The sequence below is a fragment of the Cervus canadensis genome, chromosome X (genome assembly GCF_019320065.1).
Source record: "Cervus canadensis isolate Bull #8, Minnesota chromosome X, ASM1932006v1, whole genome shotgun sequence".
NCBI classification, from domain to species: Eukaryota; Metazoa; Chordata; class Mammalia; order Artiodactyla; family Cervidae; genus Cervus; species Cervus canadensis.
Window position 1 is genome coordinate 31,900,873 of NC_057419.1, and position 72,089 is coordinate 31,972,961.

The 72,089-nt window shown below is 39.6% G+C and overlaps 2 protein-coding genes, 1 non-coding gene and 1 pseudogene across 5 annotated transcripts in view; 3 read left to right on the forward strand and 1 right to left on the reverse strand.

Annotated features, from left to right (window-relative positions):
* TAF9B (TATA-box binding protein associated factor 9b) overlaps window positions 1-2,674 on the forward strand; it is an 11,487-nt gene extending 8,813 nt beyond the window's left edge. For 2 of the 3 annotated variants that reach the window (XM_043459250.1, XM_043459248.1), the window contains 2 exons: window positions 501-660; window positions 2,518-2,674. In XM_043459250.1, coding sequence (XP_043315185.1) covers window positions 501-660; window positions 2,518-2,548 — 191 coding nt within the window. In that variant the 3' untranslated portion in view covers window positions 2,549-2,674. Of the gene's footprint in view, window positions 1-500; window positions 2,498-2,517 lie in introns of those variants that run through there. The other variant, XM_043459249.1, reaches the window with a different exon arrangement.
* Window positions 2,675-6,072: 3,398 nt separating this feature from the next.
* Window positions 6,073-29,118, reverse strand: PGK1 (phosphoglycerate kinase 1). Its single transcript, XM_043458787.1, has 11 exons — window positions 28,940-29,118; window positions 22,888-22,938; window positions 20,156-20,311; window positions 19,901-20,045; window positions 16,591-16,694; window positions 15,829-15,948; window positions 9,090-9,204; window positions 8,662-8,841; window positions 7,305-7,482; window positions 6,933-7,031; window positions 6,073-6,557 (listed from the first exon to the last, which is right to left on the reverse strand). The coding sequence occupies exons 1-11, from the start codon at window positions 29,002-29,004 to the stop codon at window positions 6,517-6,519; spliced, it is 1,254 nt and encodes a 417-aa protein (XP_043314722.1). The 5' UTR covers window positions 29,005-29,118; the 3' UTR covers window positions 6,073-6,516.
* On the forward strand, window positions 10,082-10,188 carry LOC122436079. Its single transcript, XR_006267851.1, has one exon. It is a non-coding gene; the product is annotated as a U6 spliceosomal RNA (small nuclear RNA).
* Window positions 29,119-33,961: 4,843 nt separating the features above from the next.
* Window positions 33,962-34,312, forward strand: LOC122434545 (annotated as a pseudogene).
* Window positions 34,313-72,089: the final 37,777 nt, after the last annotated feature.

Consider the following 72,089-nt stretch of genomic DNA (forward strand, 5'->3'; position numbering starts at 1 on the left):
ATTTTAATCATAACTCTGCCAATATCTTTATCTAGAGGCCTGTTGCCATCTTTATCTTTTATAAAATTTTTGTCACCAAGAAAACAGGATTACATTTTTTCCTTCCAGATTGAGTTGGTGTAGTATATTCTTGGTTATCAAAATACTCAGAGCTTTTGGATGCTGAAATGGTAAACATTCATGATATATGAAGAAACATATACATAACTGTAGTATCTTAATTACATAAAAGTGGATGCTTAATTTTGTAGATACACAAACGAGACCTAGGACACAAACAGTAAACTGCTTGTGATTATGGATGACTTTGGTTTTTTGTGTCTTGTGTTTTTTTATTTTCTTTTATGCACATTAACTTTTAAGAAATGTCATTTTTAAAACCTTTAAAAAAAAAAGAAATTATTATGAGAATTACATTCAGCTTTGTTGAATACTTTTTGCCGTATGTTTCTGATTCTATGTAGTTCATAGTTGGGGTGTGTTTTCTCCTCTGTTTACAGTTCCTGCAACAACTACAGTTCAAAATGTTCTGCTTAATCCTTCAATGATTGGGCCCAAAAATATCCTTATTACCACCAACATGGTTTCATCACAGAACACAGCCAATGAATCAAACCCACTGAAGAGAAAACATGAAGATGATGATGACAATGATACTATGTAAGAAATACAATGTAGTCTCTATGCATTTCAAACTTGTAGTTGGTTCTGAATCCATATACCAAACTAGAACATTCTTGATCTCAAGTTTTATCTTAGAAAACTTAAATGTAGCTGCAGTATTTTTCACGTTTGTTTAAACTATTAGATTTCTTAAGGGTACCAATGTTTTTTCACTAGGCTTAAAGTATAAAAAGCTAAGTGCTTGTTTTTTAATGGTTTCATTCATGTTGACTCCTGCTACAGTAATTCTATTTTTGGAAACAACTTTCTGCAATGTATCTGAGGTAGCACTTAAGTTTCAGTTTCTAAGCCTGATCAATGGACTAATATTTAATAGCCCAATTTCTAATCTATATTTAAATACTTCTTTTGAAGATGAAATAGTCGCTTCTGTCATCACATGCTTTTTTGACCAAATCTCTTAATTTAGCAAACATTTTTTGGAGGGGATGAATTTAAACGGATTCTGAATTTATTTTGAAGATATTTAAACTGTAACCTCCCACCTCCTCAGCCCCATTTCTACATCCTATTCGTTTTCTGCACTACCTCCTCTCCACAGGCTTAGGTTTCTCCCTATTGCTCTTTAAAACTGGACTGTTTGGAATATAACTCCTGATAATATAGTTGTGTCATTTTTAAAAACCTGCTTCACATGCCTAATGGTCTGTGGTTTACTTTAACTGGAAGATTTACATTTGCTGTTTTTCTCTCCATATCAGAGCAGTTGTTTTATCCCTTGCCTTTTATGCCCTTTGAGCATTCCTCTGCTTTTGACAGGTAGTTTCTGGGTCAGTTATATTCAGTTTCAACCTTATATTCCAAGTTGATAACTACACCATATTTCACATTTCAAAATTTAACACAGAAGATGGTATAGCTTAAAATCTGCCTTGATAAGTATATTTACACTGGACCTAGGCAAAACCACTGAAGAGCAAATGTTTTCTTCCTTTTTACCACCTGCATATATGTTTTGATCACTACTGCTTGAACCCTACTATTGGTATAATGCAGATCAATTTTTAGCTTGTTGCTGAGAATGTCACACATAAGATGGGATCACACCTGAAAGTTTTCTAAGGGTTTTCCTTCCTATAGAAGGCCGAAGCAAACAAATTAGTGTGATGTGACTTGCATTTAGGTGTACTCTGTATAGGCTTTCCAATAATATTGCCAAATACCTTTCCCTATTTTCCACTTGTACACATCTAAACGCCTTATTGGGAAAAACTACAAAGCTTTCAAAAACATAAACAGGCTTGTGTTGTTTTTGTTAAGTGACATATTCAACATAGGAATACTTTTGTAAAACTTCTAAAATAAATTTTCATATCACAATTTAGAACTTATAGCCAAAGATCCTCAAAACTTAAGACGCAGGTTAAGTTTCATCTTAGGATGGTGCTTGATACATCAAAGAAAAATAGTCCAGTAACATGGAAGAAATGTCTCATCAAAACTGTGATTCAGTGATTTTGGATAATAGGAAAAGGTGATATCAAACTTATAAAAATAGATCTGATCATCATAGGAGAAATGTTCATTATGTAGCGTAGGATGTCATTACTTGAATGTTCTCAGGGAGGCAGCATGTCAAAGGCCTAGGTTCTAGTCCTGGCTCCATCACTAACCAACTGTGTGACCTTATTTCACCCATGAGCCTTGTTCTCACTAGTAATAGGAAACTGACACCAACCCTGCCTACCTCACAGGGATGTTGTGAGGGTTTAATTGGTATATGACAAAGTTCTTTCAGAATTGTAAAAATGCTATATAACTGAGGAATTGTTAACATATTTGTTCTAAGATTATTAATAAAAACTTGAACTTATTTCTCATATTTTATTTAAGGGATTCAAAGAGGATGAACAAGGCCCATTAATTCTGAAATCCAAAAGACAAGATTTGCTTAATGGATGAGTGAATTATAAATCAAGGAATAGCTTGCTTTTATTTGGAATCAGAATGTGACTCATCATAATGAAACCAAAATAAATATGAAAGAAAATATGGGTTTAAATCTGTTAATAACATAACATGCTCTTTTTAAATTACTTTTATTGGAATATAGTTGCTTTACAATGTTGTGTTAGTTTCTGCTGCACAGCAATGAATCAGCTATATTATATATATATATATATATATATATATATACACCCCCTTTTTAAAATTTCCTTCCCATTTACACATGCTGTCTTTAATGGGAATTTATACATTTAACTGAGCCAGCCAGTGGGTGGTTTACTCTTTCAGATAAAGACTGCTTTATCTTGCAGATCTCCCTTTCCTAATTACATTGGCCCATTCCAGCATCAAGAATGACATCAGGCAGAAGCACTTCTAGGTGGAATTTTTAAAAGATGTACTACAGTAAATTAGGTAACTGTCATCCTAAATTCTTCCTTCTACAAGTAGGAAACAAGTGTCTTTAATTGGAATAAGAATATAAGGATACAGTCAGAATTCAGGGAATGGAAGATGTGGCCTAAGGGGTCCAGAGTGAAGAGAAGTACTCAAGAGGTAAGGAAAAAAAACTAGTCAGGAAGGCAGTGTGTAACATACCACCATACGTAACCCACACACACACACATACCTGTTGTATATGCATTAAGTAGCTCTAGATTGAAGGAAACCAGTCTTAACAGTGATTGATTGCTTCTAAGAAGGGAAACTGGCAGCTAGGGAACTCGGGTACAAAGGGGTCTTCTCATTGTGTGCCCCTTTTTGACTTTTGTATCATGTACTAGAAGGAAGTTTTACACATAAAAAGGAAAATAAGGGAAGCTGGAAACACTGAACTAAAGAGACTGAACTCATTTATGACATGATTATAATTTTTTTCTACATACCAGCATAGATGTTTTCTGGAGGTTAAAAGTGAATTTGCTATACTTAAGCCTAAACCTTTGCAGTGTTTTATCAATAATTCCTAACTCTATATTAAACCAGGAAGCACATCTTTGTTCAATTCTACCTTAGTACTCCTAAGTTGTTATGTACTGCTTTCCTTAACTCAGTTGTAAATTCCTTTAGGACGTAAGTGTTATATTGCCTTCATTATGTCCTAAGCATATAGCAGGTACTCAAATATTTATTTGGCTACTGGCATTTCCCCATTCATTTTCTGGATTAATGACTGAAATAAATGGGGAAAGATCCTGGAAAAAGAGTCTAGTAGAAAATACTCGTACAGTCGGGTTGATGGATGGATGAATTGGCAGTTGTAGAGTCTTAGGTTTATGGGCGTTTACAATTCTTTCAGTTCCTCTGTACATTTGAAATAAAATGTTGGGAGAAAGGTAATCAGTAGGAGAAAAGTAATCAGTAGGCTGAAGTTCTGGCCCTGCTGACATTAATTCACTGGGTCAACGGGTAGTATCACTGGACCTCACCAACAAAAAGATTGTACTAGAATTCCTGCTTTTCAAATAAGGTTATAGCATACTATTAGAGGTATATAAAAACATGGTGTTTTTTAAGATTAACTACAGCTATGAGGACAGTATTAATTAAAATACAAATGAACTTCTAGAAAAAAATTCAAGCCTTCAAATTTTGTTTAAAGTAGCCACCAAAATGTTCTTTTGCTGTTCTCTCCAGTTAAGCAAAAGGTAGAATAAATAATATTTATTAATATTAATAAAATAGGTGGGAGGGGGGTTCAGGATGGGGAACACATGTGCACCCATGGAGGATTCATGTCAATGTATGGCAAAACCAATACAATATTGTAAAGTAATTAGCCTCCAATTAAAATTTAAAATTATATATATATATTAGTCTACAGTAATCATCTGAGAGAGGCACAATGAAAAATCACCAGCCTTTGGAGTCAGACAAACGTGGACTTTAATCCCTGCTGTTACTTACTGGCTCTGTGATTGTGGCCAATAGTTTAACTCTCTTTATCCATAAAGGTGAAATATATACTCTAGTATGTTAAACGCCCAGTAGAAAAATTCTGGTTAAACACGACCTTTTGAAAGTACATTTACCTCTGCTCATTCCTCAAACTCCATTAAAATGACAGGAACAAGAAAGTAGGGACAATTACAAGGACAGTAAAAGAATCATGTCATTGGAATTACTTTGATCTTTTAATATAGTGTCATTAGATTTTCGGCAATGACAATGAATCAAAGCCTCTAATTCTGAGAAACTGCTGTCTAGGCTGAAATTCTACATATAACCAAACAGGCAAATATAAGAGTTAGATAAAGATATCTTCAGACATATAAAAATTTTGCCTCCTAGGCACTCAATTTCTCATAAAGCTAGTGGAATCTTGTGTTTCACAAAAGGAAGAGTAAAAGAAGAAAGGGTGGGGAGGGGAAGAGATCCAGGAAAGGGAAGGCCCAACACAGGAGTTTAAAGGAATCCCCAAGAGTTACCCCAGAGAGATTTCCTCTGGAAAGAAGAAACCCCAGGGCAACAGCTGTACAGTCAATCTAGGGGGTATCCAGGACAAACTGGAACAGGAACACAAAGGACTCCAGAAGGGACATCTCTAATAATGAACCAACTGGGACTTACCCCAGTGGTCCAGCAGTTAAGACCATGCTCCTGGCTGCAGGGGACCCATGTTTGATCCCTGCTTAGGAAGTTCCACATGCCACACAGTGCGGCCAAAAGAAAAAAAGAACCAACTGGTAAATTTGAGCATGTTGGGAATGAATCAGTGATAGACTGACAGAAAAAAAGACACCAATTTTTAAAACTTTTTTAACTCCGAAGAAAAAAGGTATATAAGGAAATATAATCATGGCATAATTCAGCTGTGAATTGTAGTTATAATCACAATGTAGGCTCTATTAATTAAATCTCAAATTCTGACAGAACTGTGGTGTTCGAGAAGACCCTTGAGAGTCCCTTGGACTGCAAGGAGATCCAACCAGTCCATTCTAAAGGAGATCAGTCCTGGGTGTTCACTGGAAGGACTGATGTTGAAGCTGAAACGCCAATACTTTGGCCACCTGATGTGAAGAGCTGACTCATTTGAAAAGACCCTGATGCTGGGAAAGATTGAGGGCAGGAGAAGGAAAAGACAGAGGATGAGATGGTTGGATGACATCACTGACTCGATGGACATGGGTTTGGGTGGACTCCGGGAGTTGGTGATGGACAGGGAGGCCTGGCATGCTGCGGTTCATGGGGTTGCAAAGAGTCAGACAAGACTTAGTGACTAAACTGAACTGATACTGGGAGAATCAAATAGGGGAAGTATATATGGAACAGAGGCTATAAGGGAGCTAATCTCCCCATGTATGAAATTAACAGATACCTTGTTTAGGAAATCGAGACGTCAACAGTTTAAGCATGTTACTTAGAAATATGGACATAGACTACCTGATCCCTTCCTCAAGATTCTGTTCTCATCCTAAATAACAAAATATGACAGGAAAAAAATCCAGTTTCAATGGATCTTTTTATTTATTTAATATATCACCAACTTCATCTCCCTCCATACCAATAATTGGAATTTCATCTTGTTTCCATGCTGAGTGGTGAAACAATGACAAAGCTAATCAGAATAAGCTACTTCAGAAAGAGAACTAAGCTAACACAGCCCACTTTCTTTAACAGGCATAATATAAATATATGTACTCTAGAATGCACAACGGTTTAGTCTCTAAGAAACTCAAATGGGATCTTGAAGAATGTAGGCAATTCCCAGGTACAGCAAAGATGAGCTGAGATGTTCTGCAACTGTTAAGGGTTCCTGGCACTACATCTCTTGGCCACTAGCTGATTATTGACACGGGGGAAGACATTAGCTAATGCCAAGTGGAGATGCAGACAATGCTATGTTGACTTAGGGGCTATGCACAGGAACCAGAAGGCAGAAAAGTACTAAACACTGCTGAGAGCATCCACTCCAGGAAGGACTTTACCTGTTTTTGAGAGAACACACACACATACACGGTCAGCATTACTATAAGATCCACTAAGCCAGATCTGTTCCCTCCTATCTTCCCAATAACATAGCAGTTCTTATCTAGGATATATGGCCAGGAGTTAAGTAACTTCTACATTTTGGGCCCCAGGTGTACTAGTGTGTAACCTCTTTGAGAATAAAGATCTTCCCATCTGGCCCTCCCCACATCAAATGGAACCCAGGAGCTTTACTTGAAGTTCCTCCATTTGTACTGCCCGTGACTTCTAATGACAACACTACAACCTACTGTCTCCACTCCATTCTACTTAACTCTTACTGCATAAACCCTGTCATTCCCCCCAAATAAGCCAAAAACATTAAAGATCCTCACCTTCCAGGAGCTCTAAACTGGCACCACCCCCAGTGCTCACATGACTGACTTTATCCTCCGTGTTCCATTTGGCGCAACAAGTAGCAGTGTCTCCACCACCTGTTGAATGAAAACCAAATAAAAAGGGGGAAGGAGAGAAGAGAAAAAAGACTGGCACCAAAATTATAAGGCACTGTGCTCTCCAGCCCAAAAGGTAGCTGATAAACCCCCAACTCCATCTCATTTACAGGTTTCTCCATGAATCATATACCCACTTAAGTTTCAAGATCCACCCGGCACCAAGGAACCTAGGAAAAGTTAACTATTTCCCCTCTACTATCCTCTGATCTTCTGCCAGCTCACATGGCATTAGCTTTGTACAGGACCCTTTACCTATGATGGTGATGCAGCCCCTGGAAGTGGCTTTCACCACCTCATCCATAAGGGCTTTGGTTCCTCGGGCAAAAGCTTCCCATTCAAATACACCCACAGGTCCATTCCACACGATCTGCTTAGCCCGAGCAACAGCCTCAGCATACTTCTTACTGCTCTCAGGACCACAATCCAAGCCCTAAGGGGCAGATTTAAAAAGAGAGGATGAGCTACCAAGAAAAGCTACTTAGAGGAGCAAATACCATACCTCCACCAAGACCAGAACTCAAGGCTGAATACCAGAGTGTCTTTTAGAACTAAAAGATACAAGAGACATTTCATTCTTTAAAATTACAAACTTGCTCATATCCTTTATGGAAGATCAAGTCTAAGGGAAAACCTCAAAAGTTATTTGATAAAAACATTTTTAGCCACATTATTTTATGATTGTAACTAGCTCAGTGGTTTTCAACTAGGGTCAATTCCACCCCTCCCTAGGGAACATATGGTAATATCTCAACATTTTTGGCTGTCATGATTTAGAGGTGGTAGGGGGTTGCTACTTGGTATCTAGTGGGCAAAGATTCCTTAAACATCCTACAATGCCACAACAGCCCTCCATAACTAAAACTACCTGAGATGTCAATAGTGCCGAGGTTGAAAAACACTAAACTAGATCAGTGGTTCTCAAACCTTGTGGTGCATCAGAATCACCAGGATGGCTTGTTAATGCACAAATTCCTGGGCCCTACTCCCAGAGTTTCTGCTTCAGCAGGTTGGGAGAAGGGGGTAGGAATTTACAGTTTTTAACAAGCTTCAAAATGATGCTGCTGTTCTTGGAACCACACTTAAAGCCACATGCCTAACAGAAGGACAGTGACTAAGCAAAGTAGTAGGTTAACATTAACAATTTTGTACAGATATTAGAACAATAACAAATGGAGAGTACTATAATCAACTATTTAAATAAGTCCTTAATACACACATAGATTTTTCCCTGCTTGTAATAATTGTACTACCTTAATGTTTTCATATACAAAAAAATTCTTATACAGGTTTCTAGGCAGAAATAATATTTAGTCCAACATAATCCAACAGAACAGCCCAAACTATGAAAGTACATAGCATCATCCACAGCAATCGGTTAAGTACTTAATAAACATTAAATAGATGAAGAAACAAAAAGCATTTTTGCCCTCACTTTTCAAATGAAAAATCTTAGCAGCAATCTGATACCCCTGCTTTTACGCCATGGATTCTCCCTGAAGGAAGGGCTCACTGCAATATTTGGAGAACTTCTTTTAATTTTTTATTGGTTGAATGAATAATACCAAAATGTATTTGTTCACTCATACTACCAACCACCCAAGTGACTCACCATCCAGCCAGCAGGTATGCCAGAGGCCACAGTGGCTTGGCCAGTCTTGGCATTCTCATCAAACTTATCAGCAGTGACAAAGTCAACAGGCAAAGTAATCTTCACGCCATTCTTGTCAGCTTTGGACATCAGGTCTTTGACAATCTTGGATCCCTCTTCATCAAACAGAGAAGTGCCAATCTATATAGGGAAGTCAAGATGATGAAGATCAGCCTATATTCTAAGAATGTGTTTACCTCACAAAGCAGACAGTATGAAATACAATACAATATAAAGGAATAGTTCTAAGACAAAAGAAAAACAACTTGCAAAATAAATAAAAATGGGAGTTTTTAGGGCTCATGCCATAAGCTAATTTCCGTTTTAAATTTACATAACCTATTTCTCATGGAGAGCTATTTCACATCTACTTGGCATCGGTTTCCTACCTCCATGTTGTTGAGCACCTTAAGGAAGGTAAAGGCCATTCCACCACCGATAATCATTTCATTGACTTTGTCCAGCATATTATTGATCAACTGGATCTTGTCTGCAACTTTAGCTCTGGAAGGGAAAGCAAGAATCATCACCAAAAGAACAAAGGACTAAAGAACTGGTGTTACACAAAGCCTGAAGTTTTATATCAAGGGACAGGAACAGAGAAATGTCCCACAAAGTGACAAAAGTACTAGCTCTCAGCCTGGTGCTCTATGAAGACCTATAGGGGTGGGATGGGGGCGTGGGAGGAAGTCTCAAGAGGGAGGGGATATATGTATACTTATAGCTGATTCATGTTGTTGTACAGCAGAAACCAACACTGTTAAGCAATTATCATCCAATTAAACATTAAAAAAATATTTTTAAAAAGGTACTGGCTAGCTTTGCCCTATGTTTCTCCAACACCAAAAAGCCAATCCATTACTAAGAAATCTTTTTAAGGTGTGTCTCTTGGCCAAGAAGGGCTTAGAAGACTTGCAATCATCTAAAGAAATCACAAATTCCAAACAGATCTGTTTTGTCCCTTTTTATCCCCCAAAATCAAAGGTCAAGATTGGTAATTATACTTGAGAAAGGCTGCTAATTGTGGGATCCCTAAGCTGAGAACTGTCCTAACCCTAAAGCAGGTATCAAATTACATACCAAACAAATATATACTGAGCAAAAATAGACAAGATATTCACACTCTTAGGTCCATGTTTAGTTTCTGGAATATTTGCTTTATGGCATGCATTATTCTATTGGACCACTTGATTCAACACATTGGTTGTGGGGCCTCCCTGGTAGTCCAGTGCCTAAGACTTTGCCTTCCAATGCAGGGGGTGTGGGTTTGATCCCTGGTCAGGAATCTAATATCCCACATGCCCCATTACCAAAAAAAACAGAATGTAAAACAGAAGCAATGGTGTAATAAATTCAATGACTTTAAAAATGGTCCACATCAGTGCTTGCTTCGGCAGCACATATACTAAAATTGGAATGATACAGAGAAGATTAGCATGGCCCCTGCGCATGGATGACACGCAAATTTGTGAAGCGTTCCATATTTTAAAACAAATAAATAAGTAAATAAATAAAAATGGTCCACATCAAAAAAAAAAATCTTAAAAAACACTGAGTACGGGACTTCCCAGGTAGTCCAGTGGATAAAACTCTGTGCTCTTAATGCAGGGGGCCCAGGTTCGATCCCTGGTCACGGAACTAGATCCCACATGCCACAGCTAAGACCTGGCACAGCCTAAATAAATAAATAAAATATTAACATACACATACACAGAGAGAGTGGGAAAGAGAAAGGATGAAAAGAGATTCAACATCTAAAGAACATGGGATGTTCTATACATCAAATGCCCTGCTTCTTCAACAAATCAATAGAATGAAAATAATAACAGGGAACTAATAAAATAATCTATTTCTGCTTCATTGACAATGCCAAAGCCTTTGACTGTGTGGATCACAATAAATTATGGAAAATTTTGAAAGAGATGGGAATACCAGACCACCTAATCTGCCTCTTGAGAAACTTGTATGCAGGTCAGGAAGCAACAGTTAGAACTGGACATTGAACAATAGGAAAAGAAGTACGTCAAGACTGTATATTGTCACCCTGCTTATTTAACTTATATGCAGAGTACATCATGAGAAACGCTGGGCTGGAAGAAGCACAAGCTGGACTCAAGATTGCTGGGAGAAATATCAATAACCTCAGATATGCAGATGACACCATCCTTATGACAGAAAGCGAGGAGGAACTAAAAAGCCTCTTGATGAAAGTGAAAGAGGAAAGTGAAAAAGTTGGCTTAAAGCTCAACATTCAGAAAACTAAGATCATGGCATCTGGTCCCATCACTTCATGGGAAATAGATGGGGAAACAATGGCTGACTTTATTTTTTTGGGCTCCAAAATCACTGCAGATGGTGATTGCAGCCATGAAATTAAAAGATGCTTACTCCTTGGAAGGAAAGTTATGACCAACCTAGATAGCATATTAAAGAGCACAGACATTACATTGCCAACAAAGGTCCATCTAGTCAAGGCTATGGTTTTTCCTGTGGTCATATATGGATGTGAGAGTTGGACTGTAAAGAAAGCTGAGCACCAAACAATTAATGCTTTTGAACTGTGGTGTTGGAGAAGACTCTTGAGAGCCCCTTGCACTGCAAGGAGATCCAACCAGTCCATCCTAAAGGAGATCAGTCCTGGGTGTTCACTGGAAGGACTGATTTTGAAGCTGAAACTCCAATACTTTGGCCACCTGATGCAAAGAGCTGACTCATTGGAAAAGATCCTGATGCTGGGAGAGATTGGGGGCAGGAGGAGAAGGGGATGACAGAGGATGAGATGGCTGGATGGCATCACCAACTCGATGGGCATGAGTTTGAGTGAACTCCGGGAGTTGGTGATGGACAGGGAGGCCTGGCGTGCTGCGATTCATGGGTCGCAAAGAGTCGGACATGACTGAGCAACTGAACTGAACTGAATGACCAAATACAATGCATAGACTTCATCTGGATCCTGATTCAAACAAACTGCCTGTAAAAGGCATTTCTGAAATGATGGAGAAATTCTGAACACAGACTGGGTATTAGATGACAGTATTAATAGTAAGACTATTAAATTTTGCTAGGTGTAACAGGTGGTTATTTAAAAGAAATCTCAAGTTATGAGATGTATACAGAAGTATCAGAAATGAAATTATATGATATCTAAGGCTTGCTTTCAAATACTCCTGACAAAATAAGGATTAGAGGACAGATGAAACTGGATTGGCAAAAATGCCAGTAATTATTAGAACAGGGTAATAGGTACCTGTGAGTTTATTATACTATTCTTTCAACTTCTATAATGTTTGAGTGTTTCCACAACAAAGTTTTGGGGTTTTTTCTTTTTTTGGCCACACTGCACGGCTTGTGGAATCTTAGCTCCCTTACCAGGAGTAGAATCTGGGCAGTGAAAGCGAGGAGTCCTAACCACTGGACCACCAGGGAATTCCCAACCGAATAATTTTTTTAATAAAATGTAAAATCTTCCCCTATATTGTTAATGTTCTCAGGAACACTAATTGAAAGAAAGGTGGCAAAAAAAAAAAAAACCCTCCGTGTAAACTTCCCCCAAATAGCAATTTTAGGCAGAGTCCAAAACCTAATCATAAGACTAGGTGGCACTCACTCCCATATTCCAGGTCTAGGGAAGGATTGAGAACAAAACTCAAGTCCCAGTCTCCAGAGAAGCAAAGATCAGAGGCCGACCTTTATAATCCGGTGCACAAGAGTGGCAATGTTTCCAGGAGACAGATACAAGTACCTACCTTAACTATTTTTAGGCCCCTAAAACTGGGCTCATGAAGCCTGGAGAGCAACTCTGCTACCTGAAATTGACACCCAACTCCAGAGTCAGCTTTCATAGGGAAATGCTGAGTGTGTTCAGTCCCATGGGGAAAAAAAAAAAACCCTGCTCATAAAAGGGTAAGGAGTATCTAGCCATAAAGAGTCTGCTATCTAGATAGTCATGCCAAGTGACAAGATCTTATCCAAGAAGTCCCAGGTCTCTGTCCCTACTTTATCACCTAAAATGTATCCTCCTAGTCTCTTGACCTGCACTTTTGAAATTTCTACTTTTAACTAAGCCAGTGGCATATCACTATTCAGAGTACTTTTCCCCATAGGAAAAAATATAAAAAGGTATGAGATCTGAAAAAATGAGTTCAAAATGATATATTCAACACATATAAGGAGGTTTTCATATCTGAAAGGCTCAAGTGCTTCAAAAATTGTTAGATAAGTAATAGTGGGCAATAGTGGATCTTTCCAATTTCTTCCCTACAGAACCATTTTCTATCTTTTCTAGCCCTGTTCTCTGTCCCAGGAGGCTGACCTGCATAGACTGCATCAAGGAGGTCCTTTGCCCTCTGACGTCTAGCTGGGGGGCAGCCCATTGTGGGTAAGAGGGATACAGCAATAGGACATTAAAATGAGATCAGAGTATCTATTTCCCTGGCTCCTTCCCTGCTAGATGACTATCCTCCATCCCTTAACCAAAGGCTATACACAGTTCTCATCAGAGGGCCATCTCCACACAACTACCCTCTCTGGATTCTGGTAACCATCACTTCCCTTTTGCCCTTCAGGTCTAAGGATGGTGATGATGGCTTCCTCAGATGACTGTACTTTCCCTTTTGTGTTTCCCTAAACCCCACCCACACCTTTGCAGATACTACCTTTATTAAATTTTCCTGTCACCCAGTTTGATTGTGCTAATGACAATAAACCACCCAATTTATGGCCTCATGCTTGTGCTCAGTCACTTCAGTTGTGTCTGACACTTTGTGACCTTATGGACTGTAGCCCGCCAGTCCATGGATTTCCCAGGTAAGAATTCTGGAGTGGGTAACCCATTCTGTCCTCCAGGGGATCTTCCTGACCCAGGGATTGAACCCACGTCTCCTGCAGCTCCTGCACTGCAGGCAGATTCTTTACCACTGAGCCATCAAGGAAGCCCAAGTTATGGCCTACTACCAGGTAGGCTCAGATATTGAAGAAAGTGGGGAAAACCACTAGACCATTCAGGTATGACCTAAATCAAATCCCTTATGATTATACAGTGAAAGTGAGAAATAGATTTAAGGGACTAGATTTGACAGACAGAGTGCCTGATGAACTATGGACAGAGGTCCGTATCACTGTACAGAAGACAGGGATCGAGACCATCCCCAAGAAGAAGAAATGCAAAAAAGCAAAATGGCTGGCTGAGGAGCCACATATCTGTGAAAAGAAGAGAAGCAAAAAGCAAAGGAGAAAAGGAAAGATATACCCTTTGAATGCAGAGTTCCAAAGAACAGCAAGGAGAGATAAGAAACCTTTCCTCAGTGATCAGTGCAAAGAAATAGAGAAAAAGAATAGAATCGGAAAAACTAGAGATCTCTTCAAGAAAATTAGAGATACCAAGGGAACATTTCATGCAAAGATGTGCTCAATAAAGGACAAAAATGGTATGGACCTAACAGAAGCAGAAGATATTGAAAAGAGATGGCAAGAATACACAGAAGAAGTGTACAAGAAAGATCTTCATGACTCAGAGAATCACGATGGTGTGATCACTCACCTAGAGCCAGACATCCTGGAATGTGAAGTCAAGTGGGCCTTAGGAAGCATCACTGAACAAAGCTAGTGGATGTGATGGAATTCCAGTTGAGCTATTTCAAATCCTAAAAGATGATGCTGTGAAAGTGCTGCACTCAATATGTCAGCAAATTTGGAAAACTCAGCAGTGGCCACAGGACTGGAAAAGGTCAGTTTTCATTCCAATCCCAAAGAAAGGCATGCCAAAGAATGCTCAAAACTACCACACAATTGCACTCATCTCACACACTAGCAAAGTAATGCTCAAAATTCTCCAAGCCAGGCTTCAGCAATATGTGAACCATGAACTTCCAGATGTTCAAGCTGGTTTTAGAAAAGGCAGAGGAACCAGAGATCAAATTGCCAACATCTGCTGGGTCATCGAAAAAGCAAGAGAGTTCCAAATTACATCTATTTCTGCTTTATTGACTATGCCAAAGCCTTTGACTGTGTGGATCACAACAAACTGTGGGAAAGTCTAAAAGAGATGGAACTACCAGACCACCTGTCCTGCCTCTTGAGAAAACTGAATGCGGGGTCAGGAAGCAACAGTTAGAACTGGACATGAAACAATAGACTGGTTCCAAATAGGAAAAGAAGTACGTCAAGGCTATATATTGTCACCCTGCTTATTTAACTTATATGCAGAGTACATCATGAGAAACGCTGGGCTGGAAGAAGCACAAGCTGGAATCAAGACTGCCAGGAGAAATATCAATAACCTCAAATATGCAGATGACACCATCCTTATGGCAGAAAGTGAAGAAATAAAGAGCCTTTTGATGAGAGTGAAAGAGGAGAGTGAAAAAGTTGGCTTAAAGCTCAACATTCAGAAAACTAAGATCATGGCATCTGGTCCCATCACTTCATGGGAAATAGATGGGGAAACAGTGGCTGACTTTATTTTTGGGGGCTCCAAAATCACTGCAGATGGTGACTGCAGCCATGAAATTAAATGTTGCTTGCTCCTTGGAAGGAAAGTTATGACCAACCTAGATAGCATATTAAAAAGCAGAGACATTACTCTGCCAACAAAGGTCCGTCTAGTCAAGGCTATGGGTTTTCCAATAGTCAGGTATGGTTGTGAGTGTTGGACTGTAAAGAAAGCTGAAAAAAAAAAAGAAAGCTGAGCACCGAAAAACTGATGCTTTTGAACTGTGATGTTGAAGAAGACTCCTGAGAGTCCCTTGGAATGCGAGGAGATCCAACCAGTCCATCCTAAAGGAGATCAGTCCTTGGTGTTCACTGGAAGGACTGATTTTGAAGCTGAAACTCCAATACTTTGGCCACCTGATGCGAAAAGCTAACTCATTTGAAAAGACCCTGATGCTGGGAAAGACTGAGGGCAGGCGGAGAAGGGGATGACAAAGGATAAGATGGTTGGTTGGCATCACCGACTCAATGGACATGAGTTTGGGTACACTCTGGGAGTTTGTGATGGACAGGGAGGCCTGGCATGCTGCAGTCCATGGGGTTGCAAAGAGTCAGACACAACTGAGCAACTAAACTGAACTGAACTGAACCAGGTAAAAAACACTACTTAAAAGTATGATCTTGAAGAGTTCTCTGTACCCGCCCAGGATGGCCAGGAAGGGTCGCTCGGGGCTCTCCAAGGCCTTGGCAAAGTAGTTCAGCTCCTTCTTCATCAAAAAACCTCCAGCCTTCTTTGGCAGATTTACTCCTACCATGGAGCTAGAAAGGAACAGAGACATTCAAATTTTAGTCAATCCTTAGCAATTCTCCCAATTCTAGAGGCCATCTCCTTATCACTGAAATACTTTCACTTTTGAGACACCAGGACACCATGGTTTTCATTCCCAAACTACAACAAAACACTTAGGTACAAGATAAGGTTTTTGGCTTAAAATGCAGGATAAAGGAGAACAAGTGAGAAGCAACTACCTTAAGTAGAATTTAAGATACCCAATTAACAGTCTTCAGACCAAGGGTTTAACCACAATAAATTATCAGCCAGGTGATGACAACAGGGAAGGATTCCTCAGTTTGCTTCCTACTGATAGCCTAAGACACTGCTCCCATAGCAATCACAAAGGGAGAGCTCTCTATGAAATATCCAAAGTAAGACAGAGCAAAATCTTCCTAAAGCTCAACAAAAAGTTCCACAATCCTCAACATTTTTTATTTTTATTTCATCTTTAGATCAGGGATACTCAACAAGAACCACAGTTTTATTTGTAGCTCCAATGAGAAATAGAATCCAAAAAGATCACAATACAACACAGAAATTTCCAAAACCATTCCAGAGCTTTGGCTACTTAAGTAAACAGAGAAATAATGCTCTCAGTTTGACAATGAACAAAAAACTTTTAGTACCTGTGGGCTCGGTGAGCAGTGCCAAAAGCATCGTTGACATAAACATCCCCTAGCTTAGAAAGTGAAGCTCGGAAGGCTTCTATTTTGGTTGGTTCAGCTTTAACCTGAAGAGAAAAACAAAAAAGGGGCGGGGAGGAGAACATAAGCGATATTGATAACTCCAAAGACAACTGTAAAAGCATTTCATACCAAGAGTCCTCTTCAACATATCTAAAGACCCTGAGTTGGCAGGATAGCAATTTTTAAAACTAGCAACAGGATCTGTTCTTTCTTCCAAATATTCCAGATCTTTTGCTCATTTCTACATGTGTCTGCTCTCCTTTGCCTTCCCTCAAATTGCAAGCCTAAGATACCTGAATCACAGCTTAACCTCTAATCACATCCCACTGGTCTCTCTCCAGCTCCTAGGACAAAATACAAATTATCCTTCTCTCTCTTTGACTCACTGCTTCATTTTAACATATTCTCCATGTAAAATTTAGGACTATACTTGAGTCAAGCTGCTAGCTGCCAAGACCTTTCTGCAAACGGAAAAAAGCTCTCATACATATTTCTCATGAAAGCAACAAGGGCAAGCTGGGACAGAGAAGGCAGATGGAAACCTGACAACGGAAAAGCACCTCAGAAATACTGTATATATCAAAAGGAGGTAATTCATATAGCTTTCCCTGGAAGTTAGGCATCTGAGAAAACAATACATTTCTACAAAAAAGATAGAGGGACAAAAAGTTGATGTAAAACATATGGCTTTGAATGTCGGCTCACTATCCAGGGATACCACCCTTTTCATAGGGGAAAGAAAGCAGGACAGCAGGATAAACAATGAGTCTTCAGTAGGAAACAAAGCAAAGATGCATAGAAAGCCAGATGAGGGGGATATGGCAGAGAAGTGTCAAAGCAGATGTTTAGTCACTGTCCACTCCCATTCTCCTATATATTGAAGTGAAGGAGGCTGTCACAAAGAACAGGGGCTTTCCTCTAGTGGCCCAAAGAATACAGCGGCACTAATGCTAAAACTAAAGTGTAGAGCCCCCATAATCTCTTTAGAATGGAATATTATCTGCCACCGGTGACTGCAAGATGTGTAGTCATGAAAACACTGCCCAAATGGCAGGAGCCCTGAGTTCTACACCCACGTCTGACGCTAATTTACTGTGTAACCTTTGTCAAGTTTTTCTCTATCCTTTCCTATCTATTAAAAGGGGAAGATAACTTCTCTACTTAAGAACTGTTTGTGGGAAAATGACACAAATTAAAAGCTATCTATGAAAAAGGTATTATAAAAATTAATAATAATCAGGGGCAGGGGAAAAAATTAATAATAATCAGAACCTATTTCTCATTTTTTATCTGCCAGGAACCAGAAGGAAGAGAATGCTCCTAAAAGATAATGCAGGTACTCTGCATAAAGGAAAAATTTCATGCCTCACTTCGTTTTTTATTCACTTTGAACTTATGGCTGGCTCCAAAAATTTCAAGCATGAAAAGCCACTGGACACTAAATGTAAAGTAAACTACCCACAAAGACATAGACTAGCACAGTTGGTTCATCACTTACTGTATATAAGGTTTTGCCTCAACTTGCCTCCTGCCATTTCTAAGCCCAAGAGTTGAACAGCTTGAGTTTCAGTCTAAAAGGGCACCAAATTTTAGGTCAGCATTTAACTCCTACTACTGTAGCAAGACCATGCCAAAGGCAAGATAAGGCAAGACCTGAGCCTGCAGTGCTAATAAAAGAAACTGCTTGAAAGCAGGCACTCTGATGACCTTAAGAAATGTCAGAAGCACAACAGGAGATTGAGATGCTAGCCTCAGAGAATCTTCTTCCCCAAGATACTAAAGACATTAAGAGTGGAAAGTACAAAGGGTGCTTTCTGATTCCCTTCTGCATTAGTGCCCAGTTGTATCCAATTCTTTATGACCATATGGACTGCAGCCCACCAGGCTCCTCTGTTCATGGGATTTCCCAGGCAAGAATACTGGAGTAGATAGATTGCCATGCCCTCCTCCAGGGGATCTTCCCCACCCAGGGATCGAACCCGAGGCTCCTGCATTGGCAGGTGAGTTCTTTACCACTGAGCCATATGAGAAACCCAGCTTCCTTTCTACGAATAGGCAAATTCGAAATCATCCTCAAAAGAGCCAGCTCTATCATTTAATATTTAAATCCTGGTTGTCAGGTCACGGTAATCTATTTTGTGGGTATCTATGGTTGTCTTTTAAAATTTTTGTTTTTTACCCCTATGGTTGCTTTTGTACAACAATGGCAGAGTTGAATAGTTCCAACACAGACCATATAAGGTTGTGACTGGCCGTCTGACCCACAAAGCCTAAAATATTTATTGTCTGACCCTTTACATAAAGTTTGCTTATTGATGGACTGAGCTATATATAAAGACCAGCAACAGTACTACTACCTCTAACTTTAGTCAAATAACTGCCTTTCTGAGACCTAGGCTTTGAAAAAAAAAATGATGATACCTGTCATTCCTTAAGAAATTCAAAGAAAGATCCTTTACACTTAAGAAAAATGCCTTAAACCCAAGGTAATATCATCATGACCATCATCTACCTAATTCAATCAAATGTTCCAAATAGTCCCTTTCCACTTGAATTAGGAAAGCACTTTTTCTGGTCACATGATTCTTTTATAAGAAAACCTCAATGATATTAAATTTAATTTACTGTCTTAAAAGTACCAAGCTCAAGCTTTAAGTTAATTCCCCTTCTAAATAAGAATACATATTATTCTTCCATAACACACTAGGGCCTGCTGCTTATAAAAACTGTTCTAGCCTTGACAAAACAATCTAAAACTGGCTCTGCTGGAGGAACACCTGGTATATCATGGATACTCACTCCCCACAACCACCTGTGAATGTCTGCTCTCGGCACTTGGGAACGACAGCCTACATTCTGATAGGATATTATCACGTACTATTAGAAAAATACATCTTCATATATCAAAGGCCAGGTGTGTAACAAAGGGACAATTAGAAGCAGCATGTTCACCAAATACTCTTACGCCCAAATGGTGTTCACATCTTTCCAAGGTATTTCAAAAACCACTTGAGCATGATGAGGAGGGCTTCCAGGGCTGGCAATATCTTCTTCTCTGACCGCGGTGTTGGTTACACAGGTGTGCTTACTTTGTGATAATTCATCAAGCTGTGCATTTGTGCATTTCTATATGTATGCTGTCTTTCAATAAAAAGGTATCAAAATAAACATGAGCTGCTTCTATTCTTCAATCACAGTCTCATATACTCAGGCCTCCTCACCCCTACTATTGTCAAATCACAGGTCCTACCTTGTTCCCAGAAGCATCTTTTCCCTTCCCTTCTTCCTCCACATGAAAACGAAGGTTCTCCAGCAGGATGACAGACCCAGCAGCTGGGTCAGCACAAGCCTTCTCCACATCTGGGCCCACACAGTCCTTCAAGAACAAAACATCCCTGGAGAGAGTATGACACAGAAACACTTGAACAGTCTGAAAGTTAAGAATCAGCAACAACATACTTGACAACATCTCCTGTCACAGAGTTGACCAGAACCTGAAACATACTTGCCCAGCAGAGATTTGAGTTCTACAGCAACTGGCTGCAAGGAGTACTTATCAGGCATGGGGACACCATCAGGCCGGCCCAGGTGGCTCATAAGAACAACTGACTTGGCTCCATTGTCCAAGCAGTATTTGATGCTTGGAACAGCAGCCTTGATCCTGCAACCAAGAAGAAACAGCAAGTAGAGCAAGGCTACTCCTAAGAATTAGTGAGAACTATTTTATTCATGGCCTCATAAAACATAAAGCCTCCTTTCTTCTCCAAATTCCTTCAAATCTACTGTCAGCAACTCAGTGATGGTCCTCAGGTTCATGTGCAGGGGCAGAAGTTAATTAGGATGTCAACCCTCCACCTAGGGTTAGACAATCTCATCATGTTTTGCACCTTGTGCAGAATAAAATTAATATAGCAGGACTGAAACTGCTGTCTTCAGAAGGACCTGCTTGCAAGGTTGGCCCTTGGCTGGTATCTGGGAACTTGGCTTTTGAGGTGGTCCTTCAGTTCCCTGACAAAGTCTGTTCACAATTCCTAGACCGTCTGTACAAACAGGTTTATATTCAACACCTGCTTCCCTCTAGGAGTAAGGAATTTTGGTAGCTGCTGGGCAGAGGGTACCTATGTGATCAGCTCCCAGTAAGACTCCCAGTAAAAAGACTCCCAGTTGAGTCTCTGAAGGGCTTTTCTGGGCAGAGATATCACACACAATTACTGCATTTTCACTGCTGGAGAAAGGAGCGCACTTGGTATCACGAGAGGGAGAGAGCACGCATGGAAACCTAAGCATGGATTTCTCCAGATACTGCCTGTGTCTTTTCCGCTTGCTGATCCTGTCATGCATCCTTTCACTTTAATAAACTTTAGCAATGAATCTTTCTAGTGAATCACCAAACATGTGAGTGCTTTTAGGGACCCCTGAAACACCCTAAGTGTTTGACTTTGAAAGAAACATAAAATTCTCAAATCTTGAAACCATTAAAAGAAATTTTGGGAAAACTGTAAAAACATTTCAGTACCCATTACAAAATTCTAAGTCACTTTTTATGTAGGAGAAAACAAATACATTATATAGAATGTGGTTTACATAACACATTGTGTTTATAAAATTACAGTTTAACCAATAATGTATTAAACTTCTTTAAACACTTCAAATTTTTGTTACAAACCCAATACTAACTTTCCATTCTTGGCAGTATTTGAGAAACTAAACCTAACAAAGAAAATTATTTATTTACTCAACAAGTATTTATTGAATGCTACTTCTGTAGCAGCTACTATATCAGATTCTGAGAATACAACAGTAAATAAAATAATTTCTGCTCTCACAGAAGTGAGAAGAACTATGGAGAAAATAAAGCAAGGTACAGGGACAAGAACGACTGAAGAATAGTGGTGGAGGGGATTTTAGAGAGGGTAGCCAGGGAAAGTCTAAGAAGATGACATTTCAGCAAAAAATGGAATAATAAAAAGCCAAGTTATATTTCTAACTATCTTATGCTATTTGGCAGATATAAAAACTCAATTATACCAAATAAACAAGAAACCTTCATCAGGTACATTTGCCCAATGAAACCAAATTAATCTTCGGCGTTTTCCCTTAACAGCCAAGTTCTATTATTTCTAATGCTTCATTTTATTTATCAACTCCACGGATTTCTGAAAATGAAGATCTACTCAGACTTGTTTCTCTGCTTTCTACTCATAAAATACCTTGATAGGCATATTTCTAATCTTTTATGTATGCTGCAGAAAATAACGAAAAAGCCAAGAAGGGTCAGAGATGCCTTGTACAAAGACCTTCCACTATGGTGCAGGAGGGATGTGCTTGACAGAATGCCAGACTCTATTCTGGCGCCAGTATCTGAAAATGTTCTAGGTCTATACCTACACTGTCCAATATGGTAGCCATTAGCCACAGGGACCTCCTGAATACTGGAAATGTGGTTAGCCAGATTGGTATGTTGTCTAAGAGTAAAATACGTATTGGATCTCAAATACTTAATACCAAAAAAGTTAAATGTTCCTTTCATTAATTTTTAATTGATTACATACTACAATGATTATTTGGGGCTTACTGGATTAAATAAATTAAAATTAAGTTAATCTGTTTGTTACTTTTTAATGTGGCAACTAGAAAATCTTAAAATTACATGTGGTTTTTATTATATTTTTATTAGACAGCACAGGCCTAGATCATTAGAACATACCTTTCCAGCTCAAACCCTTCATTTAAAATAAAAATCTTTTAGAATCTAATCAAAAGCAAGAACAATACTATCACTTAAAATGTCTGCTTCTGGATCTAGGAGCCAAGACATGTGGAGCAGCCTAAACTGACTGAAAGTATTACTTCTGAAGTTTTTTCCCTTAAATCAAAATTCTCAAAAACTGATTTTATGGGAACCAGCTAGAATAGGGGCTTGTAAAACTACATGAACAGTTCTTCATTTTGCAGGAAAGCCAAGTAACCTTAAACCTTGATATTCTTCAAAAATGTATAACCCCAAATTCTTCAAATTAAAAAAAGAGGAGGAAAAAAATCACCTTCTTAAAATGATTTTTTTTTCAATTTCTAAATTCTCATAAGAAAGCAAACCAGATGGTGGGTTGGTTGAAAACCAAGATCATGCAGCTTAAGTTGCTATAGTTCTACAATCAGAATGGAAAATCATTTCATTACATATATTCAGACGCAGGTACATCTTAAACCTAGCTCAGGGTGTAGCAGGGACATTACCTCTGGTTGTTTGTTATCTGGTTGTTCTTCATAGGAACATTGAAGTCTACTCTGAAAAAGAAACAAAGTGTCAAGTTCAGAGCCACGATCAAATTATCATTCCCTCAAAGATTATGAGAGGCACTTTTAGTGAACCAGTTAAATAAGTGGAAGTTCAAAAGTCACGTTAAAAATAATCAGTAGTATTAGAAGATAGTGATTAGCCATGCGGAGGACAGTGGGAGTAGTGACTTAGACAGGACACCAGAGGGAGCGTCAGGGGTTCTGATATTGTTCTCTTTCTTGATGTTGGTGACAAATGTGCTCTTTCTGTGATAATTCTTTGAGCTTTTGATTTGTGCCCTTTTAGGTATGTGTCTCACACCTTTTAAGAGAGAAATTTTAAAAAATAAAAAATCACAGGAACAAGCCCTGAAGACCTGGGAAGCTGAAACTAGTTCCATCTAAAAAGATTTCTATGTGGGCCCAGCATGCTACTATCTAATAATGGTGGCAGCCTGAAGGGTAAGGTTATAAAGAACACATCTGGATTCTGATTTCTCTGGTAATATTTCTGGGTCCTAATGAAGTAAACACTTCTCAAAAGAAAAAAAACTGGAAAAATAAAACACATCAAGAGAGTATCATTCTTTTTGGAGAAAGTCTGGGACCTCAGGACCAGAAAGAAACCCAGTGTCCAAGATCAAGTTCACACAGTATCCTTCAAGCAAAACACAGTCAATAACCACAAGATAGCTTCTTTCTAAAAGCCTGATAGGACATTTTGCTGTACACCTGAAACTAACACAATATTGTAAATCAACTAAAAAAAAAACTTAATTAAAAAAAAAACCTGAGAGGAGAGGATGGAACATGTGACCCTGCCCACCTAACAAACAGGCAATCAGAAGAGAAGTGATCAAGACAGCACAGGCAGGGAATTCCCTGGCAGTCCAGAGCTTCCACTGCCAAGGGCCCAGGTTCAATCCCTGGTTGGGGAACTAAGATCCCAAAAGCCACAGGGCACAGCCAGGGCAGGGGAAAAAAAGATAGCAATTTACTGCAGTTTCCTCTCTTGTGCAACTTCCTGCTGCTTTATCATTTTTAAGAACTTGTCATTCCTTCCCCCTTCTTTCAGACAGATTGGAACCTCAATCCCCTAAGAAGGTAATGATGTGTGGGGGCTAGTTATCTGTAAGGTTTCACCTGCCAAGATCCTTTTTAAGTTGATTTCTTTCTCATCTATAGAATGGGAATGATAGTATCTACTTCACAGTTATTTTAAGAATTAAATGAGTTAGCGATCTGCAAAGTGTTTAGGAGAGTAACTGATAAACAGTGCCATAAAAGTGGTAACTATTATTATTCATGTGAGGACTTCTCCAAAACATGATTTTGTGATCTAAAAGGCACATCAACCATTACTAAAAACAGCTAGCAGCACGCACTAAAGAACAACAGTGAAGGTATGACTAATTCAAAAAGACTTGTTGCAGTGTCTGACCATAAAACTCCATCACTAGTCCTTCCTCTCTTAGGCTGAGGCTTGGCAGACAATTACAAAATCCTAAACCAACTAAGAAGACCACCAATTTCCTATGTCCCCTAGGCCTGTACTCTACTTCACTGAAGAATAACCTTTCCAAAGATGAGTTAAAGGATTAATTCTATATTCAAATTTTTATTTAAAATCTTAAAAAATAAAAGCAGTATGCCTCTGAAAAAAGAAACAGTCTACTTAATTTCAGGCTACTTGATTCTGAGTCTAAGCATCTTCTTTAAATATCCTGAGCAAGGCTCAGAGCATTCCAAAGAGGATAGAGTATCTCATTACCATAGATCATTTTCCCCCACCCTCTGCAGCCTCCAAGAAGGCCCACATTCAAAAGGGTTAACAGCAAGCGGCCGAGCACAAGCCACCCCTTCAGTGCTGCTCCCTATCCCAGAGCCATGACACAGAAGAAATTCTCTAGAAACACTCAAGAATCTATCTCATCTATCCATGCTGCCATGGCATAGCTTACTGATGAGAAAAGGACTTATACTTTCTTCTCGTTGCTTGTGGATTACCTTCCCCCATCATCTCTTAGACTGTTAACAACAGCTCTGCTTTTAGCTTCTCCTCTCTGAGGACTCCACCACAGAAACTGCTCTAGCCTACATATTTCACATATCCTGTGTAAAATCTGCACCCCTTCCTTTTCTACTTCTCTTAATCCTAAGCTCAGCCTCAGGAACAAAGTCAGGTATCACTACACACCACTCATATCATAATGGATGAAATAAAAAATGACATCAAGCGTTAGTGAGGATGCAGAGAAACTGATCACTCATACGCCCGTAGGAATGTAAAATGATGCAACTGCTTTGGAAAACAGTCTGGAAATTCCTCAAAAGGTTAAGCATATGTGCTAAGTCTCTTCAGTCATGTCTGACTATTTGCAACCCACTGGACTGCAGCCTGCCAGGCTCCTCTGTCCATGGGATTCTCCAGGCAAGAACACTGGAGTGGGTTGCCATGCCCTCCTCCAGGGGATCTTCCCAACCCAGGGACTGAACCCAGGTCTCTGGCATTGCAGGCGGACTCTTTACTGTCTGAGCTACCAGGGAAGCCCAAGAATACTGGAGTGGGTAGCCTATCCCTTTCTCCAGGGGACCTTCCCAGGAATCGACCCGGGGTCTCTTGCATTGCAGGCGGATTCTTTACCAGCTCAGCTACCCAGGAAGCCCATACCATAGACTACTATTCAGCAATCCAAGGAATGAACAACTGATACAACAATATGGATAAATCTCGAGGGCATTATGCTGGGTGAAAAAATGGCATGTGTGATCCCACTTATATAGCATATTGAAATAAAATTATAGAAATGCAGGACAGATTAGTAGTTACCAGGGGTTTAGGAATGGAGGGAGAGGGGCCAAGATGCTAAAGGATGACACATAGGGAGATCTTAGTGCTGCTCAAAGAAAATTAGTTTTGTATCTTGGATAGTGGTGGGAGTTACACAAATCTACACATGTGATAAAATAGCAAATGTCAACTTTCTTCCTACTCTTGATATTGTACTGTAATTATGTAAGATGTATCCAATGAAGGAAACTGGGTGAACACAGGGCCTCTCTGTATTATCTTTGCAACGTTCTGTGAACATATAACTATTTCAGAATGAATCTTAAAAATATTAATTTAGTTGTAATAAGGATATCAAGTCTCTATCACCTGAAATCTCAGAAGTTCAGGCCCAGTTCCATTAAAAGCTCTCCAAGAAACCATTCCCACCCTTACTTCACTGTCCCTAATCGGGAAATAGGGGTATTATGGCTCTCTTAGAGGGCTTCCCTGGTGGCTCAGACAGTAAAGAATCTGCCTGCAATGCAAGAGACCCAGGTTCAATCCCTGGGTCAGGAAGATCCCCAGGAGCAGGAAATGGCAACCCACTCCAGTATTCCTGCCTGGAAAATTCCATGGACAGAGGAGCCTGGCGGGAGACCACATGGTTGCAAAGAGTCGGACACGACTGAGCGACTAATAACTAACTGGCTCTCTCAGAGACTTTTTTTCTTCTCTGCTGTTTTTCCTCCCTGTTTCTTCTTCCACTACACCAACTTGTAGCTGTTGCTTAACAAGTTACAACAGGTTAGAGAAAAACTGTGAGGTTTTTAAAAAAATGGAGGAGGGGGAGCAAGCAAAAGGGAAGTGCTTCACCAGTCGGCAAAGGAGTATGACTGGCAACCTATGAGAGGAAGAAAGGAAATGACATGGCAAAATTAAACAGGAAATTTACTCAAGGTCTATAAAGTCAAATGGAATCCTAAAAAACTGAGGTACAACCTGGTAATTATCCAGTCAGAGATCTCTGGCTATCAGGAAGTTCCCTCAACAAATCAGTAAATTTCCCTCTGCAGTTCAAAGCAGGGGCCCAAACATCACAGCTCCCTTTTGCAAGACAAAGAAAGGAGGCAAGTGAAGCAGCCACTACGCTGGAGGCTCCACTTCCGGAACACTGCCAGCAACCGCTACATAAAGGCAATTAAAAAGAAATTTGAGCTGACGATGCAAGGCTACCTAGACTCTTGCAAAAAGCAATCCTACAATGAATGTGACTCTCTGTTCAAGAGCTACATTAATAATCCGGGGAAAAAGCAACTTCCTGTCCTCAAATCAGATAAGTAGAATTTATCCAGATTACAGGGGGAACTTATTGACTGCAACCTTCAGCTGACAAAAGGTCTATTTTAACCTGTCCTTATTCACTACATCCAAGAGTTTAGAGGATCTGGATGGTAGCCAAGGAGACCCAAATTCTAGTTCTGGTTCTGCCACCAACTTGCTAGTTCAGTGACCATGGATAGGTCATTTTCCAACAGCAAAACAGGACTAGCCAGTCATTTCAAAGATTACGGTTAATCTGTGTAAAATGAAACTTTGAGCCCTGAGGCAGAAACATATTTCAAATTAGGTCCAGAGGGAGAAAAGATAAGCACCTCCTCCAGTCTCACCCTCAGCCAGCTCAGATAATTCCTCAAACCTGGGAAGAGAGGAGATAAAGCCCCAGACCGCAATTGTAGGAAGGTAGCCAAGATCTAGCTGCACGCCACTGTCCACTTGTCCTGTTTTTCTTAAGGTCTATCCATCTTTCTTAAAAGCATCTGAGGGGTAGACAGGGCCATTATCTAATACTAGGATGGCTGTGATTCCTACTCTGTTCAGATTGCAAAGGATTTAGGTGATTGAGCAAAAGGGGGCACCAGGTGTTTTTCATGGCCATAAGCCATTGGGTTCTTCTGATTATTGCCATAGCAGGACAGAGAAGGCCACTTGTAAACTAATAGTGGCCATAATGAAATTAGAGGGAAGGGGAGAGCTACATTAACTTTTAGGGCATTCACAGAGTACACCAATTCACAGCACCTACCTAGTTTAGGCCTTAAGGGAGATCCCCTACTGCTTTCTGAATCCATTAATATAGAAAAGTTGCCCTCTCTTGAACCAGCTGAAATTGGGAAAGGGGTTGGATCACATCTTTCACATGCCCGCCCATCAATCAACCACTTCCCTAAAAGGACAAGACTACCCAATGCTGTCAAGCCCTTATGCTGGCAAAAGCACCACCCTTGGATCCTATCAAGGTCAAGTCAGTTACATACCTAACTGAATTCCTGCAATTAGCTCCTGGCATGCACGAATGTACACATGTTACAAAAAGGAGAAATGTAAATACTCCATACATCAGTACTAGTAATTCTGGCAAGCAAGGGAGAAGCCATGTGGCCAGGGATCCACATGTTTGGAGTAAGAGACCCAAGGCAGGTGGCAAGCCTTCCCCACTTCTAATATCCTGCTTCTCTAGCCACCTCTGGGAGTGAGATTAGAGAACATCAAGAATGAGCAGCCACACCCTGCTCTACCATTACCCAGAATGTGTCACAATCCTGCTGCAAAACCCAAGGCCTGTAGTCCAAAGACACGACAGGGCGGCAGAGGCCTGTTACATAAGCTCTGCAGGGCCTCCTTCCCTGCGCCCCACCCTACCTCACCCTCCTACCCTCAACGCTTTAGTGGATTCTACTCCTCAACAACGAAATCAACATCCTCTGGGAAAGATGTCCCTTTGGGCAGGGACCTTAGAAATGTGGGCCATTTATCATTGGTCTGGGGTGGTCTAGGGTGGTGGAGGAAGGAAAACTATCCAAATGACCTTTCAAGGTCCCTTCACTGGAGGCCGAGGGATCTGCACGTTAAGCATCAGGTCCCCCCTCGCCAACTGAGAACTGAGGCGACGGAACTGCCCTTCAGAAACAAGAAAAGAGGGCAAAAGGGATCCCCGCAATCTGACCCTCCCTGGGAGGATCCACCCCTGCAAAGGGCAACTTCGGCTCAGTTTCTGGGCTGGGGAAAATGAGGTCAGAAACCGTTAAACCCGGGCAAAACCTCAGCCACAATGGTGGCCAGCCTCGCCCTGCTGGGCTAGAGCCCAACGGGCCGAGAGTGGGGCTAAAGGTCACTTGAGGTAGGAGGAAAAGAAGTCGGCCCCGGCCGGAGAGGCTGCGGGAGAACCCCAAGGATTACCTCATGACGACCCGCTTCCCCTTCACATCCAGCTTGTCCAGAGTCAGCTTGTTAGAAAGCGACATCTTGGCAATTCAGCTGCAGCGAGAGGCCAGGGGAAGCGACAGCGACAGAATGAGACAGACTCAGAGGCCGAACGCGTGGAAAATGCCTAGCACCTCGCGGGCCCGGTCGCCACGCCTCCTGCCCCGCCCCTTTCCGGCCGCTGCGCCGGGCTCTCGGCGCCCAGTGGCCGCTCTAGAAGGCGGCCCGAAGGCGCCCGCTGGCTGCCATTGCACCGAGGCGCTGTCAGTCAGCGAGGGCGCTTGTGGGACGTGCAGCTGCCGCCAGTCACGTCCAGCACGCAGCCAGCGGACTGGAACTTTCGTGACCAGAGTCGGGAGGCGGTGCCGCAGGGCCAGCCGGTGATGGGATCCGGAGCAGGTTGGCGCCGAGGGGCGGACGCGGCTCGGATTCCTGCGGCCGCACCCAGAGCAGCTGCAGAGCCCCGCAAACCCACGGCAGCCTGGGGGAAAACGTCACCCCACACCCCATGGAATTCCCGGCCACCCTATTCAGGATAGATGGAAATGGCACCTCCTTGTGGAAAATTTGTTTTCCTGGCTCCCCCAAAAGGAATTCTCCGTTAGACTGCTAAGTTCCTTTAAGAATTGAGACCTTTCAGAAGTTGGGAAAGGCCCTGCCTCTCCCTTTCTCCCCTGCTTACCTTTTTTTTTTGTAATAAGTGCAATGATTTGATTACAACGCAAAGCTAATGGCGAACACATAGAACATTTTTCACGTATGAACTCACATTGCTCACAAACTAGCAATCCTCATTTTACAGATGAATGAACTGATGCACAAAGAGGTTGCTTAGGGTTTCAGGTCTTGTAAATGGTAGATTCAAACCTAGACAGTTAACGGTGTAGAGTTCATACACCTAACTATAGTATAGTACCGATACCACTGCTCAGGACCAGGCACTCGGGTCCAATGTACTTACAGAGTTGGCTGGAATGAAATAATTTGAGTCAGAAACATAAAAACTAAAAAAAAAAAAAAAAAAAGAAACAAAAACTTTCCACGCGGTATTCAAGATCCGGGTAAGATGTAAGAAATATTAATTCATAGTGCACTGGTACTGAGACACAAGTTCAAAGTTATAAGCATTCGTTTCTTTCAATCCTGTCAGTGCATATTTGGGAAATCTCCATGGAGTTATTTCCAACTGAGTCTGAATTTGAGACCCAGATGGGCCTGCTGGCCTCCTGGTCATCAGCTCTGCATACCTTTAGCACTCATTTCACTCCACCTGGGTTGCTGTAGTAGTCGGAAGCAATTCCTTTTGCATAAGATAGAATAGCAACCAAGGGTATCAGCAAAGAAACTAAAACAAGCATATAATCTGACAGACTGAATTTAATAACAGTTCCCAATTATTCAGCGCTTGCTGTATGCCAGACACTGTACTAAGGATTGAACATACCTGACCCATTTACTCCTCACAATAGCTTTCTGAAGTAGGTACTGTTATTATCTCTGTTTTACAGATGAGAACACGGAAGCTCAAAAAAGATAAGGAAGCTTTTTCCACTACAAATTTGAAGGAGCATCAGATATGCAAAGATCCTAAAATGGGAAAGAGTAGGAGACAACATAAAAAGTCCAACGTTGCTGGAAAATAGAGTTGAAGGAAGAGAGGTCTAAAATTACACTGATGAGGCAAGGCAAGGGGAGGCCAGATCCCGTGGACTTAACAAACATGATAAAGATGTGATTTTTATCCTAAAGAGCTATGAGAAGCTATTTGTTGCGAACACTGTTACCTTGAATTCATGATATATAAAGAACTCTCAAAACTCAATGTTAAGGAAACAATTTTTTTAATGGTCAAAGGATTTAGTGTGTGCATGCTCAATTGCTCAGTCTGTCCAACTCTTTGCAACACCATGAACTGTAGCCCACCAGGCTCCTGTGTTCATGGACACTTCCCTAAATACAATATACAGATAACAAATTAGCACATAAGAAAATGTTTAATATCATTTGCTATTAGGGAAATGCAAATTAAAACCGCAATGAGATGCAAGTTTGTATCTATTAAGGTGGCTAAAATAAAAATAATACCAAGTGTTGACAAGGATGGAGGGCCCTGGAACTCTCCTACACTGATGGTAGAAATGCAAAATGGTACAGCCACTCTAGAAAACAACTTGGCAGTTTCTTATAAAATTAAACCTATACTTAGAATATGACCCAGCAATCCCACTCCCTGGTATTTACCCTAGAGAAATGAAGATTCACGTTCACACACACACCAAAAAAACCTGTACACACATGTTTATAGTAGCTCTAGTCATAATTGCTTAGAATTGAAAACAACTCAGAAGTCCTTGGATGGATAAGCAAAAAAAGAAGCATGTTCCTACAATGAAATACTGCCCAGCAATACAAAGGAATGAACTATTGATACAAGTAACAACTTGCATGAACCTCAAGGGTATTATGCTGAATGAAATAAGGCATACTCACCAGTTACCTGGTGTGTAAGATTCCAAATGTATGACAGTCGGGAAAAGGCAAAACTAGAGAGATGGAGATCAGATCATTGGTTGCCAAGGACTAGGAGCCAGTGGAATATGTGATTACAAAGGAGATGCATGAGGAAGATTTTTGTGACAATCGAACACATTGTATTCTGAGTGTGATAAGGGTTACATGAATCTATACCTGTATTAAAACTCTTAGCACTGTCCCTCAAATAAAGTACATGGAGAAAAAGAAAAGACTCTACAGGCCAGTATTGCATAACTCAAACAGAACGTCTACCAGCTGGATTCAGCCCATGAGCTATGAGGTTTTAACCTCTGCTCTTTAGTTTGCTGTGCTCATATTAAAATAGAGGACCTCAAAATAATCTACGGTGTTAGAAGTCAGGATAGTTATTTCCTTTGGGGAAGAGGGGTGGATAGTGACTGACAATCCATATGAGGGCTTCTAGGGTGCTGATAATGTTCTGTTTTTTAATCTGAGTGAATTAGGGTAACCAACCACCCAGTTTGTTCAAAACAGAGGGGTTTCTCAAGATACAAATCTTTCAGTGCTGAAGCCAGGACACTTTTAGGGAAATTGGAACATTTGGTCACTCCAGTGGTTATGTCCACTTTGTGAAAATTCATTGAGCTGTATATTTGTGATTCGTGCATTTTTCTATATGTGTGCTATAAAATACTTAAACTGAGCACAGATGAGATCTGGTTAACACAGGATACACTAGAACTGTCACTTACAGTAGCATAGACTTAACTCAGCTTAAAGGTTACATTATCATTTTTCTCAGTCATGTCTTAGAGATAAAACTGTCATGTCATAGAGATAAAATCTAAATTAAACTTAGATATTTTTTCACATGAACTACTTTTTTACACATAGCAACACTTTTCTTCATATATACAAGTAATTTCTAAACTTAGGACTTTAGATTTTTCCCCCCTATTAAAGTTCATCCTGCTTCTGAGAGCTTCTAAAATATTCTATTCTATTTTACTGAAATATATCTTTGGATTTGGAAATTTAATATCTTAGCCTGGACCTGCATGATATTTTGCATGCTATTAAAAGGTATGAGGATTTCCCTGGTGGTCCAGTAGTAAAGAAACTGCCTGCCAATGCAGGGGACATGGGTTCCATCCCCCGTCTGGGAAGATTCCACATGTTGAGAGGCAACTAAGCCAGTGCACCACACCGAGTGAGCCTTCCAGTCACAACCACTGAAGCCCATGTGCCCTAGAACCCATGCTCCACAAGAAAGAGTAGCCCTCAAAATAAGCCCGTGCACTGCACAGAAGAGTAGCTCCTGCTTGCCCCAAGTAGAGAAACCCTGCTCGCAGCCAAAAATAAATAAATACACCCCAGGTTTAAAAATGGATGTGAGAGTTGGACCATAAAGAAACCTGAGCGCCAAAGAATTGATGCTTTTGAACTGTGATGTTGAAGAAGACTCTTGAGAGTCCCTTGGACTGCAAGGAGATCAAATCAGTCAATCCTAAAGGAAATCAGTCCTGCATATTCACTGGAAGGACTGATGCTAAAGCTGAAGCTCCAATACTTTGGCCACCTGATGCGAAGAACTGACTTATTGGAAAAGACCCTGATGCTGGGAACAATTGAAGGCAGGAGGAGAAGGGGGCAACAGAGAATGAGATGGTTGGATGGCATCACCGACTCGATGGACATGAGTTTGAGCAAACTCCGGGAGTTGGTGATGGATAGGGAAGCCTGCCATGCTGCAGTCCATGGGGTTGCAAAGAGTTGGACATGACTGAGTGACTGAACTGAACTGAGATTTAAAAAATAAAAGGTATGAAAGAGCTCTCATCCACCAAACTCTATCCCCTTCACCCACCCTTGACATCATATATCAAAACCACCACTTTTTTCTGAATTGCCCCTCCCTTGTTGACCCACCTACCAATAGAGTTCTGAAACCTTAGAATACTTCTGTTGTTACAAATTCAATTAACTCTTATTCAAAATACTTGGGAAATATATATACCGATAAGGAGATTTTATGGTTAAACAAGTGGAGTGGCCATGTGACATGTCACTTAGAAATACCACCACCCCCATCCCTCAACCCCCTCAATCCCCTTCTTTAGAAATGAGACACTTAGGGATGGGATGGAGAGGGAGGTGGGAGGGGGGATCAGGATGGGGAACACATGTAAATCCATGGCTGATTCATGTCAATGTATGGCAAAAACCACTACAATATTGTAAAGTAATTAGCCTCCAACTAATAAAAATAAATGGAAAAAAAAAGAAATGAGACACTTATTCCTAGCTGCTGGAAAATATTGGTTGCTGACCACTCACGACTGAGTACTTCCTCAGAAATTGTCCTGTGTTGCCCTTTCCTCTGCTGCTGCTTAGGTGCTTGGTCCTTCTGAGGCAGCTAAGGCCATTTTGTGGTGAGACCCTCACTTCATCTGGGTGACTAGCACCACTCCAAGCAGCCCCCATCTAGTATTTGCCTGCACTATGGCCTCCACCTTGGAGCTCACCTGCATCTATTCAGTCCTCATCCTGCACGGCGATGAGGTGAGGGTCAAGGTCACTGAGGATAAGATCAATGCCCTCATTAAAGCAGCCGATGTAAATGTTGAGCATTTCTGGCCATGCTTGTTTGCAAAGGCTTTGGCCAATGTCAACATTGAGAGCCTCATCTGCAACATGGGGGCTGGTGGACTTGATGCCCGCAGCTGGTGCTGCACCCACAGGTGGTCCTGCCCAACCCACACTGTTGCCTCAGCTGAGGACAAGAAAGTAGAAGCAAAGAAAGAAGAATTTTAAGAGTCTGATGATAACATGGGCTTTGGTCTTTTTGACTAAACTTCTTTAGTAACACATTCAATAAAAACCTGAGCTCTTTGCTGCTAAAAAAGAAAGAAAGAAATTGTCCTGTGTTGAACCTGCCTTGCCTAAGGTTATGCCCCCTTCTCAGGGGCAGCCCACATGTAGTGGTTGCTAAGTGAAGGTCACAAAGGCCTAGTTCCTTTGCTTCATTTCAGAACACTTCTGAAAGACTATCTCACTCTGTGAGATTGCAACCTCAAATTGCAACTTTTTCCTCTCTATCCAATCTTTTATTATATATAAAAATTAAAAAAAATTTTACTGGCGTATAGTTGATTTATAATGTTATGTAAGTTTCAGTAGTACAGTAAAGTAAGTCAGTTACACATATATACACATCCACTCTATTTTAGATTCTTTTCCCATATAGGTCATTACTCCTCACTCCTTTACAGTTGTTGTTCCCAAAAGCAGTCCCCAGTAATCCATCTATCCACAAATCTCAAACTCAGAGTGTTTCCCAGGGAACCTTGGGAGGAATTATAAGATGGCTCTCATGATCTTCACCCTCTGGAATTCACATCTCTGTATAATCCTATCCCTTTGAGTGAGTAGGGCCTGCAACTTGTTTTTCACCAATGGAATATGCCAAAGTTGATGGGATGTCACTCCTATAATTAGATTACAAGGTAGATATGAGTGCTTCTTTCAGACATACACTAGAGGGATTCCTTTGCTGGCTTTGAAGTAACTGCCATGTTGTGTAAGGGACTATGGAAACAGCCACATAGCAAGGATCTACAGGTGGCCTCTAGGAGCTGAGAGCAGCTCTTGGTAAATAGCTAACAAGAAAACAAGAACCTCAGTACTACAGTTGTAAGGAAATGAAGTCTGCCACCATTCTGAGAAAAGTGGATCTTTTCCTAGCTGAACCTCTGATGAGACTGGCCAACACGTGGGCAACACCTAGATGGTAGGCTAATGAGACTTTGAGCAGATTATCCAACCAAGATGAGCCCATTCTCCTCACTCACAGAAACTATGAGATAATAAATGGATGTTGCTTTAAACTGTTAAATTTGTTACATAGCAAGAGAAAACTAATACATACACCTTGTAGAGAGGAAGGTATGGAGACTGACAATCAGTCAAGGAAGACTGGACACTGACAACCCTTCATGGTGTACAACATTTGATTTTGAAACTATATAACTCTTCTTATAGATATCTCAACTTGTAGGGAAAATCTTTTGCTGAGGATTCTTTTTTCTGTAGGAATGTGTACATATAGACCTCAAATTCCCTAACTATCCCTTCCCCCTACCCTCCCCCCAATAACCATAAGTTTGTACTCTTAAGTCTGTGAGTCTATAAGTTCATTTGTATCATTTCTTTTTAGATTTTGCATAAAAAGGAGGATTGTATTTTTAATTAGGTAAATGGATATCTGCTCCAGAATGGAATGAAATTGAGACATTCTAAAATTTTTCAGTATCTAAATTTGTCAAACAGTCAAAGTAATTAAAAGTAGAGATAACTTATTGGAAAGATTTTGTCTTATAAAAACATTAGTCAAGGAAAGGTACTCTGAATGGAAGCAAAAAGACAGAACCTGTGAATATATTTGAGTTGAAGTATATATCCATTTCTAATAAAAATATTAGTATTGAAAAAAAATATTAGTGTTGAGAATGTCTTCCATTTAGTAGAATTGTTTTTTCTTCTGTGGAGGGTGTTTTCTCAGTTAAAAACATTGTGATGAGAAGAGTCAATTGAAGATGTTTGCCATTTCAAATTTATAAAAATTTGCAACTATGAGACAAACTGCAGGCAATTTTATGAAAAATGCAACTGTGAAACAAGTTGCAGACAATTTTATAAAAAAATTAAAATATCACAGTCATATGGAAAAATACATTTTCAGAGAAACACTGACAGTGTGATGTTAAGAGACAGGTGTGGCTAAGAAACCAATTAAAGTATGTGGATATATACCAAAAATTCTTCTGTTTGTGTTACTTTTTAATGTTCAAATAATCAATACAAATAAGTGTTTGTTGCTTTAATGTGAAGTGACATATGTTTTTACTTTTAGAAAGAATTTTATTTTTGAAATTAGTTTTTAACGGTACTGTTTTATAGTCTACGAATATAGTAAAGCCAATTTGTTGATAAATAGGTAAATATTTCATATATATATTGAATTACTTTAGTGCCTCCTTTCACTCTCTAAAGTATCCCAGTCTAGTTAATATGGTCTCTAAGGCTTTAGGATCTTTCCTTTTTGTTTTTATCCCTATCCTTTAGCATAGCAGTTTCTATAACCCAGATCTCATGTCATATGTAAATTTCACCTTCCACAAATATAAAAGGGTCACTTATTTGGGTCACTTAAGCTACCCATTGTTTATCACATTCAAGTGGGATAACAAGGAAAGAGATGTAGAAAGTTTAGAGGTATAAACAGGTTCTTGTTTTTGTTTTCTGGGAGGCCACTTTTTGCCAATTAATTCATTAACAAGTCCCACGAGTTGCCTCAGAAAAAAATTGTTATCTCCAAGGACATGTGAATAAAGCAATAAGAAAAGAACAAAGCAAAAGAAAAAAGCCTACACACATATGAGAACAGAGAGAGAGAGAGAGATAGCAGCCCTAGCAAACAGTAAATGATTCTGATGGGGAAAAAAGCACCAGTGTTGTGAGGGCAGGAAAGTAAAGCCTATGGGAACCCTAGACACTTTTGCACTGGTCCCTGGGAGGGAAGAATTTATGCCATTCTTCAGGTTACAGTGCCTCAATACCTTCAATGTCAGAGTCCTTAGTATTAGGTCACCATTGTAGAAGAAACCATTTCCCCCTATTTACTAATAGAACTTCTAAATTTTAGCCAGCTAGATGGCTATCCAGCGAGAGACTACATTTCCTCATCTCCCTTGCCACTTGAAGCGGCCAAGTGACCAAGTTCTGAAAAATCAGTGTGAGCTATTCCACATATGACACTAAAATGGAAAGTTCATGTTCTCTTTTGGCCCTTTCCCCCATCCTGCTGGCTAGGAGATAACAAAAAATGAAGCAGCCACCTTGGACTCAGACATGGCAGAGCTTCTTTACCAGCCCTGGACCACTTACCTCTACCCTGTTAACATAAGAGAAAAACCAACTTCTATCTTGTTAAACTACCTGTGTTCAGTCTTGGGTCTCTTTGTTACAGTACCTGCACCCTCCTTAATAAAACCATGCTGAGCTGAACTTGCAAAATTTTAAAAGTACACACTGAGTCACTACAATATGAGTAGACAGACCACTGGGACAAAAAAGAAAGTCCAGCATAGAACCAAACACATAGAGAAAATTAGTACAAAATCAAATCAGTGCAGTAAGCATGGACTTTATTTTTTGAATGAATGGTGTTGATACAACTAGGTAGCTGTACTACAGAAAAAGATAAAGTTCAATCTCTTCCTCACACTATAGGTGGGTTAAAACTCTAAGTGGAACAAAGATTTGATGGATTTACCTTTGAGCTAACAGTTTTATTTATGCAAATCTATTCACAATAAGGACACTTCTGTACTTTATGGATAATGTAGGTACATTTTCTCATTGTTTATAATAGCAAATGACAGGAAAAAACTTACATGTCTAACAATAGGGGATTAAATTTTAAAAACTATAGTATACAATAGAATGCTATACTATATATGAAGTTGTAAGAAAGAATGGGAAAGCTCTGTAAGCACTGATATATCTTCAGGACGTACGTAGGTGGAGAAAGCAAGATGCAGAATAGTATGAAGTAATAAGGTACATTTTGTATAAGTTAGGGGAGAAATTAAAATATATATTTATTTTTGCTTGTATCTGTATGAGAGTGAAAGTGAAAGGAAACATCACTTAGTTGTGTCCAATTCTTTGTGACCCCATGGACTGTAGCCTGTCAGGCTCTTCTGTCCATGGAATTCTCCAGGCCAGAATACTGGAGTGGGTAGCCATTCCCTTCTCCAGGGGATCTTCCCAACCCAGGGATCGAACCCAGGTCTTATGCATTACAGGTGGATTCTTTACCCTCTGAGCCATTAAAAAACACTAAAAGGACATATCAGAAACTAATAAAATGGTTAGTTATGAGAGTGGAAAGAGTGGGGTAGATGGGAACAGGAATGGTTATGTGAGTTCTAAATTTAAGTATTATGTAAATAATAATTCATCTCACACACTTGCAAAGTAATGCTCAAAATTCTCCAAGCCAGGTTTCAACAGTACATGAACTGTGAACTTCCAGATGTTCAAGCTGGATTTAGAAAAGGCAGAGGAACCAGAGATCAAATTCCCAGCATCTGTTGGATCATCAAAAAAGTAAGAGAGTTCCACAAAAGCATCTACTTCTGCTTTATTGACTATGCCAAAACCTTTGACTGTGTGGATCACAACAAACTGTGGAAAATTCTTAAAAAGATGGAAATACCAGACCACTTAACCTGCCTCTTGAGAAATCTGTATGCAGGTCAAGAGACAACAGTTAGAACTGGACATGGAACAACAGACTGGTTCCAAATCGGTAAAGGAGTATGTCAAGGCTGTATATTGTCACCCTGTTTGTTTAACTTATATGCAGAGTACATCATGAGAAATTCTGGGCTGGAAGAAACACAAACTGGAATCAAGATTGCCAGGAGAAATATCAATAACTTCAGATATGCAGATAACACCAGCCCTATGGCAGAAACAAAGAAGAACTAAAGAGCCTCTTGATGCAAGTGAAAGAGGAAAGTGAAAAAGTTGGCTTAAAACTCAGCATTCAGAAAATGAAGATCATGGCATCTGATCCCATCACTTCATGGCAAATAGATGGATAAACAGTGGAAACAGTGACAGACTTTATTTTGGGGGGGCTACAAAATCACTTCAGATGGTGACTGCAGCCATGAAATTAAAAGATGCTTGCTCCTTGGAAGAAATGATATGACCAACCTAGACAGCATATTAAAAAGCAGAGACGTTACTTTGCCAACTAAGGTCCATCTAGTCATGGCTATGGTTTTTCCAGTAGTCATGTATGGATCTGAGAGTTGGACTAGAAAGAAAGCTGAGCACCAGAGAATTGATGCTTTTGAACTGTGGTGTTGGAGAAGACTCTTGAGAGTCCCTTGGACTGCAAGGAGATCCAGCCAGTCCATCCTAGAGGAAATCCGTTCTGAATAGTCATTGGAAGGACTGATGCTGAAGCTGAAACTCCAATACTTTGGCCACCTGATGTGAAGAACTGACTTGTTTGAAAAGACCCTGATGCTGGGAAAGATTGAAGGCAGGAGGAGAAGGGGACGACAGAGGATGACATGGTTGGATGGCATCACCATGTCACCATCACCATCACCGATTCAATGACAATGAGTTTGAGTAAACTCCGGGAATTGGTGATGGACAGGGAAGCCTAGCATGCTGCAGTCCATGGAGTCACAAAGAGTCGGACATGACTGAGCGAATGAACTGAACTGAAGTAATAATTATTACTATTATCAAGTATTAATAAGTATTATTATATAAGTAAATGTATTATTTGCATTTTGAACTATGCTGATATATTAATTATTTTAAACAAACAAATAAATATAAATTTCAAAGAAAAAAAATAAGGGTGAGGAAAACAAAGTCATCTATCAACTGCATCATGAAAGCCCAAGGTTTTCATTTACTCAGATGCCAAAGCCATCACTAAATCCTGCTACATACACATTCAGTGAACACCAGCATGCTATTAGTGTACCTATAGAAGACAAAATCAAGAAAACTGGTGTGTCTTTGGGTTGCAAATTGGCTCGAGAATCCAAATACCATGAAACTACAGTAGAAGTCACAGAAAGGTGATGTGCGCAGAATTCTCTATGGCAGTTAGACTTCTTCCTGTCCCTCTTCTAGTCATCACATATGGTTTCCAGAGCAGTCCCTTTAGGCCACATAGGAAAATGGCAGAGAGGATCAGCAACAATGAGATCACAGCATGCAAGGAATTTTTATTGAATCATTTAGCCATTTGGTCATGTACAAAAATAGCTGTATGAATAGAGAGAATTGATAAGGATCTTCAAATGGCTTCAAGTGGCCACCTTGCTTAGATTTCCTGGTACATTGAAACCACCAAGTACTTAAACCATTTAAGGCAATGTCAGGTAAAATTTGGAAAACCTTGGCTAACTAGGGAGTTAGAAAGTTGTATTAGGTGATTACCTAATATTGTGCAGAGGAGAAAGAACCATCAGAGAGGGAAGGGGCAAAGATTCAAAGTAAGAGTAGTGATTGAAAAAGAAAAAAAAAAAGAGTAGTGATTGGTGGAAAGAGATTTCTAAGAGAATAGGAAGGGATGGGAGATAAAGCTGGCCAGAAATTCTTGGAAAGATTGAGCTATAGCATGGAGAACTTTATTGAAGCAGGAGACTATAAAGTTTTGGGGTGTAATCAGATCAAAATGTGGTGAGTCAAGAATACGGAAAAATAGTGGTTGAAGTAATGGATTGTAGGGCCCAGGCCAGTTAGGAAAGAAAATTAGTCTGGAGGAGACTGATAAATTGGGAGAAAACAGGAAACCAAAGATTAGGAGTAGTAAGAATGAAGAAATATAATCCCTTATATGGGAAAAAAAGTAGCCAGAGAGTTGCAAATACAAATTTAAGATATTAGAAGTGGAACAGTAATGAGTGATTTAAAAGACCCTGGATGTGGCCATGAGTGTGGACAACTGAGGTGCAGGGTAAGTCTCTGAAGTTGAGCCAAGTGGTGCTGTATGATTTATCTTCATGGATGTTAAAGTCTCTCCATGATAGTACAAAGACTTGCATCACATATTCAATTTACATTTGGGAGAAACCAGGAAGTAGGCAGATGCCAGTGATGAGACTCACTGGTGGGAAAAAGCTAGTGTCTCAATTGTCATTTACTTACCCTTTGACTATATGTTTGTCCATATAGTCAAAGCTATGGTTTTTCCAGTAGTCATGTATGGATGTGAGAGTTGGACTTTTGAACTGTGGTATTAGAGGAGACTCTTCAGAGTCCCTTGGACTGTAAAGGGATCCAACCAGTCTATCCTAAAGGAAATCTGTTCTGAATATTCATTGGAAGGACTGATACTGAAGCTGAACCTCCAATACTTTGGCCACTTAATGTGAAGAATTGATTCATTGGAAAAGATCCTGATGCTGGGAAACTAAAGGCAGAAGGAGAAGGGGATGACAGAGGATGAGATGGTTGGATGGCATCACCGACTCAATAGACTTGAGTGTGAGCAAGCTCTAGGAATTGGTGATGGACAGGGAAGCCTGGTGTGCTGCAGTCTATGGGGTCGCAAAGAGTCGGACACGGCTGAGCAACTGAACTGAACCTAATAATACCTTATTAAGAATTAGACAGTCATCTAGAGTTCTGAAAAATGAGAGCAAGAAATTATTATTTTCATTCTGAAAAGAAAGCTAAAAGGAATGGTGCAATGAACACTACCAGAAGAGGGCAGGCTTGGGTGAGCCACAAGAATAGGGATTGTGAGGCAAAGATGAAACATGAGAGCTTAGAAAATGGAGTTAGGAAAAAAAAAAGAAAGAAAGAAAGAAAATGGAGTTAGATGGGGAAATGGACGGGCCAGGACAAAAGCCCGTCTAGTTCCACACAAATGTCTGAGCTCCACCAAGATTTACTAGATTATATGGTAGATGAAACTCCACACGATACAAAAAATGTAATACAAATTGAAAGAGGAGCTATAAAATTTTATCAAGTACCCCAGGTGAATCTAATGCACAATAAAATTTGAGAATTGCAGTTTTCTGGAATCTATTCACCAAGGTAGTTGTATTTGTCATTGTGAATAATTAAATTTGGTTTGGGGGGAGGGCTGGACAATTCTACAAGAATTCAACCCGAGGACATGCCTAAAGGCCTCAGTGACATCATGATCAAAGACTGGAATTAAAGTAAGTGAAAAAAAGAGAGGGAAAAGAAACACTTTAAGAAAAAAAGAGAAAGAAAAATTTGAAGCAAGGCAAATTTGAGCAGACACCGGCCTCATCGTAAGATGAAGAAACAAACCCACAAATTCCAACAGATTCTACGAAGGAGGAAACAGAAAAGGCTCTATCTTGAAAGTAGGACTCCATCTTGGGCCAGACTGTGGACTTTGAGCTATATGCCCAGTATCTATGGAAACGACATACCAACTGGAAAACCAGGCCCCGGGAAGGAAGAGCCCCAGGGCTTTCCATCACCTAAAAGAATACCCTAATTATCTGTGTAACCGAATAGAATTCTATTCTATTCTATTCATTCTTTTATGCTTATTGGGGTATGACCACAGGCCTATTGATAACTGTCCACTGTTAACTACCTAGGCTTAAGGCATATGAATCATGGGTTAACTTTGATTGTCAAGGAATTTGGGGAGGTGGGTTTGTGCACGTACACTTAGGGTATATACGGTTTTCACAAAAACTGGTCAGGGGTCCTTGGCTAAGAGGAGACTCTGCCTTGGGCCTGACAGTGTAATAAACTCCACTCCACTATCTGCATCGTCCTTCTGAGTGAGTTTGTTTCCTGCAATGCGTGGCTACAACACTACTATTATAGTTACAAACTGAAGGATACTGTTCACATATGCATAGTACTAAAATAATGATTGGTCACACAATGAATCATCAACCACATTTCTCTCACTATTAGCCATATTATCATGAAATATAAAGAACAGTGCATTATATATATTCAGAGATAATTTAGTTACTTTCACTAGTGAAGGTAAACAGTGTCATGGATAATTCAAGCTTTCACATAATTAAAGCTCACCACTCTGTGCCTCAGACAATGAGGAGTCTGCCTGCAATGCAGAAGACCTTGATTCATTCCCTGGGTTGGGAACATCCCTCTGGAGAAGGAAATGGCAACCCACTCGAGTTTTCTTGCCTGGGAAATCCCATGGATAGAGGAGCCTGGCAGGCTACAATCCATGGAGTAGCATAGTTGGACACAACTGAAAGACTAACACACACACCAGTTTGGCTGTAGAATATACTTTTTAAATGTGCTCAAAAGCAAATATGTATCAAAATTCAGATGTTAACAGATAACAAATGAGTGCCTGTATTTAAAAAGTTATTTGCTTTATAGCAAATATAGTCAGAGTATGAATCTCTTTACGATAATTCAACTTATAGGCAGCACTTTAAATCTGTTGTTAAATTTGTTTTAATTATTTGGGGGGCAAGAGGTGAGTAGTGACTAAAGAGGGGCTAACAGTCCCTTTGCTAATTGGCTGCTCATTACTTGAGTGTGTTTATGAAATTTCATCAGGCTTATTATGCACTTTATGTATACTTCAATTGAAAGGTTAAAAAATAAAAAGATGAAAAAATAAATAAATAAAAATAAAAAGATGAGGGAAAGTATGACAGGAAAGCAAACAAAATACACAATGAGAAATAAACAATGCTAGAGCAGATACTGTTATTTTCCTGTAAGTTTGAACAGAACCATACAATCTTGGTCACTCTCATCAATCTATAGATACCTATAAACTACATGTGGGATAATATTTAGATGTGGATATGAATAGCTGAACAAGTGTGAATTAAATTTTTGTGATTGCTCTACTGAAAACAATAACAATAAGATAAAGCTTTTCGGCTATATACATTCTCTCAGATTTTCTTGAAGAAACTCATATTGTCTGCAAACAATGACAGCTAGTTTTGTCTTTTCTTTTATAATATTTATGCATTTTTATTTCTCTTTCTTACTGATTGGCACTTCCAGGAAACTGTTGACAAGAAGTCATACTATTGAACATCTTGTTTTTGTTTCTGACTTTTATCAGTACTTTCACCTGTATATCAAAGCTTTTCAACTTTTTTGATCATGTCTTGCAGTTTAAAAAAATTATTTTACATTCCAGTATACACACACACACACCAAATTTTCAAGAAAAAATGTTTATCCTTTCTATATGCAACACACTCTAACATTTTATGTCTTAGTTTATGTTTTCATGCTGAATGCATTAAAGATCTTTAGTGACAACTGAGGAAATTTGAATATGAACAGATTTTATCTGATATTAAATTATTGCTATTCTTCATTAAGTGTAATAATGATATTGTGATTATATAGAGAAATATGCTTACATTATAAACACTGAAGGTTTTAAAGGCAGGGTGACGTGATAATTTACTTTGGTGATGGACACACCTATTACATGGCTTTCTTTGTTTTTTGAGGGGGGTTTTGGCCATGTGACACAGGATCTCAGCTCCCCAAACCAGGACTGAACTCAGGCCACAGCACTGAAAGCCCAGAATCCTAACCACGAGGTCACCAGGGAACTGTCTTACATGACTTTTTTTAAAAGCTGGCAATATCAAGACCTGGTGAGGATGCAGAGTAATTGAAGCTCTCATATATTGTGGTAGGAATACCAAATGGCACAGCCATTCTGGAAAACACCTCGGCAGTTTCTTATAAAGTTAAGCGTACACTTATCATATGACCCAACACTCTCACTCTTAGGTATATATCCAAGATAAATGAAAATATACATCCACATTGAGACTTGCACATGAATGTTTATAGCAGCTCTATTCATAATAACCAAAAAGTGGAAATAATCTTCAATGTCTGTGAACTGACAAGTGGATTTTTAAAAGTATGGTACAATGGAATAATACTCATCAATAAGAAATAAACCATTATTAAATGCAAAAGCATGGTTGACTCTCTAATGCATCACATTAAGTCATAAGAAGCCACATTCAAAAATGCTATATACTATCTGATTCCCAGGGCGAGGAGTAGGATGAGGAAGGTTGGTGCTCAGGGCTGTGCAGCTGCAGGATCAGAACCTAAGAGTGGATGGCTCCTTACATTTTGCTCCATAGACATACCACTTGCCTCTCCCTAGTCATAGCCCTGATGATTCCATTTATATGATGTTCTGGAAAAGGTGAAAAAAGGAATAAAATGAAGATCAGTGTTTGTCAGGGATTGGGGTGGGGAAAGGGTTGGCAACAAAGGAGTAGAATGACAAGATTTGAGAGGGATCAGTCATAGAATATCACCTGATTGTGGTGGTGGTTACATGACTGGGACTGCATGCATTTATCTAAATTCAGGTAACAATACACCAAAAAGAGTGAACTTTAGTCCACACAAATTTTTTTAAGTGAACAAAAATCAAGAGAAAATCTAAATAATGAGTATATAATAATTCATGATATTATTTTCTCCATTTTTCCTAATGCTAGGTATTTTTCATAATAAAGAGTAAAACATCAAAATGCCAGTTGCTTGCAAGCATATTGATTTCTCAACCCATTGTTTTAAAAACACTGTGCTAAATTATACATTGAAACATGTATATTATCATTTGTAAAATAGATGACCAGTGCAAGTTTGATGCATGAAGCAGGGAACTCAAAGCCAGTGCTCTGGGACAACCCAAAGGGATGGGGTGGGAGGGGGATTCAGGATGGGGGGACACATGTGTCCCATGGCTGATTCATGCTGATGTATGGCAAAAACTACCACAATATAGTAAAGTAATTAGCCTCCAATTAAAATAAATTTTTAAAAATGAAGAAAATAAAAACACTGTGCTAAATTGTACATTTCTGTAATGTTTGAATATTTACTACAGGATGGATAAACAACAAGTTCCCACTGAATAACACAGGGAACCATATACAATATCCTGTGATAAACTACAGTGGAAAAGAATATATGTATAGGTATAACAGAATCACTATGCTGTACAGCAGAAACTAATACATGATAAGTAAACTATACTTGAAAAAATACATTAAAAAATTTTCATCTTCTGTTCAGTAAGTGAAAGCATACTTGAAGATCAAAAAAATTTTAGGCACTTCCCTGGCTGTCCAATGGTTAGGGCTTCAAGCTTCTACTGCAGAAGGCATGGGTTTGATCCCCATGAACTAGAATCCCACTTGCTGCAAGGGATGGCAAAAAAAAAATTGTTTTAAATTTTAACAAGTCTTGTGTCTCCCATGAAGGAGTCAGGCTGGCAGGGATAGTTCTCCATATCAAAAGCTCTAATTAAATTGGAAACAATTAATGAGACTTATTATGGAACAGGCATAATGCTAAATAGCTATATCAGTTTGCTATGGCTGCCATAAGAAAATATCACAAGTTGAGCGACTTGAACAACAGAACTTTATTTTCTGAGTTGTGGAGACTAGAAGTTTGAGATCAAGGTTTCTTCTGAGGTCTCTCTCAGTTGACTTGTAGACCAGCGTCTTCTCACTGTGTCCCCACCTGGTCTTTCCTCTGTGCACACATGTTCTGAGATACTGGGGGGTTAGGACTTCAATGTATGAATTCTGGAGGGACACATTTCAGCCCATAACACATGTATTATCTGATGTATCCAACAATATTATAAGGTGCATTCATCCCCCATTTTACAAATGGAGAAGTGTGTGGGAAGAAGTCAAAATATAAACTCAATCCATTAATTAAAAAAAACTTCAAGAAAAATGCCTCTTCACAAAAAGGCATTTTGTAAAAAGTTTCACTTTTAATTAAAATATAAAGAGATGGAAACAACTAAAGCAGTACGGATTTTTATTTGAAAGGGAGGTGATTTGGCTCTTTCAATTTGTCTGCTAAGGCAAATACTATTTCATTTCTGTGCAATTTTTGTTTTCACCCTGACTGGGCCAGATGTGACCCTCTACCCTGTGGGGATTTCTGCTTCCCTTCCAGTCCTTCTCTTTACATAGCAAAACCATGTCAGCTGGAGAGCTAAGCTGAAAGAATCATTTCAGCTATCTCCAAGAGGTTACCATAGAATTCTCTTCCTCCTTCTGTAACCAGGAAGGGTTAATTTTAAATTCATGCTAGATCTGCTTCTGGGACTTTAACTCTCATCTTGCCACTTGCTTTTGTTATTGTAGCATACATAGTAACTTCCCAGGTGGCTCAGTGGGTAAAGAATCCGCCTGCAGTGCAGGAGATCCATGCGACTGGGGTTTGATCCCTGGGTCAGGAAGATCACCTGGAGGAGGAAATGGCAACCCACTCTTGTATTCTTGCCTGAAAAATTCCATGGACAGAGGAGCCTGGCAGGCTATGGTCCATGGGGTCACAAAGAGTCAACCACCACTGAAGCAACTGACCATGCATGCATGCATGCAGGCAGGCAGGGAGGCATACCTAATAGCCTGCATCAGGGAGATAACCTGAGCCTGACCACCTATGAAGGACTGTAAGGAAGTGAAACTAACAGGACACCCAGTCTGAGGCTTGCCATTCTAGGAGATATTTGCAAGGATTGAATAGTCTTTTTACTTTGTTTCCTTACCTCCTCCCATCTCTGATCCATAAAAGAACCTGGCATCTAGGCCCTGACAAAATGGTTATTTTGAGGTGCTAGCCTGCCATCTTCTCCATCAGCCAGCTACCCAAATAAAGCCCCTTCCATGTCTCAACCCCTCATCTCTTGGTTTTATTGGCCTAATATGTGGCGAGCAGAGCAAACTTGGAACTCAGTAACACTCCATCTGAAAAAAAAAAAAAAAAAGAGGCTGGAGAGATTTGTTCTATTCCAGTTTGGCCCAACTCCAGACTTTGAAAAAGAATCACATAAATTTTTTCATACCAATAGCAAGTCAGAAAAAACTGACTATATTACAGCTTCCCTCAACCTTCAAGACCAATCCTTTTGTAATTTAAACCTCATTGATTTACTTTCAAATAAGCTAGCAATCAGATTCGAAGAATATATTTGGGGGTAATGCAGCTTTATTATGAAAATTAAAATGATCATCCATAAGTAAGCAGTTAGCCATTTGTCTGCCTGAAGCATCACCAAAACAATCAAACAGAAACCCTAAGAAGTGTTGTTTACATTTGATGTGGGCACTCATTGAAGTAGGGTGAAGTGGACAGAATCTGGTTTCCAAACATACTAGTTGTGTCATCCCTTAGGCACTCAATTCTCAGCAAAAGAACCTTAAAGTTTAATCTGAAACATTTTTGTTTATGTTGAGAACAAACAGACATTATGTTGAGTCCTGCCCAAGGCCACAGATATGAGGCTTTGCACCAAGGCCACAGAAGTGGAGCCCAGAACCAAGGTCACCTCCTGAGCTGACTGAGTGTGTGTGTTAGTTGCTCAGTCGTGTCCAACTCTTTGCGACCCCATGGATTGGGGCCCACCAGGGTCCACCATCCATAGGATTTTCCAGACAAGAATACTGGAGTCGGTTGCCATTCTCTTCTCCAGAGGATCTTCCCGACCCAGGGATCGAACCCAGGTCTCCCACATTGCAGGCAAACTCTTTACCATCTGAGCCACTAAGGAAGCTGACTGAGCCCCTTTGTAACTGTTGCCAAAAGCCCTCTGATCATCACCAACAAGCTTCCTAACTCCCAATTAGGCAAAGGTGCCTGTCAGGGAATATTTGATGGGAGGGTTCCTATGTGCTGTTTCTCGTAAATTCTCTGTTCCCTATCAGCTTCTGCCAGAAGCGAGTAGAACTGCACACAGCTCTCAGGAATGAGGTCATTGTGTGAGACAGGCTTAGGTCTCCTTTAGTAAAACATTCTCTTTATGACAAAACTGCTTAGTCTCGCCCCCCTCTCTTGAGATATGGATTGTCTCCTGACCTTGTAACCATTATTATCCTTTGCTCCCTTGGTAACGGTTACTGTACGTTTGGTTTTCTGATCTTTATCATTATCGAAAGAAATGTCTTGTACTACAGCGTATATACACTTACAGAAAAATCATTAAAGCACCTTTGCTCCACCAGAGCTTGGTTCCCCGTGTCTTTCTTTCTTTCTCTCTCTCTCTCCCTCACTCTGGCTCTCTCTTTCACTTTCTTATCGTCAACTCCGGACTGCCAGGTCCCGGTCCATTAAAGGACTCCAACAGGTGCCCACTTCAGCAAGCACCCTATAGCACCCCAACCAATCACCTAATGCCAACCTGCCAGCAGGAATTTTCTTTGTCTTGAGGCTGTAAAAGTTGGCTATTAACCCACAAAAACTGTCAACTTTCCCTGGTCTATCAGGTGGTCAGCCCACTGCGATCACAGTGCCCACATTATCTCTGCTCTTTGTTCTTAATAAACTCACTCCCTTCTGAAATGCTCTCTGTCTGGAAATTCTTTTTCAATCCATGCTCGGACTGCCTCAACACAATAGTCTTCATTCAGACTTGTGACTGTTGCAGAGAAAGAAAAAAGAGGAATGAGATTATCTCTTTCTTTCCTGAGAACAAAGAGGATAAAGAGAACAGTGAGCCAGCCTGAACATTCCTAGCATTTTTACTTTAACTGCTCCTAACTCTTTTTTGCTTTTCTGACCCCTAACTCTGCAGGAGCTACAATTCACATTTTCTCCTTTGACTCTATGCTAAATACATCCCCTATCTGGTGTTTACCCTTACAACACCTTTCCCCTTGTAGTTACATATCAGAAAAAAGGCTGCAGAGCCACCAAACTACCAGACTCAATTACTGGGTTACTAATGCCATTTTATGACTTTCTTTGAAACAATGCAAGAGGAAGAAATCAATATCCTATCACCTTCATATCGCATCACTGACTCCTGACTGATAGCCCTTTCCTTATATAAGCCCCTAGACTCCCCCTCATGGAGCAGAGGCACAGTTCTTGAAGTATGAGGCTATTGTGTTCCCCTCTCCGACGGCTGAGACTAAAAGCCACCTTTCTGTTTCCTCCAAACTCTGTCTCCGTATTTTTCATTTGGTTTCAGTGGGCAGAGAAGGCCAAGATTTTAGCCGGCAACATGACCATGCTCCAATCTGGTGTAGAATTTAATGGCAGCCTCATTACACCTCTCCCTGGTTATTTAAATTTGAAATCATCTAAAAGGGTCCTCCCTTTGAAGGAGGAAATAGACAGAGCTGGATTCCATCTTAGACCAGCCTGTGAACATTAGGCTACACGCATGGTCACCCTCCCAATGGACTCTGAACTTTGTGCCCAGTGTCTATAGAAACGGCATACCAATGGAAAACCAGACCACCACCACAACACCACCCCCACCCCGGGGATAAAAGAGCCTCAGGACTTGTACCTAGACTCTCCGTCACCTAAAAGAATATGCTAATTATCTCTGTAACAGAACAAAGTCATAAATCACATAATGCTGATGGGTATGACCACAGGCCTCTTGATAAATGTGCACTGTTTATCTAGGCTTATGACACATAAAGCATGGGTCAACTTTGATCATATCTCTCTTTTACCTTATCCCAGACTAGTTTTAAGGAATTTGGGGAGGTGGGTTTGAGCACATACACTTAGGGTATATAAAGTTCCCACAAAAACTGTTCCGGGTCCTTGGCTAATAGGAGACTCTGCCTTGGGCCCACCGGTGTAATAAACTGCACTCCACTATCTGCGTTGTCTTTCTGAGTTTGTTTCCCGGAAAGCGTGGCTACAACACCTTCACCCAATTCCCTCTTTTCCATCAACCTTCCCTAACTTCCCATCCCCTTCCTCATTTCCTCCTTATATTCCCATCAGTCATAAGCCTACAATAACCTGCTTATAAAAAATGTTAATGTCACAATGATTTATTTACTATATTTATACTTATTTAGTGTCAGGAAGTGCTTGGTTAACTCTACCACTTTTGCTTATTCTGAGGTATTTCCAGCTTTGCCTGGGTACACAAAATCTGCTGAAATTGAAGTACGGAAGCATGAAATGAAAATATCTCCTGCCACATTACTCAACAAGAAATGTCACAGGCATCAGTGATTTCTGGCCTCCAAATGTTAATGAGAGATCCCAAGCTGCAATCCAACCTGGCGGACGCTGCCACTCCCACAGTGATTGCTGAGGAGTTGGGGAAATGCAGGAAGCAAGGTGAGCAAGGAAACAGGATTGGCCCCAGACAGCGGAGGTGCATATGAAAGGAATGAATTCTATGAGTCCAGAGGCTTGCATCTTCCCATATATAGAGTGCTAAATTCCTTAACTTGATATCTGATGTTTGATGTTCAGACTGTCCGCTCCCTTTGTTGCAAGCTTGAATATAGCCTGACTTCCCCTCCTGCCTCCTTGGAACAGTTTTCTCAGAGCTACTGAGATGCTGTCCCTGGCTCGGTGTCCTAAACATTCCCACCAAATAAAATAACTCTCTACTTTCAGGTCGTGATTATATTTTTCAGTCAACAGAAGTCTGCCTAAACTGCAGAAGACGCTGCACACCACAGGGGACAAGAAATGCCTGTGGAGGGCACTGGATATGGGTGTTGCACCTGGAGCTCCACAGAGCTGACATTTTTCCATTTCAATAAATACCTAAATTTATATGAGGCCTGCATAGCATTCCATTTTATAGACCTATTGTCATTTGTTTTATCAATGTCCTATTGGCAAACATTATTATGGTTTCTGAGTTTTTATCATTACATATAATGCTTGAAGAAATAGTTTTTTGTATCTTTCAGAATTTGTTATTTCCTTACTATTAATTCTGGCACTCCAAATGCTAGATTCAAGAGGATGGGCATTGAAAAAATATTTAATGGAAAATACATACATATGTAAGTTGATAAAAATTCAGATCATACAAAATTCAGGATATGGAATTGAAAGTGTCTCCCTTTTACTCCATACTTTCCAAGTCCCTCTTCTTTTCACATGAATGATAGCATAATATATACATGGTATTGCTTTTCTTCATTCAAATGTCTTAGAAAGATTTCCATGTCTTATTTTTCATTTATTTTCCATACTAAAGATAAATAATGAACCTTGAAGACAGTATGTTAAGGCAAATAAACCAGATATAAAAGGACAATTATTTTATGATTCTATTTACATGAATACCTACAGGAGTCAGATACATAGGATGGAAATTAAAGCAGCAATTACCATGGGCTGGGAAGAGGAGAAAGAGGGATTTATCACTTAATGAGTACAGAGTTTCAATTTGGGATAACAAAAATATTTTGGAAATGGATGGTAATAATGGTTGCACAATAGTGTGAATGTACCTAATGCCACTGGAATGTGCACTTAAAATGGTTTAAATGGCACATTTTATGTTATGTGTATTTTAGCACAATAAGATAAAATAAAAAGAACTACGAGCACTCTCCTTCATCTTGTTAGCACAGTTAATTGCAAGTAGTCATAATTCTGCATTTTCATAAAGGTAATCGGACACAACTTAGCAACTAAACAATACAAAAAAATCTACCCAATATTATATAATGTGTGTGTAAATAAAGTTATTTGTATAAGATGGACAGTATTAAACATAGTCTTTTGCTCTTGAGAGGAAAGCTAGAAAAGGAAACTAGGAGTCAGCACCAGAAGTCAGCCAACAGGCTCTCTTGAGGATCCACAAAGCTAGGTTAGTGGCAAAGCCTCATTTTTCTCAATGATGCATTATTTGGATGTATCAAAATGTAACCAACCACTACCCTGCTGAAGGACATTTGTTTCCAATCTTCTGTTACTAAAAACAATGCAGTAATAAACACCTTTATATAAACCTCTTAGAAAGGAAGAGGGAATATATATGTAGAATAAATTCTTACCTATTCTGAGTCAAAGCATTTAGGTTTAAATTATGGATATATATTGTGAATTTCCCTCCAAAAAAGTTGTACAATTTACACTGTTATCAACGATATATGAGAGTGTTCTTTTTCCACCAACACAATGTACTGTCAATCTTTTTAAAATTTTTGTTCATAAGCAAGGTAAAAATGGTATTTCCTTATAGTTTTAATTTGTACTTCTCCTATGAATAAGGTTGGAAATGTTGGTTCAGTTCAGTTGCTCAGTCATATCCGACTCTTTGCGACCCCATGGACTGCAGCATGCCAGGCTTCCCTGTCCATCTCCAACTCTGAGAGCTTACTCAAACTCATGTCCATCGAGTTGGTGATGCCATCCAACCATCTCATCCTCTGTTGCCCCCTCTCCTCCTGCCTTCAATCTTTCCCAGCATCAGGGTCTTCTCCAATCAGTCAGCTTTTCGCATCAGGTGGCCAAAGTATTGGAGTTTCAGCTTCAGCATCAGTCCTTCCAATGAATATTTAGAACGGATTTCCTTTAGGATGAACTGGTTGGATCTCCTTGCAGTCCAAGGGACTCTCAAGAGTCTTCTCCAACACCACAGTTTAAAAGCATCAATTCTTCAGAGCTCAGCATTCTTTCTAGTCCAACTCTCAGATCCATACATGACTACTGGAAAAACCATAGCTTTGACTAGACAGACCTTTGTTGGCAAAATAATGTCTCTGCTTTTTAATATGCTGTCTAGGTTGGCCATAGCTTTTCTTCCAAGGGGCGTCTTTTAATTTCATAGGTGCAGCCACCATCTGCAGTGATTTTGGAGCCCCAAATATGTTAAGGCTTTTATTATTGTCAAACTGCCTTTAGAAAGAGGTTTATCCCTAGCACTCCCTACAGGAATGCGTAAGAATAATAATTTTATTAAATGCTCACCAACAACTAGTGATTATTCATTTCATGTTTGCCAATTTGTTCAGTCAAATATGAATCTTATTATTTTTACTTTAACCTATAATAATATCAGAGTTGAAAATTTTTTCATGTACTTATTGACCAATTGTGTTCCTGGTTTTGTCACTAGCCTTTTCATACCTGCTGCCCAATTTTTCTACTATGGTAGATGTATTTTTCTTTTCTTTTTTTTTTCATTTATTTTTATTAGTTGAAGACTAATTACTTTACAATATTGTAGTGGTTTTTGCCATACATTGACATGAATCAGCCATGGATTTACATGTGTTCCCCATCCCAATCCCCGCCCCCCCCCCGCTGTATTTTTCTTTCTAATTAAAAAATTATAGTCTGCCTCAAGCCTAAAGGCAGTAGAGGCATGTCTTTTGGAAAGTACATTGTGCGTGGAGGAATGGTGAGCATATGATTGTCTTCCTAGTAGCAAATGAGTAGTGTCCCTGTCTTTTCTCCTCAGCTCCTATTTTTTAATGCCCACATCCTAATCTTTCAGGAAGCGGTGGGAGGGCAGTGTACTCTCCCTGCTACACTTTCTCAACATCTCATTCTCAGCCATCTTCCCCCTTACCACTGTGGGGTGTGTGACTGCGTGTTTTGTTCTCTGTAAAAGGAAGCAGGGATATGGCCTTGCTCTGGTTGGCGGCCTTGGTTCTAATCACTTGTACAGCAGCAGAACCAGGCCTTGTGCTCCCTTTTAAAACGAGAAATTCAAAAAAATAAAATAAAATGAGAAATTCTAAAGGATTTGTCATCTGAGATTTTGTTCTTGTGTAACTAAGCTTCTCAAGTGATATGAACTTAGCAGGAGCAGCAAAAGACAGGTCATGTGGTAATCCTTCATTCTTTAATGCATTTGTTTGGACAAACACACTTACTGTACACAGTGCATAACTGCAGAAGATACCAAGATAAATTAAATTCTCTGCCTTGAAGGAGCTCTCAGTCTAGTGACAGTTGAGTAGTATTTATGTCTTCGCTAGATTTACTGGGACAAACATAGAATAAGTGAAGACCCAGAAGAAATCACCAAGATTGCAGAGAAAATGTTCGCTGTGCCCCTAGGTGAGAGTAGCTTCCTGATTGATTCATGCAACAAATATTTATTGAGTGAAATAATACATACTCAATACAGGAGGGGCAACTACCTCCTGTTTTAACAAGACACAGTAAGTAAGTGAGAATATGGCAGATTTGTATGTTTCATAGCAGAAAAAAGTTGGGAGAATGCCCATTTGATATCTACTCTGTGAAATGAGGTCATCTACCCAGAGGGAGAATGGGGGAAATAGCAAGATTAGAGATTTGAAAAAAGTGAAAACGTTTTGTAGAGTATTGAAGCATAAGTTAACCAAAGAAATAGAGTAGGACTGCTGAGCAGATGTTAAGGGTCAATTGAGCTTAGTGATAAAGGATTTATATTGGTGCCAAGTTGCCCTTGGGGAAAGACTTTCCGAGGAGCTCTTGGTTGCTACTGTGTAGTCATTGCCATACCAGCAGGGCCCTTGAGAGGAACCAGGTCACTGCATAATATCCAAGGGCTCGAACCTTTGCTTCTGTTTGTTTTATTATGTTTTCTGTGTATCTGGATACATTCTGATATTCTGACTCTAGAAACAATGTTTGCTAATGTGGTAGGTTAACCTATGAAGATACTAGTTTATTCTTTATTTTCTCAAGGATAGCTAAAGAATTAGAAGATAAATCCCTTCTGCCTCTTGTGAAAGGATAGCTAAGCCTTTGTTTATGAAAGTCTAGGCTTTTTGTGTTTCAGGAGTTGTCCTTGAAAAAAAATGCTCTGTGAATTGAGTCTCAACTTTTAGGAGCATTAAGTCAAATTCCTTTGTCTGTTGTGGATTCACCTTTTTATTATTGGTTAATAAGAAGTCCTGTTCAGTAAATGTTTCATTCATTTTTGTGTTTTAATTTTGTTTTATGATGGGTTGTTTTGACATATAGAAATTTTACATTTTATGTCTTGTCTTTTATGATTTTTGGTTTGTCTTTTGTTTAGAAAGGCCTTTCCCAACCCCATGCAAGAAGTTTTAAGTATCAGGCTATATTTTCTTCAAAACAAAAAAAACTTTTGTTTTACATTTAAATCTTGAATCCATTTATATGGTTACTTCTGAAAATGTGTTGGGGAGTATTAAGTAGCTTTTTTTTTTTTAAGTAGCTTTAATAAGGTGCTTTCTTAGAACTATTTTCATTTGGAAGTCACAAAAACGTAGACAAAATCCAGCAACTATGCAACACAATGTTGCATTGTGTACAAGACAAAAGAAATAATTGCATATGTATTTTCAATATCAGTATAAGAACACTTTTCTTTATTGAACTTTAATGAGATTTCCACCATGAATTGACTTTAAATATTTTAATGTACAAAATATTCTGTTAAGAAGTCTTATCTGTATCAGTGTTAAAATTCAAATACCATGAGCTGCAAGATCAACGGCACTGCTGCCACTCTATTTGGTTTGGTCAAAGTCCCTTATAGCCTTTAGGACCAAGGCCATTCACCTACATTTGTTCAGTTTATAGCCCCAGTTCCTGCAGTAATTTAGCATGTGTCACAGACTCATTGCATGTACCTACAAATATTTAATCATAACTGCTTGGGAACGAAAATTGAACTAAAGATAGAGGGAAAGATATTTAACTTCAAGAAGCAAGATTTTACTGAGCTAGGGGAAAACAAAGATAAAAGAAATGATATGATGTTAGTGCTTTTTGAGAGGTGGTTATGCCATCTAAAAAGTTATGCACAAACAATTTCTGAGAGTATAAATATGTATTTATACATATAAAGGTGTCATGTATATATATATATTTTTTTTAAATTTTGAATCAAAAAAGGAAAAAAACTTGAATCAATTTAGAAATAATATTTATAAAATAATATGTATGTATGTATGTATTTATAATCCCTACTTACTTTACTTAATATCTCACATAAAAGCATTTTTCATATTATGGTATACTTTTCATAAACATAATTTTTATGACTATATTTCCTCATATGGATGAACCAAAATTCACTCAACTATTACTCTCTAAAGGTAGACATTTGAGCTGTTTTCAATATTCAGTTCAGTTCAGTTCAGTCACTCAGTCGTGTCCAACTCTTTGCGACCCTATGAACCGCAGCATGCTAGGCCTCCCTGTCCATCACCAACTCCCAGAGTTCACCCAAACCCATGTCCATAGAGTCAGTGATGCCATCCAATCATCTCAGCCTCTGTCGACCCTTCTCCTCCTGCCCTCAGTCTTTCCCAGAATCAGGGTCTTTTCCAATGAGTCAGCTCTTCGCATCAGGTGGCCAAAGTATTGGAGTTTCAGCTTCAGCATCAGTCCTTCCAATGAACACCCAGGACTAATCTCCTTTAGGATGGACTGGGTGGATCTCCTTGCAGTGCAAGGGACTCTCAAGAGTCTTCTCCAACACCACAGTTCAAAAGCATCAATTCTTCAGTGCTCAGCTTTCTTCACCGTCCAACTCTCACATCCATACATGACCACTGGAAAAACCATAGCCTTGACTAGATGGACCTTTGTTGGCAAAGTAATGTCTCTGCTTTTTAATACGCTGTCTAGGTTGATCATAACTTTCCTTCCAAGGAGTAAGTGTCTTTTAATTTCATTGCTGCAATCACCATCTGCAGTGATTTTAGAGCCCAGAAAAATAAAGTCAGCCACTGTTTCCACTGTTTTTCCATCTATTTCCCATGAAGTGATGGGACCAGATGCCATGATCTTCGTTTTCTGAATGTTGAGATTTAAGCCAACTTTTTCACTCTCCTCTTTCACTTTCATCAAGAGGCTCTTTAGTTCTTATTCACTTTCTTCCATAAGGGTGGTATCATCTGCGTATCTGAGGTTATTGATATTTCTCCCGGCAATCTTGATTCCAGCTTGTGTTTCTTCCAGCCCAGCGTTTCTCATGATGTACTCTGCATATAAGTTAAATAAGCAGGGTGATAATATACAGCCTTGACATACTCCTTTTCCTATTTGGAACCAGTCTGTTGTTCCATGTCCAGTTCTAACTGTTGCTTCCTGACCTACATACAGGTTTCTCAAGAGGCAGGTCAAGTGGTTTGGTATGCCCATCTCTTTCAAAATTTTCCACAGTTTATTGTGATCCACACAGTCAAAGACTTTGGCATAGTCAATAAAGCAGAAATAGATGTTTTTCTGGAACTCTCTTGCTGTTTCGATGATCTGCCGGATATTGGCAATTTGATCTCTGGTTCCTCTGCCTTTTCTAAAACCAGCTTGAACATCTGGAAGTTCACAATTCACGTATTGCTGAAGCCTGGCTTGGAGAATTTTAAGCATTACTTTACTAGCGTGTGAGATGAGTGCAATTGTGCAGTAGTTTGAAGAAGTACCTTAAAAAGATATAGGAATGTCTTTGTGCATAAATCTTCCTGTATTCTGATTATCTCCTTAAAATAGATTTCTAGATGTAGGATTACTGGGTAGAAGTGTATGATATATATGTAGAATTGTTCTCCAGTTCTCCAAAAGGATTTTACCAACTCCACCCGTCTCACCAGCAATGTCTGAGAGTACCCATTTCCTTATACATGTAGAGGATTTGAAGCGTCAGAATCACTTACATTCAGCTTACTAAAAACAAACAAAAGTTAAATCTTGGCTCACCATCTCTTTCTTGCTCTTTTTGTACTCTCTCCTCCACAATATGTGCCCAGAGTCTTCTGTGCTACTTCCCAGCCACCCAGGGTCTCTCACTGAGCTGTCCACCCAAACCAGCCTTCCCGAGAAAACACTCTAGACTTTTCCTTCCCTATCTCACCCCCACATCCAAATTAAAAACTCAGTATCCTGCATCAGCCTGCCCTGGCCAGCAGATTGATCTTATATATTCATTACTGACAATGTAAATGATAATAAAGAGAAATATGTTAGGCCAAAAAATGGTCCCCAAAAGAAATCCACATCAAATGACTAGAGTGTTTGCTGCCGTATTTGGAAAAGAATCATTGCAGATGTCTATTGAATTAAGCAGAAGCAGATGTTTTTCTGGAACTCTCTTGCTTTTATGATGATCCAATGGATGTTGGCAACGTAATCTCTGGTGCCTCTGCCTTTTCTAAATCCAGTTTGAACATCTGGAAGCTCACAGTTCACGTACTGTTGAAGCCTGCTTGGAAAATTTTGAACATCACTTTGCTAGTATGTGAGATGAGTGCAATTGTGCGGTAGTTTGAGTATTCTTTGGCATTGCCATTCTATGGGATTGGAATGAAAACTGACCTTTTCCAGTCCTGTGGCCACTGCTGAGTTTTCCAAATTTGCTGGCATATTGAGTGCAGCACTTTCACAGAGCTTTTAGGATTTGAGATAGCTCAGCTGGAATTCCATCACCTCCACTAGCTTTGTAGTGATGCTTGACTTCACATTCTAGGATGTCTGGCTCAAGGTGTGTGATCACACCATCGTGGTTACCTGGATCATGAAGCTCTTTTTTGTATAGTTCTTCTGTGTATTCTTTCCACCTCTTCTTAATATCTTCTGCTTCTGTTAGGTCCATACCGTTTCTGTCCTTTATTGTGCCTATCTTTGTATGAAATGTTCCCTTGGTATCTCTAACTTTCTTGAAGAGATCTCTAGTCTTTCCCATTTTATTGTTTTCCTCTATTTCTCTTTTCCAGTAGTCATGTATGGATGTGATGGTTGGACTATAAAGAAAGCTGAGCACCAAAGAATTGATGCTTTTGAACTGTGGTATTGGAGAAGATAATTGAGAGTCCCTTGGATGGCAAGGAGATCCAACCAGTTAATCTTAAAGGAAATCAGTCCTGAATATTCATTGGAAGGACTGATGCTAAAGCTGAAACTCCAATACTTTGGCCATCTGATGCAAAGAACTGACTCATTGGAAAAGACCCTGATGCTGGGAAAGATTGAAGGCAGGAGGAGAAAGGGACGACAGAGGATGAGATGGTTGGATGGTATCACCGATTTGATGGACATGAGTTTGAGCAAACTCCAGGAGTTGGTGATGGACAGGGAGGCCTGGCATGCTACAGTCCATGAAATCACAAAGAGTTGGACACGACTGAGTAACTGAACTGAACTGATTGAATTAAGCATCTTAAAATGAGGAGAAGATACTTGATATTCCAAGTGGGCCCTAAATGCCGTTTCCCTATAAGAGATAGGCAAAGGAACATCAGACACACAGAACTGGAGAAGACGATGTGAAGTAGTCAAGCAGAGATTGGAGTGATGCAGCCGCAAGCTCTGGAACAGTAGCCAGCAACCACCAGAAACTGGAAAAGGCAAAGAACAGATGCTCTCCTAGAGCTTCTAGAGGCATCATGGCGCTGCCCACACCTTGATTTTGAACTTCTGGCCTCCAGAACGCTGAGCAAATAAATTTTTCTTGTTTAAGTCACCATCTTTGTAGTGATTTGTTATAGCAATCACCAGAAATGAATACAGTGTATCATCCCATTCTCTCAGTTAACACTAAGGGTGCACATTAGAACAAGACTATATGAGGAAATGGAGGAGGAATTGGCAACCCACTCCAGTATTCTTGTCTGGAAAGTTCTATGGACAGAGGAGCCTAGTGGGCTACAGTCCACCGAGTCTCAAAGAGTCAGACATGACTGAGCATGCCTGTGGGAGGAAAAGATAGTGTAGGTCAGTAAATAAGCACCAGGTGGCAGTACATGCAGGGGATAGCAAGAAAACATGTTCTGCTGCTGCATGTTCTCTTCTTTCCTTTCCTCACTGCACCTCCCTGACTCCAATCTTTTTTCTGACTGTAAAAAGCTGCAGGCTTGGGCCTTTGTATCCAGGGGTATTTTAGATTATAGAGATTAGGTTGGGCACGTCAAGGGATGGTAAGCAATGAAGTGAAATCTATCTTTTAGCACTCTACAAATCTTGACGTATCATTAAAGCAGAGCTGTACCCTTTGAGGGAAACAACCTAGGTATCCCTTTGAGATGACCTTTAGCAAATGGTGAACTATACAAAGCTGGTGGCCTCTATATTTCTAGCTGCTCCTCTTTAGTAAGCTCATCCTCAGACACCCATTGCTCTTTCTGCCCCAGGTCCTTCAGTAATGAGGAAGGTGCATTTCTTAGCTAACATCTATGAGCCAGGCATCCTCCTAAGACCATCTGCCCATTGTTTCATTTAGTCTTTAAAACAGACTAGAAAAAAACTATTATAATTAACCAGATTTTTACAAAATGGAAAATTGAGGTTTAGAGAGGTTGAGTAATAGAATTATAGTTCCTAAGTGGTGGAGTCAAGTCTCAAACCTTGGTCATTTGATATTAATTGCCATTCCTTAGTGCTACTCAGCTTCTGGCCATCTTTCTCTTCTCTAATTAATTTAGCATTTACAGTCTGTATCACTCATTTGACTAGCATTTTAATTTTGTTACATAAATATATGTTATCTCCTGATTAGGTTGCAAGCTCCATTTAGGGATTACAACTTAAGCTGTGTTTGCAGCCCCACACAATATCTGTGGCAGTGAGCCTAAAAGTTGTAGCTTTTCAAAAATGCTTAACATTTCTCATCTTGGGAAATAGTTCCCACAGTTAGAACCCTGGTCTGTGCCACTTTGTTTAACGACTTTCAATTTAGAAAGATTCCATTGAGAACTTTATTTGGAAACTACAAAATTGCTAGGACTGAATTTAGAACCACCATAATCCACAGTAGCTTTATCCCATTCCTCCTAAATGTTTTTGGATGCAGTACGCCACCTGCTGCTGCTGCTGCTAAGCCGCCACCTAGGACAGGCTTAAATTCCTCCTAGAGGTACTATTTTAAAAAATCAAAGATGATTGTAGTAAGTGACATTATTGGGTCAGTGTCATCTTAATCTGCCAACAAAACCTTTACAGCAGTGTCCAGACACATCTGCAAATCTGTTTTTATAGTTCCCAAGTTAATAGAGCCTCCACACTGTTCTCATTTTTCCATTTAGTATCTGCATTTTCTTAGGCTAATTTTAACTCAAGTTGTTTACTATTTTAAATGAACACATGTATAGCTTCCAGAACTATTTTTTTCGCTTCAACAAGTAGAATGAATGTTATTTTAGACATAGTAATCAAATCTACCCAAGGATGAAGAAGATTCTTTCTAGGAGTCTATGAACCATTCTATTATTTTCATGCTTAAAAATATATCCTCACAAAAACAAACAAACAAAAAATATACCCTCACTATATTCTTTTATCTTAAAACTCTTATATCTATTTTGTACTCATAATTTATTTGAATTTCACTGTACCTATATATTAAGAGTTTCCCAAGTGGCACTAGTTATAAAGAACATGCCTGCCAATGCAGGAGACATAAGAGATGCAGGTTCAATCCCTGGGTCCGGAAGATCCCATAGAGGACAGAGGAGCCTAGCGGCCTACTGTCCATCAGGTTGCAGAGTCAGACATGACTGAAGTGTCTTAGCAGACACGCCCTTACCTATATATCATTCTTGCAGTTTTTCCCCTGCCTTACTGATATATAGCTGACATAATATTGTGTATGTTTAAGGTGTACAATGTGTTGATTTGATAATTTATATAACTGCGGAATGATTACCATCATAGGATTCTTAAGTTTTTAATGGCCTTAGGCAAAAGCAATACAATATTGACCTACCTTCATATTTATTGGTAGAATGATTAGGGTACACTGGTTTAGTGGGCTACCCATCACAAAGTTATCAAGTGAGATCATAGGTATGAAAGTGCTTTGGAAAAGTAATCAACAACACGTGTAAAATTATAGTACTGTTACTGTTATTTTTTTGAGAAATATCACAAGAGAAATCCAAAGAATATGTAATGATTACATTTTGGTCACTGTGTAACCTAGGAGGAGTTAATATTTGAAGATAGGAGAACCTTCCCAGAGCTTCCTCAATGTAAATAATTTCTTAACCCAGTGCTTTTCAAGCTTTTATGTGCACAAGAATCTTCTGGAGATCTTGTTGACATGCAGATTCTGGTTCAGTAGGTCTGGGATGGGCCTGAGAGTCTGTATTTCTGACAAGCTCTAGGGGGTTGCTCATGCTTCTGATCTCTGGACTACACTGTGCATGCCAAGGAATAATTTTGGCTCTGCCTCTTAAACTCAATCATTAGTCCTATTATTAAGGGCAAATGTGTATTTGCAAAGAAACATATATTTAATAGGTGCAGACATTACCCTTTTCCCATAAATACAGAGCTGGCACTTAAACTCTAATTTAGAAGATAAGTTTAAAAATCATCCAAGTAAGCCCATATAAATAATTTGAAACAGATTTCTACCCCCTTTTTCAGTATCTGTAGGGAAAAATCTTTCAGATCTTTCTAACAAATTAAGCTTAATGTATTTATAGCTTTACTGGTAAAAACATTTCTCTTCCTCTCATCTAAAATTTTTTCTCTTCCAAGTTAAACCTCTTGTTACTCCAAATTGGTTGATAGAGAAATTAACTATATCATCATTTCCAAATATCTTTTTTTATATAATCAGAGCTCCAATGACTTCATTTTAAAATGCCTATGTGTGTGTGCTAAGTTGCTTCAGTCATGTCCAACTCTGTACAGCCCCATGGACTGTAGCTTGCCAGGCTTCTCTGTCCATGGGATTCTCCGGGCAAGAATACTGGAATGGGTTGCTGTGCCCTTCTCCAGGTTATCTTCTGAAACTAGGTATCGAACCTGAATGTCTTACATCTTCTGCATTGGCGGGCTGGTTCTTTACCACTAGCGCCAGCTGGGAAGCCCAAAATGCCTATAGTTGTAGTAATTTAGGAAATGAATTTCCCTGTATCCCAGCTAAGTAAATATTTGATACATGTAAAGACATAATGCAAACCTTTGTATAACATGTATGCCTTGAGTCACTACCCCAGTCCCATCTAAGATTAAAACAACAAGAAATGACAACAGCATTTAATCTATAGTAGTGATGGTATTTTTTTTTTTAATATAGAAGACAATTCCATTTATTTTTTTAGATGACCTCAAAGACTGGTGAGATAGTTTCATTCAAAGAAATAATCATCCATTTACTGGATTAAATAATATGTTATGTGGGGAAATACCCTCTGTTTTCCTATTTGGAGATTTAAGCTGTAAGAAACAAATCCTATGCACCTGGCTGATAGTCATAAGCAGGGCCAGTGTCATGGCCATGTGCAGTCACACAGGGCCCCACACTCAGAAGGTCCCTATACTTGGTTTAATGCTCTGCCATCTCTGTCTTGAAATTCTGAACATTTTTGGACAAGTGATCCCACTTTTTCACACTAGGCCCTGAACTTATGTAGCTGATTCCAAGTACATGGGTAAACACTGCCGTTCATCTACTTTCCTAGAATATGTGTATAAAATTTAGTCTCTGTTCCAGCACAATTGCCTCATCATTTCAGAAATGAGACCAGTTCAAGGTATTAATTATTCACCTTTCCTTCTAAGAAAAACTACACACATATGCACCAATATGTACTTTCCTACTAGGCTACAGTCATCACCCTCTTCATGGTATTGTGTCCCTCATATCACACACTATAATTTCAGGGAATCCTATACTGCCATTGATTGGCATGCTGCCCAATGATCTTAGTCTGCCTGTCATTTTCACTTATTAATTTTACAACGGGATAATATATAGAGATATTTTTGCTTTATTTTTCTTGCCATGTAAGAATCAGGAAGAATAAGAGAAATATAGCTCCCCCCATCCAAAGGGAACATGCTCCTATACCTGTTGAAGTTGTCTGAATACAACCTGTCTTCCTGCCGTATTTCATTGAGTCATGCCACTGTGTGTGTGTGTGTGTGTGTGTGTGTGTGTGTGTGTGTGTATGTGATGGGGAGAGAGCAGGGCATAGAATGGTGACTGAAGCAGCCAGAGAGGTAAAGGTTACTTAAGATCAGGAAAACAACAGAAGTCTACTTGCTGTTTCCTTGAGTAGAAGGATTCAAGACATAGTCCATATCCTTGGAAGTAAATGGCTATGCCCAATTTCAGCAAAAAAAAAAAAAAAAAATGCATTGTCAAGCACAGCCCGGAGGCAGCATTGTCCTCATATTCCAGGGATCTGACTTGGACAATAGGCATACAAGGGGTAATCAATGTGGGCCAAAGACTGGAGAACTTGCCCCCAGTTTTCTTCAGGATGCAAAAAGTTGTTTTGTTTTTCCCTCCTGAGCACTTCTTTTCTACAAAAGTCTTCCACCAACTTATTCTTTTTTTTTTTTGCCTTATGCAAGAACATGAGGAGTTAGTGGGTGAGAGGGAGAAACCCATAATTTCTAAGGTAGACTTTTCCACCAATCTAGCAGAACAGGGCCTTAAAATCAGATATCTTTTGATTTTTAAAAAATTAAGTAATGTGATATTCTTGCATGCCTTATCAGGCAGTTGTAAATTATTTCCTGCAACCAGGTAATATTTAACCCACAAACATCCAGCTGATGACTCACAATTTCCCACACAAATGCCCTTGGAATTTTCCATAACAGTTTAACCAAAGTCCAGTCCAAAACAGGCTGCTCACCTCCCTTCAGACAGGGGAGTCATTTATATACGGAGAGATCTGGCAAGGGCCCACTGAGGTAAACATTTGACTACCCCAGCTGCTAAAGATTCTGCCTGCCAGGGTCTTTTTTTCCTCAAAAAACTCTTCCTAGAGTCTTGGGGATAAAGGAGGACTGGAGAAGAAGCCAGTCATAAAGACCAAGTCCTTGTGGAGAGACAATCAGAAGAGGGCTGTGTTGGTACCCTAGTCATCTGGCTATAGACTGATCTCTAGATCCCTATGGACCCTCTTGCTCCACGAATTTATAGCACTTTTCCTACAAGAAATCCCTTCTACAGGAATTTGTAGCACTTTTGCCTACTACCAGAGCCATGGCCCCTATGCTGGGTGTTGCTCCCTATAAACATTGCCTGCTACAGGACACTGGTGTGTCTGAAAGATGAAGCCATTGGGAATACAACCCTGTCTAAGAATGGCTGCCAAAAACTGCTTGGTCTATGAAGTCTGATTTTATCACAGCTAGGTGATAGTTTCTGTAGCCCTCATTGCGCTGCTAGATCAAGGCTGCTTCCCTTTGAGTAAATCAGTGGAATCAAACTAGGACTCTCCTAACTCTTGGGCTCTGACTTAAACAGAAGCTGGCCTTTGGAATTTCATTCCCTAACAGAGAATACACTAGAATTCTAAATGTTTTGCTTTTATTGAAGCCTATGTGGTGTTTCTGTTCTTATAGGTTCTTGGAAGGAGTGCAGTCCAATCTATCTTGACAGGAACTGATTTGGATAAACTAGCTGAACAATGTTCTCAAGCACATATGAGGGCCCTGCTGGTCCCCAGAAATCCTAGTGATTTGTCTCCCAAGCTTCCCCTTAATAAAACAGGAATACTTTCCAGATATCCTATACTCTAATACTGGGATTACTTCCTTTAACAACATTCCTGAAGCTTCTTCAAGCAGCTTCCTTCACTCTTCCAGTTGCCTGATGGACATTAGCCAAATAACAGTCATGAGCAGCCTTCTCCCTGCAGAGCACTTATGTTCAGTCACACTCATAGCCTGTACACACCTTAGGCAACATTGGATTTGAAGTCACAAAGACTTCCTGTCACTGAGCCACAATTAGCTGTGTGTTGTCTTTCTCCACAGATTCGTTGCCCAATGCATTTCTAATGCGAGTCCAGAAGAGTGGCCTCTCCTGGGCACTGTCTGGCCAGGTGATAAATGTCTGCCTGTTCACAAGTTTCCTGAGTCAGTGGTAGCTGGATAACTTATAGTTCGGGATCTCTTCCGGTAAGATCAAGATGATGACATCTTCATGCTCATACAACATCTTGATGCTGGCCAACTGTACTTCAAGCCAACACCATTCACTGTGCAGGCAGTGGTTACTCACCACACACAAAGTTTTCAGGCTGGTGTCAGTGGCATTCTGGATGTTCTCAAAGATATCTGTGCCTGGCTCAAAGTCTCGGTGGTGAAGGCAAAGCTTAAAGGTGGGCTGGCCACCTTCTTCTAGGGCTGGAACAAACTCTTCATATACCCACTGCTCATCAGTGGCAGTGAAAGAAACAAAGGCATTATAGATGAACTCCTTCTCTGTCCTATGCCGCTTGGGCAGGTATCAGGCTCGAAATATGTAGAGCCCATAACATAGAGATGGAGCCATCTTGTCAATGAACCAAGAGAAGATCATGGTTGTGAGGACCAGACTGGAGGAGCAGAAGAAGCAAACTTTTCCCAGATCAAAAGTACACATAGAATCATCAAAATCTATCAACAAATTTTTGATATTTGGCTGTTGACAGGTGTAACTCTGGAGGTAAGGGATATGGAAATTTGCTGTGTTTATTGACCAATTCTTGAACCATGCAATGTCATAGCTGCACTGAAGTTTATTCCCATAGATATCAAAGTACTTCAGAGATTTCAGATTCTCCAGATGACTTTGATTAATGACTCTTAGGTTGTTGAATCTTAAAGAGAAGATCTGAAGGCTTTCTAAGGCAGAGAATATGCCAGGAGTCAATGACTCTAAGTTGTTGTTTTCCAGGCACAGCATTTTTAGTCTTTTGAGTTTTTGGAATAAAGAAACATTTAAACTGAGACTTCCGTCTCCAGATTTTATTCCTGAGATATCCAACTTTGTGAGATTAATCAGGGAGTCAAATTGAAGGTGGTCTAGGAATACAATGGAATTTTTCCCTAGGAGTAGCTCCTGCAGGTCATTCAGCCCTTGGAAGAAGTTGGTTGGAATAACCTGAATCCCATGTATTTGTCCTTCTAGGTTGCGTTGTTTCAAAGACTTGAGGTTCATAAATGGAGGAAATGGCAAGGTCCTAGTGGTTTAATAAGTGATTTTGTTAAAACTGAGATTCAAAACTTCTAGATTTTCCAGGCCCAAGAAAAGGCCAGCTTGAAAACTTGACAAGATATTGTATGCCAAGTCGAGTTTATAGAGGTGATTGAGGCCAGAAAATGCATACTTCTCTATGATGCTCAGGTGGTTCTGGGAGAGAATGAGAACTTCAAGCTTCTTCAGAAACCAAAAGGTTTTGCGTTTCAGTGTCTGAATATTGTTGTATTCAAGATTTAAACTCGCTAAATTTGGAAATTGAGCAAAGCAGTATTTGTCAGTTTTTACTATCCAGCACCCAGCCAAATTGAGTTCCTTTAATGAATACAGCTCATAAAAGGCCATACTATTGAGTTCTGTGATGGGATTTCTAGAGAGAAAGAGTGATTTTAAGTACCTCAAGGGTGAAAACACAAAATCTGGAAAGTTTTTAAACTTGTTGTGGCTCAGGTCTAGAGGCTCAGGTCTCAAGTTCTCAAGGGCATTCCAGGTCCTGTTGATGACAAAGGAAAGTTGACACTTGTTTAGATTCAGCCTTTGGAGGCTGGGTATAGCATCAAACTCACTGTCATTGAGGTGAGCCAGATCATTGCTTTGGCCCAGGTCAAGGGATAAAAGCCTGGTAACAGTTGGCAAGGCGCTTTATGCTCCCTGCATTAATGGCATTTTTCCTAAAAACCAAAGCCTTCAATATAGGCAACTTCTGGAGGAGGCAACACACTGTCCTGAGGTTTAAGTGACTACCTCTAAATTTCTGGTTACTAAGATCCATTTCACTTAGATTCTGTAGGTGTTTGACTGGAAGCATCTCTAGTTTCACCAGTGTTCCACTCAGATTCAAGCTCCTCAGTTGGGGCAGAGCTTCCAGATCCACATTCTGAATGACTCAATAGCTATTCTGAGAGACATCCAGAGTGGTCAGATTAGGCAGTGACAAGGCAGAGAAGTTTAATTCTGTTAGTTTGTTCTCCTGCATCCCCAGCTTGGTCAGGGAGACCAATGATCTGGGGCTGTGATCCAAGGACATTATGCTGTTGTTAGTAAGATCAAGGTATTCCAGGTGCGGCAGATTCTGGACTGCTTCAAGAATATTGGAAAAATCAGTAATAAAATTTTGAGATAAACTTGAATGTTTCAATTTGACAAGAGGGACAAAGGCATTTTTGTGAATATGGGTGATCTGATTGTGACTCAGGAGCAAAGTTTCCAAGTTGGACAGGCCCTCAAAGGAGTAGTTCACAGTTTGAATCTTATTTTCTACTAAATTCAAAAGGGTTAGACTTTCTAGTCCCCAGAATGCCCTCTCATCAATCTTCCAACTGAAATTTCATTGCAGTCACAAGTCCACCAGAGCAGACAAATTAGTGAAGCAGTAGGGAGGAAGGACCTGAATTTGGTTCTGTGTCAGGTTGAGGTGAGTAGTGTATCCAGGGATGTCATGAATGGCATCTGTTAAGTTGGTGATCTTCTTCCGAATGAAGAACACATGATGAATGTCCAATTCATATTGTGTGCATTTACTGAACCCATATGTCTCTGCCAAAGACAGCAGAGAAAATCCAATTAAAATGAGCCAGAATGGTTGAGGAGGCAGTAGGTTCTCTAAACCCATCTTGTCAGCCCCAGACCTCAGAGTTACTATTAGGAAAAAAATCCCTTCATATGTGTGACACTCATTTTTGAAAGAATGGTCCTTCCATTTCAATTTGCTGCAAAGAAAAATGGAAAGTTACTTAGTTTACATTTCTCTCTTCTAATAAATACTTCATAGCTGCTTCAGCAAAACTAAAAAAATTTGTCCCAAAGTTAAATTCCAAAACAAATCAAATTCCAAAGCAATCTCTGTACAGATCATCAAAAACCAGTGTTATTTCTCCTGTAATCAAAATTGTTAGCACATGGAGGCAGAGAAGGCAATTACACATTTGATTTAATTTAGAGAATTAAGATGCACTCCAGCCCTGTTCTCACCCCTGCACAATAAATTACCCCCTGACTGTTTGTACTGATACCTGAGATTCCACAACTGGAGATGCACTTTGGGGTCTATGGATTTCAATCCAGGTAAAAGATAATCATCATGGTAGGGGGAAAAAACAAGTTTTTCTATCTTAATGTGAATGAATGCAGAGTCTGCTTTAAAGACATTTATTTCACCACAATTTACATCTCTCAGGCAATCAAATTCATTATCAGCATATGGCATTTCTGGTAAGCAGGAAAAATAAAAGCACAATAACCATAGATCTGTCAGTCTACTTTCTGATGTGTGCTGCCCAGGGTTTCCCTACTCTTGTGTCCCAGTTTCAACCTGTTTGTTCTGTCACTTCTGGTAATGTAGTGAAAAGAGGACCAGACCTGGACTACAATCTGTGCCATTTGAAGAATTATTTAACCACTCTGAACATGTTTCCTTATCCAAACAATGGGCTAATAGTGCCTATTCCCTCATAACAGTGTATAGATTCAATGAGACAACTTAAAGTGCCCAGCTTGATGCCTGGTACACAGTGGAGCTCAAAAAAGATCATTTCCTTCTTTTCACTTTAAATCTAGGCCAACATTAGTATACCATCTCTGAGTGGATTTTCTAGCTCTTGTCTCAAGAGCACTGGTAACCACAAAGGAAGCAGAGAAACAGTATTATAGTTGAGTTGGGTATATACCTTAAAAAATGGGAATTTTTTGGATTGGTATATTTATAATTATGATGGTATTACAGTGAATAGAATCACAAAATATGACTTTGAAAAGTTTTTATAAGTAAAGTAAGCCACTTACTGAAGTCTGTAATGTTAAGATTCTCAAGACCACTGCATAAGAGGGCCCATTGGCTCACATCAGTAACACTTGGTATTATTTATTTCTATAATTTTTGCAATTATGGTGGTATTAGTGATATAATTTTGTCTTTTACTAACATATTTCTGAATATTTGTGATTTTGAAAATCTTTCCATATATTTAGGGTTTCCCAAGTGGCTCAGTAGTAAAGAATCTGCCTTCAATGCAGGAAATGCAGGAGACACAGGAGATGCAGATTCAATCCCTGGGTCAGGAAAATCCCCTGGAGAAGGAAATGGTCACTAACTCCAGGTTTCTTGCCTGGAGAGTCCATGGACAGAGGAGCCTGGTGGGCTACAGTCCATGGGGTCGCAAAGAGTCAGACATGACTGAGCAACTAAATAACAACAACAAGATGTTAATTCCTTGTTGGCTGTAATAGTTTAGATATCATCTATATGTCATTTATCACTTAATTAACATTGTCTATGATATTCTTTTTTTTAACATTGTCTATGATATTCTTAATGACCAGAAAATTTTAATAATAATATGGTAAAAGCCATCAAATTTTTGCTTTGTGATTTTGCTTTTAGATTCCTATTTCTAAAAAAACTTTTGCCTCCTTAGATTACAATAGGAGCTGTATATTTAGCTTCACCTTTCCCATTTACATCTAATCCATCTAAATTGCAGTTTTGTGTGTTGTATAAGGTACAGGGACAGACCTAGGTCTCCTGCATTGTAGGCAGATTCCTTACCATCTGAGCCACCAGGGAAGCCCCCAAATTAACAAATTAGCTCACAAAATCTGAAAAAAGAAATCAGTTGTGTTTCTGATGTTTTGAGGGGTATCTTTATCATATATCAAATTACCCTACATAGGTGAATGTATTTCTGAGCTCACTTTTCTGTTCCTTTGTTTACTTATCAGTTCCTATAAGAAAGGTACCATGTTATTTTATTACTATGGCTTTAAAGTGTATCTTAATATCTAATAGAGTGAATCCTTTTTCACTGCTTTTCTTTGTCAAGTTGATTTTCAAAGTGATTATTCATGAAATTTTTTCACTATTAATAATAAAGTAATAAAGTTTACCAACTTTTCCCAAAGTTCTGCTGGAATTCGATTTGAGATGGCACTGAATTTGCAAGTTAATGTGAGATGAATTGGTGCAATTGCTATGTTAAATGATCCCAAATATAGACATGGAATATTTTCATTTAGTCAAAACTTCCTTTATATTTTTAAAAGGTTTTAAAATATTGTCTGTAAAATTTTGTGTCTCTGTGTTAGGCTATTTCCTAGACACTTTTAGATTTTATTATTTTGGGAAATATCTTATTTTTTCTTATTTAATTTTCTAGTTAGGAATAGCAAGAGTGCCATAAGATTTTAATTTTTAGTGTTTTTTATTTTCAATTTTAAAATTGTTGATCATAAGCATAGAGGGCTTCCCTGGTGGCTCAGATGGTAAAGAATCTGCCTGCAATGTGGGAGACATGGGTTTGATCCCTGGGTTGGGAAGATTCCCTGGAGGAGGGCATGGCAACCCACTCCAGTATTCTTGCCTGGAGAATCCCCATGGACAGAGGAGCCTGG

What these genes read in the sequence shown, in the direction of transcription:
- PGK1 (XM_043458787.1), bottom strand. Translation starts at nt 29,004, where the DNA reads ATGTCGCTTTCTAACAAGCTGACTCTGGACAAGCTGGATGTGAAGGGG. An exon ending in GGGAAGCGGGTCGTCATGAG is followed by an intron (nt 22,939 to 28,939) that starts GTAATCCTTGGG and finishes TTTCTTTTTCAG; the next exon opens with AGTAGACTTCAATGTTCCTA. An exon ending in ACTGCTCACCGAGCCCACAG is followed by an intron (nt 15,949 to 16,590) that starts GTACTAAAAGTT and finishes GTTCCTTTCTAG; the next exon opens with CTCCATGGTAGGAGTAAATC.